General features: G+C 43.7%; 2 protein-coding genes and 2 pseudogenes across 2 annotated transcripts; 1 reads left to right on the forward strand and 3 right to left on the reverse strand.

Moving 5' to 3' along the window:
* The first annotated feature begins 3,082 nt into the window (after nucleotides 1-3,082).
* LOC125525411 (disease resistance protein RGA2-like) lies at nucleotides 3,083-5,324 on the forward strand (annotated as a pseudogene).
* A 14,313-nt stretch (nucleotides 5,325-19,637) lies between these two features.
* LOC147956685 (disease resistance protein RGA5-like) lies at nucleotides 19,638-23,862 on the reverse strand. Its single transcript, XM_087535150.1, has 2 exons — nucleotides 20,793-23,862; nucleotides 19,638-20,070 (listed from the first exon to the last, which is right to left on the reverse strand). The coding sequence occupies exon 1, from the start codon at nucleotides 23,860-23,862 to the stop codon at nucleotides 21,901-21,903; it is 1,962 nt and encodes a 653-aa protein (XP_087391276.1). The 3' UTR covers nucleotides 19,638-20,070; nucleotides 20,793-21,900.
* An 11,013-nt stretch (nucleotides 23,863-34,875) lies between these two features.
* LOC125546708 (disease resistance protein RGA5-like) lies at nucleotides 34,876-36,028 on the reverse strand. The gene is made up of 2 exons (XM_048710867.2): nucleotides 35,896-36,028; nucleotides 34,876-35,734 (listed from the first exon to the last, which is right to left on the reverse strand). Exon 2 carries the CDS (start codon nucleotides 35,704-35,706, stop codon nucleotides 34,876-34,878), a length of 831 nt encoding a protein of 276 aa, XP_048566824.2. The 5' UTR covers nucleotides 35,707-35,734; nucleotides 35,896-36,028.
* Nucleotides 36,029-64,266: 28,238 nt separating this feature from the next.
* LOC125546709 (disease resistance protein RGA5-like) lies at nucleotides 64,267-67,693 on the reverse strand (annotated as a pseudogene).
* Between the last annotated feature and the right edge of the window lie 4,396 nt (nucleotides 67,694-72,089).

The raw sequence follows: 72,089 nt of genomic DNA on the forward strand, positions 1-72,089 counted from the left end.
TTTCAATCATAATCTTCCACTCCTTAAATGCTGAGAATGCTTCATATTTATGCTTTAAGAAATAAGGCCAAACTTTTCTTGAATAATCATCAATAATAGTCAGCATGTAACTAGCACCACCTAATGACTTTCTGCGAGATGGTCCCCATAAATCAGAATGCACATAATCAAGAATACCTTCGGTTGTATGAGTCGAAGTGTTGAACTTCACCCTCTTGTGCTTGCCGAAGATACAATGCTCACAAAATTTTAATTTATCAGGTTCATATCCATCAAGAAGACCTCTCTTATTTAACTCTGCCAAACCAAGTTCACTCATATGTCCAAGACGCATATGCCAAAGGTTAGCAGCATCACAATCAGAATTCTTTGAAACAATTGGAGTAGCGTTACCTGAAACGGTAGAACCTCGAAGGTAATAAAGACCATTGGTCGAACTTAAGTCACCTTTCATCACAACAAGGGAGCCTTTGGTGACCTTCAAAACACTATCTCCACCTGAATACTTGTACCCCTTTGCATCAAGGGCACTAACAGAGATAAGATTTCTCTTCATCTTCGGAATATACCGAACATCTTTCATAGTTCTGATTATGCCATCAAACATCTTGATTCGAATAGGACCTATGCCTTCAATCTTGCATGGTGAATTATCAAAACCCAAAACGGAACCAACAGAAGTAATGGAATCAAAAGTAATAAACCAATCTCTATGCGGGCACATATGAAAAGTACATGCAGTATCAAGTACCCACTCATCATTGGTCTCAGCACATCCAGCAATAACGACAAGAGCATCATCGGAACTATCATCACGAGCAACGTTAGCAGAATTTTCACCTTGTTTGTTACCTTTCCTCTTTTCTTTATTCTGCAACTTGAAACACTCTGAGATGTCATGCCCATCTCTCTTACAATATCTGCAATATTTCTTGTCTTTGGATTGTGACCGGCCCCTGTAGCCGTTCTTACTTTTGCCTCTGTTTCCATTATTGGAGTTCTTCTCCTTTGTCCTGCCACGAACAGATAATCCCTCTGCTTGGGATGAACTTGAACCATCATGAGGTACCATTAATTTCATCTTCTCCTTAGAGTTCAAAGCTTCATAAACTTCATTAAGCGTGAGAGTATCACGACTGTATAATATTGTGTCTCTAAAATTGGTATAAGACTTGGCAGTGAACAAAGTAACATTAAAGCAGTATCTTCCTCTTCATACTTAACCTCCATTGCAGCTAGATTGGATATAATCTCCTTAAATTCTGAAATATGATTCAAAATATTACCTCCCTCGGGTAACCTGTGCAGGAATAATTTTTGCTTCAGATGCATCTTGCTGGTGAGATATTTAGTCATGCAAATCCCTTCCAGCTTTAACCATAGAGCGGCGGCAGTTTTCTCGCTCAAAACTTCCTGCAAAATATTATTATGCAAATGGAGTTGAATTTGTGACAAAGCCTTACAATCAATTCTTTTCTCCTCATCAGTCCAGTCCTAAATTCTGTTCTTTTCAAAACTATCCAGTGCTTCATCATAGTCGGACTGTGCCAACAACGCCCGCATCTTGACTTGCCCTAGGGTAAACCTTGTGTCACGGCCCAGCAGCGGAAGATCGTACTTCATGAATGCCATGAGTCGATAAAACTGTATACACAAAGTAGTACAAGCCGAACGAAAATTCTCGATAGAATTAATTTGTGGAGCGAATAAAAAATAATGATTAAATAGCACCTGATAGCCTCCGATGTACACGTAGAAAGTACTAATGACTAGTACTAGTTTCACGTAGCAACAGTAGCACTAGCAAATCAACAGGTACTGTGGCCACGTAATCTCACGTGAGTAAGTAGCAGCAGCAGCTTGGGTTCAAATTCCCGTGGACTTACAGCTGTCTTCACGTCAGTAGCAGCAAATGGCTTCCTCGGGACTTGGACGAAACCCACGCACTTCGGCTGCGAAAGTTGTAGCAGCGGCAGATTACGCACATGGGACGAGCGCACGATAGGCGAGGGCGGCGGGTAGCAGATCGCAAATCGCAGAAGTGGAAATTGATTTTGTGTCGGATTCGACGGATCGCCGTGACGCTGGCGACGGACATGCAACCCTAATCTCTCCGGTCTCAAATCTCGTATCTGAACCTATACCACTTGTTAGATAATAACGAGAATAAACGAGACACGGGAGACACGGATTTTTACGTGGAAACCCTTGCGGGAGAAAATCACGGACGCACAAAGGCGCAATCACTATTAGAAGGAGTATTACAAGCACGAGACGACAGGTCGTCTGAGGTGCGACTACATGGGATATATATGAGGGGCAACACATAGAAGTCCTTGTAGGACAAGTAAACGAGTTGTACTCGTACGCATCGGTATCAACGCAAAAGGCCCACACCGTATGTACTATGTCTAGTCCAATACGGTACTAGAATTTAGATCATAATTTAACAATCTACATTTTTACATATGTGATCACACAAATATATAGATGCTGGAGTGCTGATACGTACCAGAAATGTATGTCCACAGATATAGTTATACATGGGATTGTATTCTAATGTAAATTTAGCTTTCATATTCAGTTTTGGTCTCTCGAAGCAACGCGGCGCCGCTTCTCCGTCCAGTCCCATGTCTTCGTCTTTGATCAGTTAGTACCGCTGAGCAAAATTTTCTCTTCTCTTCTTCATATTTTTCCTTGCGACTACTGTGGTTCCAAATCCCATGATCATTCTATGTTCTTTTCATCTTATTGACATGAATTTTGCCTTGGAAAAATCGTTCTGATGTACATGTTCTACTATCGAAGTTTTCTCAATATTGTGAATGAGAAGCACTGGTGCAGCAGCCCACTTGTGCTCATGCTTTAAAAGGTATGCAACTATCAAAGTTTCTTATTTTCAGAAATTGGCTTCTACTTGAAGTGAAGAACTTATGTGGACAGTCTGGCAGATTCAGTGGCAAGATTTTTTTGCACGCTCTCAGTGGAAGATTTCAGAAAATTGTTGATTTTTCTGCCAGAAAATTGCCCATTTGAACTGCTCTTATCTGGTTAGTTTAGTGATTTTGTTCTTTTCTGTTGAATGCACACCTCACTGCTTGACCACAACAACAATGAGAATAATAACATCATGGTGCTCCCCATAGTTGGTATGGGGGGAACTGGTAAGACTACTCTTGCCCAACTTGTGCACAATGATGAGACGGTGAAGCATCACTTTGAGTTGGTCATATGGGTTTGCGTCTCTGACAAGTTTGTCTTCGAAGAAATTATTCGATCTATAATCCAAGTGGTCACATTGAACAAGTGTGAATTGACTGAGATGGAAGCACTGCAGAAGAAACTTGGTGAAGTGTTGGGAAAGAAAATGTGCCTCCTAGTGCTGGATGATGTTTGGAATGAAGATAGACAAAAATGGGATGATATGAGATCTCTGCTATGCTCACATGTTGTCTCAAGCAGTGCTATAATTGTTACAAGCCGCAGCGATCAAGTTGCTTCTATCATGGGTACACATCCTCCACATCAGATATCACTTTTAAATGAGGATCAGTCGTGGGAGCTTTTCAACAGAAACGCATTTGGAAGGGGAGTAGAGAAGCAAGAGGAATTCATATCAATGGCCAAGAGTATTGTCCACAAGTGTAAGGGATTGCCTCTTGCCATCAAGACTATATCAGCTTTACTTCGTTCCAAGAATCACAGTCATTGGTTTTCTATTGTTGATAGTGATGTATGGAAGAGTGACATCCTCGCTACTGGGATTGCACCTGCACTACACCTGAGCTATGATCACTTGTCATCAGAAGAGAAAATATGTTTTTCATTATGTGCTATTTTCCCCAAGGATAGGCTGATGGATAAAGACATGTTAATCCAGCTATGGATGGCAAATGACTTAATTGCATCAGAAACAAGAGGCCAACAAATTTTCGATGTGCTAGTTTGGAGATGTTTCCTCCAAGATGTCGAGATTTAAAAGAACCGGCTCTTAATGATTGGAGACGAGTTCATCCACCAACCAACTACTTGCAAGATGCATGATCTTATGCATGATCTTGCTGGCTTTGTAAGCGAAAATGATTGCTCCATTCTGCAAGAATCTTCATCAAGTCAAGAAAGTCTGCAAGGATCCACATATGCCAGTTCATTAGAGCATGGGGTTCGATATTTGTCACTTGATCATGTCAGCAATGATACTATTGCAACCATGAAGGAAATGCTAGCTCCCCGACCCCGCACGATATTAGTCCACCCGAACTGGAATGATTTTGGGATGGACTATGGGACTCGGCTGAGTACGGCCAAGTCAAAATTCATGTCCTTGCGAGCATTGAGGACATGCTCAATCGAGACACATATGACAAGTATGAAGCATCTTCGCTATCTAGAGTGTTCTGATTCTGATATATCTGCATTGCCGAAGCCATTACCATGTTGTATAGCCTGCAAACATTGAAGCTCATTTGTTGTGACAAACTTAAGAAATTACCAGAAGGCATGAGATATATGCTCAGTCTTCGACACCCCTTCCTCATTGTGTGTTTCCATTCGGAGTGCATGCCACAAGGTATTGGTAAGCTGAATTCTCTGCAGACATTGACGACTTATGTCATTGATAGTGAAGAAGGCCGTGGAATTGATCAACTGAAAGATTTGAATCTAGGTGGGGGTCTTTCTTTGACAGAGCTGAGAAAAGTGCATAGTGCAGAAAGTGCTAAACAAGGCAATATATTCGCCAAGCATAATTTGAAAAGATTGGCACTCGATTGGGGTGGGCCTTTTATAAGAAGAGATGGAGATGAAGTGGGTACTGATGCAGAAGGAATATTAGAGGCCCTTCGTCCTCACAAAACGCTTGAAGGTTTACTGTTACGTAATTATAACGGTGCCAAATTCTCATCATGGATGCATGACTCTACACTGTTAGAACATCTCAGTGCACTTTGTCTAAGTCAGTGCAGGAACTGCAAGGATCTTCCACCATTGTGGCAGCTGCCCTCTCTCGTGTACTTGCATTTGTTTGGTTTGGATAGATTGACAAGTATATGCATCGGTAATTATGATTATGATACAAACAACGTGGAGTCATGTATTTCTCCACCACCCTTCTTTCCTAAATTGGAAACCTTGAAAGTTTTCTACTAGAGAGATGGCACCAGGAGGTGGCAGGACAAGTAGCGATTGCATCATTCCCTCGGCTCAAGACGCTATGGATTGTTGGATGCCCAAGGTTATGTCAGCGTGCCTCAACTATGTTGGATATGTCAGCGTGGTTCTGTCTGTCAACATGGAAAAATGCACGCTGTAGGAGCACTAATTAGTGACACATACACATAACTGATACCTGTATTGTAATGATTCTGTTGGAACTTCGCCACATGATCAATCACATCAATTCACGATGAACACGCGCACACAAAATTTTTGGCCAAGGGCACGTGTCGTGCCCCTTCTTTTATTTCTTTTTTTGTTTTCTCTACACGGTTGATACAAAATCCACGACCTGACCTGAGTATATATGTTACCTAACCTACACCTAATGCGTCAACACGGACAACCTAGTGTTGCACGGATACAACACTAGCCTAGTTTATGACTCAGACTTTGACACGACTTGGACTAGTACCCGTACATGTACTAGCTACTAGGTAACGGCTAGCAGCCGGACTCATGCACGTAGCACTAATTGCATGTAGACTAGCTTTGCATCTAACTCAAACTCAAGATTATATCTAACAGATTCAAGCCAGAAGCTCACATTGAAAAACTGGTTAATACCTGTGGATGTGTGCCATCTCCTCGACGAAGACATCAAAGATGATCTTTGATTTTGTCATCCAGCTCGGTCTCTTGTGCATAGCACAGACATACCACCAGGGTATCTCGCTTGTATGGCTGCTTCCGTGTAGGGCTGCCAGATGACCCCAGTGTACGCATCGAACTGCTCGTTCAATGCTGTGTATGCCTTCCTGGTCTGATCACTAGCAAAGCGTCTCTGCAGAAAACAAAAGTTATCGAACTATCTCTTGTGCAGAAAAAAGTTGCATTAAACTACAAAACGGTGCATACCTCGCGACGTGTCCAACACAGACCGAAAGTAGGCATGTCGATGATGTCAACATCAAACATGGCGTCTATAGGCTCACGAACACGTATATCTGGTCGCCCTATAGAGAACCTCTCCCACGACCACAGCTGTAGGAATAGAGGGCATCCAAGAAGGGCTGGCTTTTTCGATGTAAGCTGGCAACCGTTGCACATACCTCGGTATGTAGCCGCCAAGACCGCCGAACCCCAACTCCTCTGTCTGATATGATCCGCCGTCTGAGCGCTCGCTATCTCGAGTGCCATAGGGATATAGAGCGTGCTAATAGTGGTGACATGGTTCTCTGTGAACATCACCTTGCCGAAAAGCCACATTAAGTAGGCCTCCATGCTCCGAGTGATCTGTTCCGTAGCCAACGGCGCCCGGAAGTTCTGGATCTGCATTAAGCAAAGAGAAAGTTTTAGTAAGCCGCAGTTATTTTCTGTAAAACCATATGCATGATAACTTGAAGATAAGAGGTAGGGGAAATTACCCGGAAATTGAGCAACCACTCATACTTAGGTCCGTGATGCTCCTATACCGGATCCGGAGCATCCGGAAAAACACCATGAAAACATTGCGTAAGAGCTCGCTCCTAATCAGCCGGTGCGTCCAACGGTCCTATGGCATGAACTGCCAACGGTAGTCCGAGCAAAAGTGACAAATCCTCCAGAGTAGGAGCCATCTCTCCCCATCGGAAGTGAAACATGTGGGTCTCTGGCCTCCAACGGTCCACTAAGCAGCTCAGCAAGGACGCGTCGATGGCGAGGAGTTTCTCACCCGGTATAGGCTCAACCAGACACGCGAAAGGTAAAAGGCCGGCCCATTTCAACCTTCATCAGAGAACATTTCAATTAGTGTCTCCCATTAATATGCATGTCAGTGTGCAAGTTAATAAAGCACGTACTGCTGAAGCCATCCTGGGTGTATCATCCAGTTTTCCTTAGGAGTGCGAGTGACCAGAGGCTCAAGCTTGCGCTCATACCCTATCACAGCACGATGACCCCTATCAATGTCCCCATTCAGCAACCACATTCCCGATATTCCTGCACATAAAAAATTCAGAACATAGCACAAACTTAATACAAATTCATAACATAGTGTCACACTTAATAAAAATTCAGAACATAGCGCCACACTTAATACAAATTCATAACATAGTGTCACACTTAATAAAAATTCAGAACATAGTGTCACACTTAATACAAATTCAGAACATAGTGCCACACTCAATACAAATTCAGAACATAGTGCCACACTTAATACAAATTCAGAACATACTACTGCTAGCTTAGCTTCTTCCTCTCGCCCTTACTCCTCTACTGCCTCATCCACGCCCAGTGACGAAAATGCACTAGTAGAAAAAGGGTCAAATTTGAAGCACATTAGTGCCGGTTTGTAAAAAAACGGCACTAATGTGATCAATAGTACCGGTTTGTGGCGGCGATCAATAGTACCGGTTCGTGGCGAACCTTTAGTACTGGTTCATGCCACGAACCGGTACTAAAGAGGCTGTGGCAGCCTGCGATCAGGCTATGGCCCCACCATCACCATTTAGTGCCGGTTCGTACCACGAACCGGTACTAATGAGGTTATGGCAAGTTGTTTTTAGTCCCACCTCGCTCCCCTAACAAGGCTTTTACCACCTTAAATATGTTACTTCTCAAACTATCACAAGCACTTGGTCTTCATTGAACTCTATGTGTAGAATTTGTGGCCGCAATATGAGTCTTCACCGGTTTATAAATCGTTGAGGACTCATATTGACAATTCAGATTGTACACAAAAAGATCATTGATGATCAAAGTATTTTTGATGTATAAGATCATATTGAAAATTCAGACTGTAAAGAAATATAAGATCATGATCTAAATGCTCTTATATTTTTTGCATTCAGTATGCACCATTCAAAGCGACGCCATCAACTTTCAACTATTTCTGCCTTCATTTGCTATTTTTCATGCATTTAATGATTTGTTTTGAGAACTAAATGACCTGGAAATTGAAAAGCACTACAAATGAACTCTGAAAAAGTTGAAACTTGGCATGGTATCATCATTTCACCCACATAGCATGTTCAAAAAAGTAGAGAGGGTTACGGCAAAAACTGGATGCACTTCATTTACAAACTGGACAATCTCTTTCGAAGTATTCGGGTTTCTGACGAAATTAAACTCATCTGTTACAAAGGCATTTCATTTTTTTAAACTTATTACAACTCCAGACTTTTTGTGCGTTCAGTATGCACCATTCAAAGCGACGTCATCAACTTTCAACTATTTCTGCCTTCATTTGCTATTTTTCATGCATTTAATGATTTGTTTTGAGAACTAAATGACCTGGAAATTGAAAATCACTACAAATGAACTCTGAAAAAGTTGAAACTTGGCATGGTATCATCATTTCACCCACATAGCATGTTCGAAAAAGTAGAGAGGGTTACGGCAAAAACTGGATGCACTTCGTTCACAAATTGGACAATCTCTTTCGAAGTATTCGGGTTTCTGACGAAATTAAACTCATCTGTTACAAAGGCATTTCATTTTTTAAAACTTATTACAACTCCAGACTTTTTGTGCATTGAGTATGCACCATTCAAAGCAACGCCATCAACTTTCAACCATTTCTGCCTTCATTTGCTATTTTTCATGCATTTAATGATTTGTTTTGAGCTAAATGACCCTGAAATTGAAAAGCACTACAAAATGAGATACATTAGTCCCGGTTTGAATTTGAGCCAGCACTAATGTGTCCATCAGTGCCGGTTCCAACTGCTAGGCGGGAGGAGCTCTTTAGTACCGGTTTGTGGCGAACCTTTAGCACCAGTTCGTGCCACGAACTGGTACTAATGAGGTTGTGTCAGGTAAGGCTGGGGCCCCACCACGAGCACCTTTAGTACCGGTTCATGGCATGAACCAGTACTACTGTTTCTTAGTAAGCTGTTTTTTAGTCCCACCTTGCGAAGAGAGAGGGAGTAGGAGCGGTTTATAAGCCCTGAGTGCAGAGACGATGAAGAAGAGGCTCAATGCTCACGTTGCTTAGCTTCAAGCCTTGAGGAACATGGTAGACTGCACAGAGCTATGTGCAGTGCAGTTTACACTATTCCAAAAGGCTTGAAGCTAATTAACGAGCATTGCACCTCTTTTTTATTTTTAATAACTTATTACAACTCCGGACTTCTTCTGTTATGGCAAAAACTAGATGCACTTCGTGTACAAACTGGACAATCTCTTTCAAAGTATCAGGGCCGGTTTCAAACGAAAACTCATCTGTTACACCGGCATTTCTTTTTTTAAAACTTATTATAACTCCAGACTTTGAACCATCAAGTTTTAACCATCAACTTGGCATGGTATATAAAAATAAATGAATAGAAGAAAATAAATAAAGCAGAAAAGAAGAAATAGCAGAAAAGAAAAAAAACTATAGCAGGAAAGAAAAAAACTACTCAGAAATAAATAGAAGAAAAAATAAAGCAGGAAAGAAAAAAACTATATCAAAAAATTTGGGGCGCTGCCCTGTGGGCCTGCTAGACCACGGGCATGCAATTTCAGGCCCACAAGGCCCAGCACACTCACAGGGAAGCGCGCCGTAGTTAGGCCCAGAAGCCTGCTTTATAGAGGAGTTCGAAAGGGCAGCCGCGGCTGGGTTTATAAACCAGTGCGGCTGCCCTTCCCCCAGCGAGGTGGGAGTAAACTTTGTGCAGGCAGCGCACCACCTTTAGTACCGGTTGGTGGCTCCAACCGGTACTAAAGGGTGACCTTTAGTACCGGTTGGAGCCATCAACCGGTACTAAAGGAGCAGGCCTTTAGTACCGGTTGATGGCTCCAACCGGTACTAAAGGCCTCTCCTATATATACAACACTTACGAAAAATTTCAGTTAGTTCCTCTGTTCCGTCTTCGTCGCCGCGCGCCCCGTCCCCGTCGCCGTCGTTGCGCCCCGTCCCTGCCCCCGTCGTCGCGCGCGCCGCCCCGGCCGTCCCCGCCCCCGTTGCGCCGTCCCCGTCGTCGACCCGTCGCGCCGTCCCCGTCGTTGCCGTCTCGCGCCGCCGGCCGCTCGTACGCCGCCGTCCCCGCTCGTACGTACACACACACATACACACACACACACACACAATTTTTTACTTATTTTCCGTTTTCTGTTTTTTAGATTAATGCATGTCAAATTGTTAATTAGATGAATGTCAAATGTTAGATATGAATTAGATAGAAAAGTTAAATATTAATTAGGTATATGAGATTCGAACTAGCTAGTTGAATTAATATAACTAGTTTATTTTTAGTAAATGCTTAGTTGAATTAATTAATAGAACTTGTTGAATTAATAGAACTAGTTGGATTAGTTGAAATAATAGAACTAGTAATGTTTCACCTATATATATATAACTTAACTAGTTTATTTTTTCTGTTTTTTATTTTTTATATATATTTTTAGTTTATATAAATGTTAGATTAATGTCAAATGTTAGATGAATTAGATAGAAATATATGTTAGATATTAATGTCAAATGTTAGATGAATATTAGAATTAGTTAGATATTAATTAATATTAGATAGTAAGTGTTAGTACTCAAAAAGTGCGACCAATAGTGATCGTATTGAACTACGGTCACATCTATAATGGAAAGATGGTAAGATTTTTACTATTTGTCCTTAGTGCATCTTTCGCATACATTATTTTTGAAGCTAATCTTTCATTGCTAAGTATATTAATTATTATACGATGTTCTTCAATAGGGACTCCCGATGACAGTTGTGCCACAGTGGATCGAGACAAAAGGTCGCATGTCAATGGTTAGCTTACGACCAAGATATCATACATTGCACATGAGTGCATTCAGGATTTCTGAAAGCGATGAATGCTTAATAGTGAAAGATTGGAGCAAAATTGTTAACGATCGCAGAGAAGTACTAGGGGGCAGCAAGGAGAAGCGCAACCCATGATTAGGAGACAGATTCATCTGCATGCTCCAGTATGATGAATCAGGAGAGCTATACATGTTCTATGCTATTTTACCCGAGAGAGAGCAGCAGGAGTGATTTAGCTAGTTCATGCTCTTAGTACTTGTCCTCTCATGTCCGTATTCTCGTCCTGAACTTAATTAATCTCAAATAGTGATTTGCTTGTGAACGCTTATAATATCATGACCATGTTGAACTCGATGATATCTTTGCTTCTGTTACAAGTGAATGTTTCTTCTTTAAGCTAGTGTTGGTGGTGATTAGATAGCGGTAATGACTATGATGATTAAATAGTGGTAATGATGACTACGATGATTTTTAGCTAGCTAGTATATATATATATACTGTTGTTGGTGATGATATGATGCAAGAGTTTATTTATATATTAATATGTGATGATGATGATGAGTTATTATATATATCATTTATGAAAGAAACCGCAGATTAGTTTGAACTGGATGGATCCTAGCTAAGTGATCAAGTATATATATATGCCATATCCATATCCATATCAAGTATAACAACTCATTATAACGTAAAACAATCCTAAATTAAATTTATAACACAAATTTGAAGGAAAAATAAAAAATAAAACCAAAACCCACAAACATTTAGTACCGGTTGGTGTTACCAACCGGTACTAATGATCTACCGCACCCGTGGCCTGGCTCGTGCCACGTGGTGGCACTTTAGCGCCGGTTCGTGCCGAACCGGTACTAAAGGGGGGGGGGCTCTAGTGCCCACCCTTTAGTGCCGGTTATGGAACCGACACTAAAGGCCTTTACGAACCAGGACTAAAGCCCGGTTCTGCACTAGTGGTGGGACAATTAGTGTCCCGATGGCCAAATTCATTGCATAGAATGCATTACCTAGTCGGACCTCCTGCTTCAGATTCATCCATATCATTTCGGATGCGCTGACACTGCCGTCTGCCTCTACTTGTACGCATATGCTCTGGGTTTGGAATGTAATGCCTTCCAGCGGAGTTGACGGTGTTGAAATTACCCATTGATCGAAAACCCATCAGCTCACCGGTCCAGGTATTGAGGATAGACTCTTTCAGAAAAAATGGAGACACAAACGATATTGCGTCCATTCCAAGCTGCCCGCAAGCAGCAAGCACATGTGAGCAAGGTAGGTGAAGCAATTTCGGTTTGTTGCATGTGCACTCACATGTTGGCCAGGCTTCATTACCAATTTTCACCTCATGCATCCTCAACTCATTTGCACATCCAAATTTGTTGTTGGCTAAGCGGACCTCAAACCTTCTTTCTTGATTACCGATGGCGACTACAGTGTGTGACCTAGCTTTTTGCATCTTATTGTCCATGTACTTCGTGACTCTTTCACACTACCGTGTATTCGGGTTGTTGAAGATATGTTGCTCTGCTTTTTGACGTCTATCTCTGAAATACTTGACGGTGCCATAGAAAATACCCTCAATGATGGCTGTAAGTGGCAATGCCTGGTTTCCTCTGAGGACAAAGTTGTATGTTTCCGTGAGGTTCGTTGTCATGACACCGTACCTTGCTCCATGTGTGTCATGTAGCAAAGACCACCTCTCCAGAGGCTCATGCTCTATCCACTGCTCGAAGGTTTTAATCGACCTTCCAAGCCTTCTCCTAGTACCAGGTAGGTCAAAGTCTGGCAGGTCACATAGCCCAACAGGCTACTCCTCCACGGCCGTTGTTCCTGTTGCCAACTGTGCAGCTACTGCTTCAACATGTGCCCTCAGCGCTGCATCTCTTGCAGCTTTCCTGTCCCTCACGTGTCTCTGCGTGCACACATTAAGTCTGTCGCATATCAAATTGTACTTCCATAACTTGTTCTGCTTGCAGAGTTTTTTGAACAGATTCATCAGGTTCTTATTTCTAAACTGTGAGAAGAAATTAGCCCCCAGATGGCGCATGCACCAACGGCTCTGCAAGTCCTGCCATGGAACTTGTTCCTCAGGGCCTGGGTTTGTCAGTGTCCTTATCACACTAAGTATACCTGCATGCCTGTCATAAAGGATGCACACATTGGGCTTCTCCTTCACAACCGATATTTTCTACTGCCTGAAGAACCATGTCCAACTTTCAATGTTCTCACTCTCCACAAAAGCAAATGCGAGTGGGACGACTTGAATTTGGCCGTCTTGACCTATGGCTGTCAGGATATGACCCTTGTACTTGCCTGTGTGAAAAGTAGCGTCAACTCATATCACCGGTCGGCAATGCCTAAAAGCTTCGATGCATACATCGAAAGAGAAGAAGAGACGATGCAGTACCCTCATAGTTGGGAACTCTGGCATGAACATGTCTTGGATATCGATATAGGTGCCTGGATTCCGCTGCTGTAGGGTGTGGAGGAGCTGGACAATAGAGTCATATGCATCGAAATAAGAACCAAATCTCCTCTCAAGCGCTGCATGCTTAGCCCTCCAAGCCTTGCCATAAGAAATTCTGTACTTGAACCTGGCGAAGACTTTTGTCTGGACTGCCTTCACTTCCATAGCTTTGCCCTGCACTATCTCATCGTAAAACAACCGAGCAATAAGCGTGGATGAAAGGTTGGCATGATCTTGAGGGATGCAGGGAATAAGACAAGTGTGATTAACTAAGTCACTTATCACTCAACTTGTGCCATACTTAGGGAGAAAGCCGTGCAACCTGGCGGGACAATCTGCGTTCTTGCATACCATTGTCAGGAATTTCTGACTGGACACCTGAGCTGTGAAAACCCTTTGCGTGGACATTGCCCAATTAATTATTGCATCCTTCAGGGCTTGCTTGTTCGGATACATAGCACCCGTCGCAATATTGTTTTGGTGATATTGCCAGGCTGAATCATGTCCATCATTCACGGTCATTGCAGATGAGAAGTCATGATTCCACGATGCAGGCACTACACCACAGCACTTGATTAGGGGCAGTTAATTAACTGCCGGGAGAAATACCAATATAAAGGCAAACAAACTGCCGGGGATCATTTAACCGCCGGCACAAGTCCTTCCAGGCAGAAAAACTACCGGTAGAAATTGAGCAACAAGGACATATTTACTGCCGGCGTTCATATCCACCATTTATGTCATTTTATCTGTCGGGAGAACTCAATCTGGGCCCATTATCTGCCGGGAACTGTTCATGGCGCGAAAACAAAATAATTGGGCCCAACAGCGCGCTACCACGAAAGCGCGCACCAGTAAGCCCAAAACGCCTTCTGCTGCGACCCTACTACCGTCGTCCCGACCAGATCTAGCCCAAATCCCTTGTGCTTTGACCCTAGCCGCCGCTGACCGCCCTCCGCTGCCCGACCCCAGCAGCCCTCGACCACCCATCGCACCAACCTTCCTCCCGGACCACCGCTGTCGCCGAGCAACCTCCTCCGCCGCCGTCAAGTACCATCGTTCGCAGATCTGATCCGCCCTCCGCCGCATCCCTAGCGCCGCCCAAATGTCGCCGCTCCCTCCATGCTTTCTCCCTGGGCTGCAACGTCTCCTTGCACCTCTCCCGAACTGCCGAGATGGGCGTGCAGCGAGATAGGTTTGGCGCCGCCGGCCCCTCCTGGTCGTCCTCCTCCTGTGCGTGCTCCTCCGCCCCTGGTCACGTCATGCTCTCCAGCCCGTCGTCCTTCATCCGTACTACCCCAGTTCGTGCTCCTCCGGCCTCCCCTTCTTGTACTTCGAGCCCGAGGTATGGTCCCTGGTGCTTCCTGTTCCATTGTATTTCTTTCTGTTCTTTTCTGTTAACGTAGCAATGACCCTTGACATACTTGTGAGAAACTTGTGCTTACATTTACTTATGTGTGTGCCTTGCAGAATCATGAGTTAATAGATGTTGGTGTCTCAGAATGACAGGTAATACCATTTAAAAATTTCAATGATTAATGACACCACATGGTCGAGCACATATGCCAAATCTTCTTCCTCTGCTTTGAAGAAAATAGCAGAGCACTCGGATGGAAGAATGTATCTGGAACGTCAGCCTTAGACAGTGCAGACCGCTCTAGCAACAGTTGCCGCTTTGTTTTACTTGTAAATATCTATTACAAAGTGCTATTTTCAGCTGTAAACATTCAGCCTATACGACTATGTACTGCATGTTTTACTAATAATTGTTGCCTGGTATCTTGTCTGACCTGAAACATATGGTCATTTTAGTAATAGCAACATCAAAGTAGAAATTAGGTTGGGCAGCGAAGTCTTCTGTTCGTTTTTAGGTTCTAGCCAACAACATAGTTCTTGTGTTGTTTTGGCCATGTTTGGGTTCCTTTTGCATTTGCTTCGCTTTTAATGCTTGTTTTGTCTGCTAAAGGAGATAGGAGACACTGCAGGTTGGCTGCGTCCGTGGTGCTGCTTTTGCCTAAGATGGATTCAATTAATTGAGGTATGCTCCAGATATAGTCATATAGATATGATTTTTTTTTCTTTTGAGCAGAAAGCTAGCTAGGAGTAAGCTAAGATATTTGTAAGTGCTTTCTTGCACCTTCGGTTGTTTTCTTATTCAACTTTGCTATAAATAAATACATGTTTGATCATTTTGGGTACAGAGCTAGCTAGAAAAAACAAGTGCTTCCTTCATGTGGATGTTTGGTTCTTATTCCAGTTTTTTGCTTACATATATTGATTTCATATGTAAAAATTCTTTCGAGAAAAATAAGGGCAACGTTTAGGTGTCAAAGTAATGATATACAGAGGAGATCAGAGGGTCTTCCTCCGCTTTGAGCAATACCATCTTAGGTACATGCAAAAGTATATACTTTGTTGCACATATCAGATGTCCTCACATACATGGACTGAACCTTATTTTTGTCGAGAACCTCACTGCCGAGAAAAAAGTCTTGAGCTTTCCGTGCGAGCTAAGCAGCATATGAATAGGAAGCACCTGTATATGTATGTAGTTCTATTCATTTTTAACATCCCACTATACAGGTAATTATAGTGTGTAGATTGTATGCTATACTGACGTGCCTTTAGTCTGTCCTCGAAGAAAGGTTTTGATGTTGTTTGATGTATGTCGTTTATGATCCCTTGAACATACACAATTTTATTCTCATCTAATAGCTAAGAAATAAGATGCATGAGAACTATGGCTTATGTAATGTTCAGAGGTACATCGAGTTGCAATTGTGTTTTAAAAATTACTTTACTTTTGTAGCTGCTCCTTCGTTGCATCTGATTGTTACATTACACTCAGTTGTAGGAGTTGCATACTTTGTTTTGAATAATCGATCGTGATGTAATACCCCATCAGATGAAAGCATACAGCAGTGACTGAATCACCGAGAGGTGCTTCTTTCCTTTCTGCTCATATCTAATTATTAATAGGATTCTGAAAAGTATATAACAAGATTCATAGGAAGCATCGTTAGAAAGTTCACCATTTAATTGGAAATCCAGCAAATCTGATACAGTTTAGATATATTTGTGTGTTTACTTTTTTTAAGTTAATAATGTGCCGGTTATGGTCACATGGTCAACTTGATTTGGATAAAGGGACAAACATTAATGAAGAATCTCGGAAGGTGCCTTGTGTAGGCGGAGAACATGTTCTTAGAAGGGTACATTTAAATCTTGTTCATTGCCAAATTAATGGATATCACCGCTAAGCTTTTGCAACACCTTATAGTTTTGCATCACAGGCTAGCATGACGTGCCGCTAATTTTCAATGTCAGCAGGCTAGCATGCTATCTAACCGTGAATCTCGTACAATACAACTTCCTCTTGATACTAAAGTTGTCAATGATATATGTATCTTGCCTGGTGGCTCCGCTCTTTTTGCATCACAGGGCAAAAGGCTATCACTTTTTAGGGTTGTCTTGAACGTAGAGATGGTGGTTCCTTATATTTTACTTCTCATTAAAAGAAACACATATCCTTGTTTTTCATTTGATTCGTCCATCAACTAGCATCATGCTTCCAGATTTCTTCATGGTCTTGCATGATCTATCTTCCATAATTATATACACATTATGCATGAACCTGTGTTGTTTGTGCGGAAGGAAACATCTCTCGTAATGTTTATACATAGCTTGAATTGTAATGGAAAGTATCAATACTTGTGAATTCGTACTCAACTGCAATACGATTGGTACACATGGGAAGTTTGAAAACATGTCAGCTGCCATATGTAGTTGTAAGCTACTTTCTTTGAAAATGTCACTATGGTTTGGTTTTTTGTTTGCAAAATGATTATTATGGAAGTATGTATTTGTTGTCTGAGCCTATGTTCATTTTTATGTGCTACAATATAGCTCATTAACCAAAGTTATTAGCTCATAGCAGTTGTACTATCTTATCTATTCAGGTTGGCATCGTCACTGGAAGATGTTTCTACATGATAGTAGTTGTACCAGTCAACTTGGATGTCTACGTAATGGTTCTTTTTACAGTAATACCTTCAAAGCATTGCAAGCTCATGACTCTTCTGCTGGAGACATGTGGCCATCTTCGAATAATACAATTTCACAGGATGGTTGCAACCATGTGATGAGCTTAAACCATGTGTGTACCATAGTTTGAAGACTCGAAATCTTATCGGCTTATGTAAAGTTTGTTTACTGCTGTAGCTGGTTGCTACTGAACGCATGTATGGATGTTGAAGTATTGGTTTTTTTCAGTCTAAAAATATTTGTGAAGTTCAAGGTTTTGAATGAGGCCTATATGTAACTTCGATTGAAACTATATGTATAAGTTGTGATTTGTTTTGATTGCCTGATGCAGTGTGGATATTAAATTAGAGATATGTATACTAGTTTGCTAGTGAAAACAACATGATGGCATACTAACTTCCGGGAAGACTAGTTTGTGCCGGCAATTTCACTGCCAGCAATTATAGATCCTGTGCTATGACCAGTCTGCCAGGACAAAATGATCTGCCGGCAGATATATAGGCCGGGGCAGAGAAACTGCCGGGAATAGTTTATCTGCCGGGACAAGTAATCCCCGGCAGCCGTTCTAGTGGCGGTTCTATCTGCCGGTAGAAACACTCTGCCGGCAGTTTGTCTGCCCTCTTAATGGCTTTCTCCCGGCAGATTACCTGCCTTTGCATTAGTGTTATGGTGTAGTGAGGATTCGGGACCTCCTCTGCATTTTCTTCTTCATCTGACTCGTCAGAATCATCGACATGACCCCTTTCAACATCGGTGTCTTCTTCTTCCATCTGGTCCTGCATGTGCCCATCTACCTCGTCAGCGTCCACCTCTCCATTGTAATCACCATCGGCATTTCCTCCTTCTACCTGACTACTCTGCCCTGGTTCATAACCATAAGCATTTCCTCCTTCTACCTGACTGCTCTGTCCTTGTTCGTAACCATCATCTCCAGCATTTGACATAGATAACTGCCTCCCTACACTGCTATGACCAGGATCGTAGCCACCCTCGCATTATGGACACGGTCATGTACAATAATTTACTTTTATTTGAGGCCGATAGAGCAAACTCCGATTGGGTGTGGTGGTTACAAGGTTGTGAACGAAGGGGATGCAATCCTGTTGCTTTAGTGCTTCCCGTCATGAAGGAGGTCACTGCTCCGAAAATGCTTTTGAAAGTAGCATTTTCGGAGTATCGTTTTTTTGTCCTGCCTTCTGCAAATGCGATCTCACGATGAAAATTTCATCACTTAGAACGCAAAAAAAAAATCAAAATTTTATTAATTTTTTTTTTGATTTTACTGTTAATCCGAACTCACTGGAGCTCTACCTGAAATACCACAGGTCCCAACTAATGGTTTTATATATCGACAACAGATCTGGTAAAGGACTTCTTCTGCTGATAGAAACAACTTGTGCATTTCCAACGAACTAGTTGCTACCAAGTTCCAGGATGATGAGTGAAAGTTGGCATAATTCTGTATATTTAATTTGCAGTTCACAATGGTTGGCTGATAAGACCCTTCATGCCAACTACAAGTAGCTGCCAAATCTATGTAGATAAGTTATACTCCAACATCTCATTCACGTCTATATAGATCCTTCTCTAGGGGTCAGCTTTGGACATTATACTGCGACACTCCCCTCACGTCTATGCTCCTTTAAAATTTATGACGTGGGCAACGGAAGTCGGGGCAAGCTGCAATTATTTATTGTATTTATTAGTTTTTGAACCATGAACCTCTTGGTAACAAATTTATGCGCCTAACCAGTTCACCAATCGGTTCAGGGTTCAAAACCCAGTAAATGCAATAACTAATTGCAGCCTGACACTGCTTCCACTGCCCACGTCATAAACTTCAAAGGAGCATAGGCATGAGCAGGAGTGTTGGAGTATAATGTCTGACCATCTTCAATAATTTGAACTTTTGGATGAGTTGGTTGGAGCATGAATTTACCATGGTATCAAAGCAACGAGGTCTCGAGTTCAAGACCCGACTGGTGCAATTTAAAAATAAAAAATTGTAGCCCACTTTGGTCCATGTTTAGACCCGAGGGAGCCGCACAAGAGGGGTGGGGGGGGGGTGGGTGGGGCTTGTTCAAGTATAAATGCATAGCCCATCCTTTCTCATCAGCTTGATCTTCTGGAGCAACTGGGTAGAGCATGAATTCAATACTTCTAAACTGGCTTAGAAATGAACAAGTCATAGGTAGAGCTTATTGATGCAGAAACTCTAACAACTGAAAATGTAAGAAACTGAAGAATGTTGCTAGCAGACCCTAGTGCTATAGCCCATAATTAAGGAGTAATTAACATCTCATACGAGTTTCCCAACAAGAAACAATATCTCTTAGAGCCAACAAAGGCAAACATAGGTCAAGCTTGAAATTCCACCACCAGTACAATGCTTTCACAACTAAATGAATCGGACAGAGATGGTAATACTTAATTTGGCAAAATTGTGCTGCTGCTGTGCTGCATTATTTACATCTCGCCGAGTTGAGTGCAAGATTCAAGGACATGCTGCAGTTTATTTCCATGTCAAGCATCATTAGCATCGTCTTCATGCATGCAGTCCATTCACGAACAGAGAGGTATCCATTCCAACACCAGCCAGGACACTTAAAATTTATCATCTGTTACTGAAGCATATGGAGAGAATCACTGCAAATCATTGGTAACATCGAAAATTAATGGTGATATACATAGCAAACGAATATTGAACTGTAAAAGACTTTAAGAATCACAACATCCAAATCGCCGAGAAAATGACAATGGCTTACTTATGAAGTGTTTTGCCTAGCTGGGAACCTAGCATAACAGTTGCACAAAGTTTCCTTGATGTCTAGCTCTCGCCAAAGACAAGTTGTTTTTTGAGGGAGGGGAACGGTAACTATTGCTCAAGGAATAGTACTAGCTCGTTCACCATTTCTTTAATGGAAATGGTCTCTTTTTTCAGCTTTCCAGAGAACTTGGTGAAGGAAATGAACAACAATACATGACTAAATTAATTAAGGAGAACAAACAAGGGAAATTATCCTAAGTTGTACAGGACCAGGTGTTAACAAGACAAATTCTTAGCAATAAAAAGCTTATTTTTCATTGCTTATGCACTGAATGAGCCTAATTTTAGTCCATGTACTCTGCTTCTAAGCAAGTGTGATGATATGATTAGTAGTGCCATTACAAAGTCATAGCTTGTGAAGCGCATTAGGCGAAGTTCCTTTTCTTAAGGGGGAATTCGTCGGTCAATAAAAACTGAAGACGTACTGAAGATGCAAAGAGTCCAAACACACAAAGTTCACACCACAAGCCAAGAAAAAGTATGAAACAAGGGATAAAGCTACAACTTCTTGTAAAACCTGTTCAAATTTGAGATGATGTACCAGGTAAGCAGAAGCATCTAGCAGCAACTCTGATGTTCTTGGTTTCTACTTCCAAATTAATTGGGTAATATTGTCTTAGTCTCCTCAAGAGAGAGGTTGTAGTGATCCGATGCCTCATCTTCATGCAACTCATTAACGAATAGAGAAAACACATAAATAATAATCTGCTACTGAAGCATCTAGAGACTAGCACTGCAAAAAATAATAATTGATAACATCAAAATGTAGCAGCAATACAAATATAGCAAGCATGTATATAACTGTAAAAGATGAGAGAAGCGCATGAAGTGTAGATAGTGCGACAGTGGCACAAAGGCATTTCCTTGGTTGATGTCAACCTTGCCAAAGAACGTCTATGCTTGCAGAAGGAAATATTTAACTAAGAATGCATTTCTAATGGAGTGCAGACAGAAATGATATATATAGTTCTAGTAAAGTTGGGCAGGACCAAATAATTAACACACCACTTTTAGAAGAGAACTTCAAAATGTACCACTAGCCAATTCAAGGTATACACAATGTGTAGCAACAGCACAACTAGTTGGCCTGTCATCTTCCTCCCATCACCACAAGAAAAAGGCCCGTACGCGAATGCGGAAAGTTTGTGCAAGAACCTCACATGTGTACCACTAGTTTGTGGTCTATCTGAAGCGCGCATCAGTTATCTGGCGCTGGGAGCGACAACTACCAAAATTAAGACACATTTGAATACTTATCTTTGAGATGCAAGACAACATATGCATTTTTGGATGGCAACTTGGATGTTGTTACGGTAAGGCAAGGGACTGCAAATCCTTTATCCCCAGTTCAAATCTGGGTGTCGCCCGACCAACAAGTACTCATGACAATTCAATGCATATACTTGACCAGCAAGAGACTGCTGCTTAACCTAGAAATAAATTATACTACCAACTAAATAAGATAGTTATGCTGAGGCCGGGGTTAATCCTCCTTTTCTATAAAAAAAACTAAATAATATAGTACTACTAATGTATCGGTTCATGCATCATAAAAGGGAGAAGGATATATTAGCATGCTGATGATATACGCACCGGGTAAATATTTACAGGTCCAGCGGCAACTCCCCCTTTCCTGGGCCTTGGCTTGTTTAATCAAAGCTGGGCAGTCGGGAGAAAACTATACTGTTACCTTTCCAAAAGCCTAGACTAGGGTGGTTGGGATGTGTGCTTGCTGCTGTCTCCACGGCAGTTTCTACGGCTTCAACAATGCCATCGTTGCCATTTACAAAGCATTTGACAGTACGCAGGCAGGGGAGGTTCTCGATTCCAAAGCTCGGAGAGTCAGATTCATTTACGTGGCAAACAAGCTTGAGTTTTTCTAGCTTGGGCATGGATCCTGCGGCAAATATCAGAGCTACCGGGGAAACACCATTTCCATCATAAATAAAAATCCCCAATGACCGGAACCCAACTTCACCACTTATTCTGAGCTTATTCCTTGACTCTGTTCTCTGCGTGAGGTGCAGAATGAGCAGAGTGGGTAAGGCCCCAAGCATGCATAGGTCATCCTGCTTGACTCCATCCACTTGAAGGATTAACTGTTGGAGGTTTTTGAGGGAGCTCAGCCATTTCGGAATCTGCGGGATGGCTAAAGAGCAGTTGATAAGTTTCTCGAGGGTAGGCAGGCACAAAGGTTCCTGTAAGAGGCCGCTCAAATCCATAATAGTCAGAGAGCGAAGGTTCTGGGTGCCTAGCTTACACAGGGAAGAGATGACCTCCCCAATCACATTTGTATGCCCAGTGTCAGAATTAACATTGAACCTAATGTGAAGGACCAGATTCCTCAAATTTTTCAGCTGGCCAAGGCTCGACAGAAAGTCTAATGATTGTCTGGAGACACTGACCAATTTCAACGTCTCCAATGCTTGCATGTTCGCAACACCATCAGGAAATTTAACACCAACATCAACAAGTAGATGTGATAATTTTCTGAGATTAACAATAGATGCAGGTAATTCCATTACATCAGTTTCTCTTAGGTCCAGGATCTCTAAGCACCCTAAACGTCCAATTTGTTCTGGGAGCTTTCTTATTCCTATATGTCTGAAGCTCAGGTACCTTAGCTGGAACAGCCTCACTATATTTTCAAGATTTTGTTCTCCCAATCGTTGGTAATCGTGTAAGTTGAGAACACGCAGATGTCTAAACTTCTCCAAAGAAGGCATTTCCACAAAAGATCCAGAGACTGATCGGACATGGGACAGATCCAAACCTGTCGTTGGTATTGTTGAATTTCCTTCCTTGACGCCTTGCAAAAATAATCGACGAATGACTTTGCTTTCTGTCCCAGTTGTCGGAATGGGAGTACTAAGGAAAGTAATGAAGTTCTCTTCGGTGGACTTGGATATTATGAAATCAAGAATTATGTCATGAACTCGGCAGTCCTTCACTTTACCATATTCATTTGTCTCGACGGGTTGGATCAAACACCTATTGACGAGTTCGTTAAAACACCTTTCTCCTACCTCATGTGTTGTATATCCGTCTTCTTTTTGAATGAATCCTTCACCTATCCACCTCCTTATCAAATCATACTTCTCAATAAAAGAATCTTCCGAAAACATACTCACATATAAGAGACAATTCTTTAGATAAGGAGGCAGATCAAAATAACTAAATGATAATATCTTCATCATTCCTTCAATGTAAGGATTTGTTTCAAGTGCACGACAAATTGAATGTTTCATTTGGTTCCATCGGTCCTCTGTTCTTTCTATGTTAGCCAACAAACCAGAAACAGCGATGATTGCCAAAGGTAACCCAGCACATTTTTTCAAGATTTGATCACATACTTCTTCAAGGTATGGTGGGCAATTTTCTTGGGAGTCGAATAGTCTTCTGTGAAATAGCTGTTTTGAATGCACCACTGTAAGAGGCCTTACCCCATAAATATTGCCACTGAAATATGAACTGCATGATTCGGCAACATCATTTCTACGAGTAGTGGTGATTATGATACTGCGAGAACTAGTCTTGGGGAATGCAAGCTTAATAACATTCCATGCAGCCACATCCCATATATCATCAACGACAACAAAATACCTGCACATGGATTCAAAGATGATGTCAACAGGTTTTAATATAAAGAGTGTACAGCAAGATAGACAAAAAAAAAAGAAACTTGAACACAGTGACATCATAAAAAATACTCCTATGTAAGAACGCTACAGGTGTTGAAAATCATTGTTAAAAAAGGCGTGCGCTTTGGTGAAATAGGTGGTAGGCAGAGGAAAAATTAGAAACTTATGCCAAACGGTTTTCAAACCATGGTTACAATTTAGGGGTGTGTCTAGCTCTCATCTAGATGAGACTTAACCAAGTCACATCTAACTCCTAAACCACTTGATTTTCATGAAGATTCGTGCGGGTTTATTTTTTTATTTTTTGTTTGATTACTCAAATGATTTATAGGAGTTAGATGAGACTTTGTTATTTCTCACCTAGATGAGATTTAGCAAACCCGTACAATTTATATGCTACAGATTTAATTCATGTGTGTACATTGATCCATGCTAATTAGTTATTTAGTTTGACAGATTACGGAGAACTGGGTGATAAGCAACAGTTTTAAACAAGGATCAAGACTGATCAGTAACATTGACAAGCAGACATAATTTCAAACAAGGGATGGATCGAAACATTATGATGAATAATCATATGTGCTTAATAGGTGTAGAAAGGAAGTCCATGAGGTGGTGGTGTGGGCGAACAAAGAATCTAACTAGGTGTGGATCCAAACAGCTTTTCAAGTAGAATCAAGAAGTTCATTCCCGATCTGAACTATTGGTTTGCCTCACTTCCGCTCTAAACGATTTATGGAGCCACTTAATATAACCCCTAAAATACATTTTTTCTGGTTTGAGTGGCTGGTAATGCAAACAGTCACAGGAGGTCGACAACTGCGGCTGAGGTCTCAGGGTCACATGGGATGAGAGAGAAGGAGATATGAGAGCACAACCATATGGATGCACAGAGGATCCGGTATGAAGAATTTTTTTTTGAAGAAAAGGACGATATATCCCCGGTCTCTGCATCTGGGCGATGCATGCATCCATTTTAATAATTATTCACAAAGACCTTACAAAATAATACATCAGTAAGGTTAAAGCCACCATCTTGGCAACACCTGTCGCTACTCCTATCCCCTTTATGAAGGGGTGCCGAATGTCCGAACCAAATACCAAACAGACATCGCACCAAAACCTAACATTTAAAAGCCGGATGCATCAACCAAGCCACAATGCCGGGACAGGGTCACACACCGGTCAGGCGCACTCTCAGACGTCGTCGCCGCCGTCTTCCATCGATTCATCTCCAGAGCAGGTACTGACGCACCAACCTTGCCAGGCCTGCCGTCGATGCCATCACGGCGCCAAATTACGCCACCGTCCTATGTGTATCCATCCACATGCGCCCGTCGTCAAAACTATGCAAGGCCATGCCGCCGGGATCCGCCGTCGGCCTTGTGGTAGATGTAACACCACTCCTCCTCTTGTCCCCTTCAGCCAACACTTACTCCAAAACGATGCCCCCATGAGGGAGAACGACACCGAAGGAGTCGTCATCCACTAGTAGAAAAAGGGTCAAACGTGAAGCATATTAGTGCCGGTTTGTATTTGAGCCGGCACTAATGTATACATTAGTGCCGGTTCCAACGGCTAGCCGGGCCGCTTTCATTAGTACCGGTTCGTGGTGAACCTTTAGCACCGGTTCGTGCCACGAACCGGTACTAATGAGAGTGGTGGCAGGATGTTGTCAGAATGGGGCCCCTCCAGCCCCTTTAGTACCGGTTCTTGGCACAAACCGGTACTAAAGGTCGTCCTACATAAACCCTTCGTCCACCCGAGCTCGCTCTGTTCTTCCCCTTTCCCCTCTCCTCTCTGTTCTTCCCCTCTTCCTCTCGAGCTCATCACACATTTTGTCCAAAATTTGTCAAGATTTGAAGGGCCCCATCCATTCAAATGATCACAAAGGTTAGCAACTTTGTCCTTTCATCTCTCATTGCTAGATTAGCTCTTGCAATGCTTTATATAGTGATTAATTTGTGAGTTTAGTAATTTGGGAGGATATATATATATATATATATATATATATGTGTGTGTGTGTGTGTGTGTGTGTGTGTGTGTGTGTGCTAGTATTTGATTTATATGCAATCTGAGGTCAAAACTAACACTTAGTTTGCATATGTAGGTGTGGTTTCCTTAGTGCCTTCTAAATCTCCATCGTAGCCACCGTCGATCGCTCCGTATATGGATGAACACAAGAATTTGCTACGCTGCAAACACCCGGATCGGTCTGATGACTGGATTACACGTGAACAAACCAGGAGTTTCGCCAGCTGGTTGCAAGCACGTACCATGCATGACACCTCTATTGAAGATGACCTGTACTTGCTGTCCCAGTTACCATCTTCGAATATAATGACTTTCAAAGGGTACGAGATAAATGGTAATACATTTTACACGATCGCCCAAGATAAGAAGAGCACCAACCAAAACAGTGGTGTCCGCTTTGATGCAGAAACCAAGACGGGAAAGGAAACATATTATGGTTATATACAGGACATATGGGAACTTGACTATCGACGCGGTTTGAAGGTCCCTTTGTTTCGGTGCAAATGGGTCAATATGACACGAGGCGGGGTAACGGAAGACCCGCAGTACGGAATGATAACAGTGAATCTCAACAATCTTGCGTATGCAGACGAACCATTCGTCCTAGCCAATGATGTGGCACAGGTTTTCTATGTGAAGGACATGTCTACCAAGCCAAGAAAAAGAAAAGATAAGGAAGCGAATGCATCGTACGATGAGCCAAAGCGGCACATAGTTCTTTTTGGGAAGAGAAACATCGTGGGAGTGGATGACAAGACAGACAAGTCAGAAGATTATGAAAAGTTTGATGAAATTGCTCCATTCACAGTGAATATTGACCCGAGCATCCCGTTAAATGATGAAGATTTTCCATGGCTACGACGCAAAGGGACACACGCGAAGAAAAAGTTTCACACCCAAAGATCTGGGATGTGATCGGCTTAACTATCATCACTTTCTTCTGTGTTTCACACCCAGGAGGGAATCTCTGTAATAGTTAGGGTAGCTAGTTATGTGTTTTGGCATTTGAAACGCGAAGAAATTTTATGTGCAAGCAAATTCTTTCATGCATTTACTGATTTTTTCAGCTAAATGACCCTGAAATTGAAAAGCATTTCAAATGAACTCAGAAAAGGATGAAAGTTGGCATGGTATCATAATTTCACCCACATAGCATGTGCAAAAAAGTAGAGAGGGTTACCGCAAAAACTGGATGCACTTCGTGTACAAAATGGACAATCTGTTTCGAAGTATCAGGGTTTCAGACGAAAACTCATCCGTTACAAAGGCATTTCATTTTTTAAATAACCTAAGCATTACCAAATTGAATATAATGATAAAACACACTAATATTAAACATAAGAAAAAGGAATCACTGAAAAATCTATTTTCAAAGTTAAGTTATTCACAAAAATAAATAAAGCAAAAAAATAAGAAAAAAAAGCCCACCTACTGGGCCACAGCGGCCTGCATACGACTAGAAACCCAAATTCAAGTTGGGCCAGGATGCAGGCCCGCTAGCCCAGTAGGCCCAACAGGGCATCGCAGAAGAGGTAGGCCCAGAAGGCCTGCTTAAGAGAGGAGCTCGAGACAGCAGCGACGGCGGGGCTTATAAGCAGGTGCGAGTGCCCCTCGGCTAACGAGGTGGGACTAAACTTTTGTGCCCCTCGCCTGGCAGCATACCCCCCTTTAGTACCGGTTGGTTCCACGAACCGGTACTAAAGGGGGGTGCTTCCCGCCGCTTGGCCTGGCCAAAACAGGCCTTTAGTACCGGTTAGTGGCTCCAACCGGTACTAAAGGTGCCTTCTATATATACAACACTTACGAAAATTTCATTCTCCCTCTGTTTCTTCCTCTGTTTCCCCATTGAAGCACTGCCCGCGCGCCCCGATCGATCGACGCCGTCGCCGTCGATGCCCCGTCGCCGTCGCCGTCGACGCCCCGTCGCCGTCGCCGCCCCCGTCCCCGTCGCCACCCTCGTCCCCGTCGCCGCCCCCGGCCGTCGCCGTCACCCCGCTGTGAGCTCTCCCCCTCTAACCCCTCTCCCTCGCCCCCGGCGGCCACCATGGGCGCCGCCCCTCCCCAAGCCCATACACACACACACAAGCATGATGAACACACACACACGCGTACATATGTATGAATTAATGCATGTATATATTAGTATATACGTATTTTGTATGTTTAATTAGTTTAGATTTTTTAGATTATTATTTTTTCACTAGTACATATGTATGAATGCATGTTAGATGGATATAATTAGTGTTTAATTAGTATGGAATTTTTTTTATATAATGTTGTTTTTCAGTTTTTTAATGGATGTATAAAAGTTGTGTTTTCTGTTTTTAGTGTTAGATGCTTAATTAGTATGAAATAGCATATAGAATTTTGACATATGCAATGATAGCATAATTAGTGTTATATAGAAATGTTAGAAATTTTAGTTATCAAAATCCAATCATTAAAAAAATGTTACTTCTTGCGGGCATATAGCTAGTATTTGTTGTCGACGATGCCCGGCCCGCATCATCGCCGTCGACACGTCCGCGACGACGTCCAGCTGACCCATGTCCGGGACTAGGCTCCGCCGGGCTGGCACTGGGAGGTGCTGCCTGGAGGGGCGCGCCGCTTGATGAGGAACCCGGCCCCGGGTTCCGTCGTCGACCCTGATCTTGTTTGGTGGCGTTCGCGTGGGCCAGTTTCGGTGCGGAGGGAGCCGGCCCCGCCGGAGGTGGTACATCATCGTGTCAGGGAGGAGGACAAGCACGTCCATCGCTACATGGTTGCGTTAGAGGGCGGCAGGTTCTCCAATACCTGGCAGTTTCTTCAGGGATCTCACTTCATCTATGATCCTGTGAGGGTTCCTTCTCTTTGGGTGTCCACCGCCTAGCCAGTGATGTACTATTCAATATTATATATTATTCGAGACGATGTATTCGAGATTAAATCTATTATTCGAGACGATGTATTCGAGATTAAATCTATTATTCGAGAGGATGTATTCAAGATTATATCTATTATTCGAGACGATGTATTCGAGATTATATCTACTATTCGAGATTATACTAAATTGTATTATTTTTCTTTTGGCATAGTTAAATAAAAGGTATGGCAGACAATACCGACAGAGAGAGAGAACAGACCATGTTGGGTATCATACGCGGGCCAGATGATGATCAGAATGAAGAAGATTTTGACGACTCCGAATTTCTAAACAACACCGGAGAGGGTGATATGATATTCGATCGCGACGACCGAGAAGATGAAGTCATGAACTATGACGAAGAACATGTTGATTCTGAAACAACAAACACCGGCGAGGTATATATATTTATATAAGCAGGAATCTGGTGATCATCGCATGTTTTAAATGAGTTGAAGATATATTAACGAATCGATCTTTCTTCTTTCAGCCATCCGGATCGAGCAAATCTTCAGGCAAAAGGACGAAACGAGGCCCGAACAAAAAGTTGAAGGAGGGCGTAAAGTACAATATCGAGGCATTCAAACCTAATGGCGAACCATTAGCGCCTAAGAAGATTGCGGACAAGTTCGTTCGTCAGTGCGGAGTTCTTGTGAAGGACCAACTCCCGATCTCCCTTCAAGAATGGAGAAAGCCAGCAAAGCCACGTCCAAATGTTACTTTTGTCGAAGAGAATAAAAAAACTGCTTTGGGATACTCTCATGGAACATTTCACCCTACCAGATCATTTCACAGAAGCAGATGTACGGAAAGTCAAGGACGCTGCTTTTAGGAAGATGGCGGTTGCATTCCAGAACCACAAGAGAACGATGTGGGAGAAGTACGTCAAGGGAGGAAGGAAGACTCCAGTATTCGAGGGGATACTAGAGAATCAAAGTGCTCATTGGGACGATTTCGTGAAATTCAAGGATTCAGAATTAGCTAAGGAACGGTCGAGAATAAACAAGAAGAATGCCGAAAAAAAGGATAAGTTCCATAAGCTGGGGCCAGGTGGCTACGCGGTGGCAATGCCTAAGTGGGATAAGTCTGAGAAAGAGATGGAGGATGCAAGTGTCACTCCGGTTACTAAGAGCTGGCCCCCCCAGGTGCAGGACTTGGTTGTATGCGCATGGGGGGAGTTGGACCCGAAGACAGGCAATGTTTCGACGAAGGCATGTCTGAACGGAGCCGATGATGCGCTACTTGTTGCAATAGAAGAGGCTCGATCGGGGGTGTTCCAGCCCAACAGAGAGAACGACGAGCTTACGCGTGCCCTGGGAAATCCTGAACACCCGGGAAGAACACGAGGCAAGGGCGCTCTTCCGTGGTATGAGGGGTTTTCGGACTGGAACGCCGACTACAGAACCCGTGCGAGAAAGAAGATTGCGGAGGAGAAGAAGAGAAAGTTGGAGGAGGAGCAGAGGAAGCAGGACTATGAATGCCTTCAAGGCCTAGAAGCAAGTCAAGCGGAATTGGCAGCTAAATTCCAGCGGCAGCAGGAGCAGATCGACTCACTTAGCCAGCAAAGGGGGTCTCAGCAGGTGCAGCAGCTAGCGGATGATCCAGCATTGGATACCACCGCCCCATCCATGCCGAGAAGCAGCGTGGGTTCCGCCCCGGGCGACGCAGTGCTGGATAGATGCCCCGTGGATGGCATCACGGAGAACACTAACTATGAGCTACACTTCAAAATGAAGAACATATCCATGAAGGTGGCGGATGCCGTTGCTTTTTCAAATTCCCCCGAGGCAACCTTCCATTGCAACCCAATTCCAGCGGGCTATGCTCGTGTCTTGGTTGATGAGGTGGTGGACCCATATTCGGAGCTACAGCTTGACATTCCTGGAGGTGACGACGAGCACACATTGGGAGAGGCCATGCATCATGTCATCCTATGGAGAAAGGATTGCATCATCTTTCGAAGGCCACCGACACCGCGTCGCCCGAATCCTCGTCGAAGTCCGCCACCGAGTCAGCAGACTCCCGCTCCTCCAAGTCCACCAACGCGTGAGGCCACTCCTCCTCCTCCAAGTCCGGCAAAGTGTCAGGCCACTCCTCCTCCAAGTCCGACACATCGTCAGACGTCCACTCCTCCTCCAAGTCCGGCACAACCTCAGACCATTGCAAGTCCGACACAGCTTCAGGCCACTCCTCCTCGTCCAACTCAGCCCCGTCAGCCGTCTCCGGCGCCTCAGCAATCGCAGAAGAGACACCCCGCAGCTATGGTGCGTAGCGGTACGAGTCGAGGTCATAGTACAGGAAGTACAGGCGGAGGCAAGCGATATAAATATGGTCCAAACCTCACTACTCCTCTTCCTGTGAGGACTTACGACAGGACCGAGGAGCAAACCAATGCCATAGTGCGGGCAGAACTCGACGCCCATTTTGGACCGAAACCGCCACCGCCGCCAAGGGAGAAAGTGCCTGTGGAAGTAGTTGACCACTTCATTCGTATGGCTCAATCACCAGCTCCTAAGCCTGTTGACACAGACTATGAGCGCCACATCAGGAAGTTACATCGACAATGTCTACAGAAGGAGGCGAGCTCGAGCTCGAGCAAACAACAAGCAGCTGTCAAAAAATGCGGGAAAACCGTTGCCCAGCTGGGAAAACAGGCGGCGCAATCGATCCCCCCGCTTGTTGTGCCGCCAACAACACATGACAGTACGCGTGCCCATTATTATTGTGGCCAAACAGTTTACGTTTCCGAGGTGGGCGATGTGGTAATAACCCAGGAGCATATCATGCAGGCTGAAGAACTCAAGATCACTGTTGGACAACTCCTCGAGATCGAGGACATGCCTGGGATTACAGAGGAGGAAATAAAACGAAAATATGTCCGGGGCCAACCTTTGGTCGAGCCAGAAGATGTCTACAAGCTCCCAAGGAGAATGTATAAATTGCATCAATGGTACATGGACATTACCAAGAGATCCGATCGAGAGTCCCTCATGGTGTATGTCAAGAAGGATGATTACTACCATGAGAAAGTTGTGGCCGTTGAGTATTCTGAACTGTTTCAGTTATACAATCAAGACACACTCGACAAATCTATCGTCAGTTGCTATTGTCTGTAAGTGATTTCTTTCTGTAATTTATGTCTCAAGCTAGCTGTAGCGATCCTTTTGATCAATCATTACCTGTAATTATCCTCACTATATTCTTTTCTGTGGTATTATGCAGGATGAAGATGTATGAAATGAGAAAAGGTGGACGCTATGGCATTGGGTTCATTGACCCAAACACCGTTAATGAATACACATGGAAAATAAACAAGCATCATGAAAAAGAGGTAGAGGACAGCATGCTAGAGTTCTTGAAGCGCCTCAAATACAATGAAGATATACTACTTCCTTACAACTTCCAGTGAGTCACACTTTCTTGTACTACAAATTCTCTGTTTTTGCCTACTAGTTAGCTACATGTTTTTGCTTACATATGCCCGCTTAATTAAGACATGCAAACATGTGTGCATGCAGATTTCACCGGATCTTGTGTATCATTAAAGTTGACGCCGGAACAGTTGAAATACTGGACTCGCTACTCAAAGAAAATAGTGACTAGCTATAACATCTTGTTTGGGATAGTCAACAGGTAATTTCAATCATTATTAACTATATATCTCGGCCTATTTAGTTCGTCATTTCATGATATGAACTATTTAATAACCCCTTTATTCATTTTCTTTGTCGGCGGGCAGGGCTTGGGCAAGGTTCATCAGCGTCACGGAAGGCGAATGGAAACCACAGCTGAAATGGTTTCGACCCAAGGTAAGTAATTAAGTAGTACTAGCTAGCTAGCTAGCTGCCATCTCTTTAATTATCATGCTTGATTAATTATTATCTGATCAAATTAAATTCCATTCTCGTAATAAAGGCCCTGAAGCAGGCGCAGGGGACTGATCTGTGTGCATTCTGCGTTTGCGAGAACATTCGCATGATGGCGTCCGAAAGGAGCAGATCTCAAAGACAGGAATGGGTACGCTTGTCAGAACACTATTCACAATTTTTACACCATTATCGATATCTAGTCACACAACTAATACACATGCATATTGATCTCCTTCTTAATAGTTCAAAGAGGTGCGGGACAAGCTCCTAGAAACGGAGCGCGTAGAAGCACTTCAAGAGGAAATAGCGGGATTTTTGCTCGACCAGGTCATAAATCCGAAGGGAGAATACTATTACCCGCTACCGCCCCCATCGAGCAGGTCATGAACCACTTCCAATTGTCATCGTGCTCCGAAGGCACCAATTAGGCTAATGCCACTGGCTCCGAAGGCAACATGCATATGTAGGAGAAATTGTATATAGCTATACATGTGTGTATGTGTGAATTAATATGGTTTGTGAGAAATTCTATATATATATATATATATATATATATATATGCATAACGTGTACAATGTGTAGTACCGTAAAATACCAGCAAACGAAAAAGAATTAAAATGGAAAACACAAAATTAAATGAAAAAGAAATCATAAAACCAAAAAACCCCCAAACATTTTAGTACCGGTTGGTGTTACCAACCGGTACTAAAGGGCTCCCGGCCCCCGGAGCTGGCTCCTGCCACGTGGTTGCCCTTTAGCACCGGTTCGTGATGAACCGGTACTAAAGGGGGGGGGCCTTTAGTGCCGAAACTTTAGTGCCGGTTCCTAAACCGACACTAAAGGGCCTTACGAACCGGTGCTATTGCCCGGTTCTGCACTAGTGATCGTCTGATCCGGTAGACCCAGATCTAGGGTTTTCCCTGGACCATCCCGATCAAGTTGACGTGACCTGCAACAACGATGCCTCGAGAAGGAAACGACGTCAGAGACGCCGCCATTGTCCGTCAAGACCACTGCTAGGCATGGTTTTCACCGGAAGCCGCGTCATTTCGATCTTGGGGCTGGCTGGAACATCGCGGAGCTTCACCATGAAGACGTATGCTGCCACCGGTTCTCCGGCGGAGAACCTCCATCCCCTCACTAGAGCCCTCATCGCGCCACCGACCATCCACATTAAGAGTTGACAACGAATCTGGGTGGGATCCAGATCCGCGGCCGCCGCCATGCCCACCATCGCTGGAGACCTCAGATCCCACGGGTCATGGAGGGTAGTGTGTCCGCCGCATGACCAGGGGCGCCGCCCTGGACGCTGCGCGCAACTCCCTCCCGGCCACGCCCCATCCGCACCAGGAGATAGCCGCCGCATCCAGATCCCGATTCCTTTGGCGCCGGGCCCGCCGCCACCGCGGCCTACGCCGGCGGCAGCTGCGGATGGGGAAGCAGCAGCGCGAGGGTCTTTGGCGGCGCGAGAGTTCGCCCCTGGCGAAAGGACGCGAGGATCCGGTGTGAAGATGGAAGAGAGTTCTAGAAGGAGAAGGTGAAGGAAGAAGATGGTGACATCAGTAGAAGCCTTCGAGTGAACCTATTATCAATAGCATTGCCCAAAACTAGCCATAGCATATAACACTAAAAAAGGATTTAGGGCATCACCGGAGGTTGGGAGCCAAAAGAATTAGGAAAAAAAATCGAGCCAAGGGAGGAAAATGAACCTTTCCCACGTATATAAAATTCTGAGGGTGTGTTAGCAATAGGGGCTACTCGATGTACTCCTTACACAAGGTTATGTCATATACTCGATGGAGGTAGTAGAGATGTCTTGAAGATTCTACAACATCAAAAGAAAAAGAAAAAACACAGAAATCACAAAACATATGTTCATAGCATAGGTCGTTGTTGCTATTTTCCCCATTCCACTTCACTTGACATCGTCATGGTCTTCACTACAAACATTTAACCATTACTTTTTGTAACAATGGACGAGAAAATATGAAAAGAAATTACATGGAACTGTTTTCTTAGCAAGTTACTGGTAAACTTTTCATGTGAAACATCTAAATATCTTCCCTAATTATATATATATATATGTATATGTATATATATATATATATATATATATATATATATATATATATATATATATTCGAGGAGAACATGTACTCCTAAATTGATGATAGAAAGTTAGAAACTGTACCTTTTTTCTGCTAGGAAAGTCGTGATATTGATGATGACTTGTTGTATGCTTCCTGCTTCAGTGTCAGCAAAATGTAGACCACTAACTTGACTATGAATAATTCTCATGATATTCATCATGTCTGGATTTCGCGACACGGATAAGAAGGCCCGATATTTGAATTTTCTTTTGAGGTCTTGATACACTTGGTTTGCAAGAGTTGTCTTGCCGATTCCTGCAGATCCTAATATGGAGACCAGCTTCGGTTGCCGATTTATCGACACACCGTCAATCAACAGTTTGATTAGCTCAGCTTTGGGTTCATCAATTCCGACCAGCGTCGAGGCAAGATCAAAGATAGCAAGAGCTCTAGGGTCAACAGTCAAATTTCTGGCCTTGGATAAGGCGTGACGAGTTTGGTACCTTTGATTCCTCTCGGCCACCTCAGTGACTTGTTTCCTTAGATCTTGGAACACCTGATGGTGAGCCTTCCTCTTCCCCACCTTTCCCAGAATGTGCTTGATCTTTTTTATGATGCCATCTGGCTTAGCGTCTTTGTCGTCTTCGTCTTGCATGAAGTCATCAATGGAGTCCTCTATATCATAGGAGAGCTCTCGCACCTTGGACATCCATACCTTATCTTGCTGGTCAGGGTCCTCCTCCTCAGACATCTTCAGGAGAAAGTCGTTCATGGCTGTGAGCTCCCCAGTCAGAAATTTGATCTCGCCGCGCACCCCCGTGTGCAGCTTGTATTGGTCTACCAGCAGAGTGCCCAGCTTCTCCACGATGGAGTTGAGGGCCCCCGTCGCTGCACTCACAAGAATCCCCGCCATGGTCATGCTAGTTGAATCGCCGTCGGATCGAACCCTGGAAGAGAATGGATTCACGGGGGTAAGCCCCAGCGTTACTGCACCAAACCAGTAGCAAATCGACCTCGTGCCGGCGTAGGCAAATGGACGCCGACGGCGGCGGCGTCATGCAAGGAGATCGAAGCACGACAGGGGCAGGAGGGGGTGATGGGGCCGTACCTAGCCGGATGGATCTGCCGTGGAGGATCGCTAGCCGCGGAGTAGCCCAGGCGAGGAGAAGGAAACGGGGGAAGATCGGGCGCCGGCGGTGCGTGCACGGCGAAATGACGGCGAGCAGCGGGCACTAGCACGAGAGAGGTGTGAGGGATCTGGTCTGGGCTCTGGATTCATTTATTTAGCGAATATCCAACGCCAACCCTCAAATCATTCACATACATCCGGTCTGTACGTATTTTACCAACCAATGTGGTTGTGCATAGGTCCGTAAGTTGATCCGGACTCGCTTTTTCCAACAAATCAAAGATAAGTGGGGGGTTTTGCAGGCATCTAGACCGTTGCCACACCCGCTTCTTTGTTTTTGCGAGAAAACTTTCGATCTACTCATCTTCAATTATAGTTGTACAACGAGCACTATAAATAATAAAAACTACATCCGGATTTATAGACCACGTAGCGACGACTACGAGCACTGAAGCGAGCCGAAGCCCCGTTCCGGAGTCGGGCACAACTTGTTATAGTAAACAGTCGGAAAGTCGTCGTACCCCCATAGGACCAACGCACCAGAACAACAACTGCCATCAATGAAGAATAACGTAGATCGATACGATCCAACCGGGAGGCACACGATCATAGACGAACAACGACGAGATCTGAGCAAATCCACCAAAAATAGATCCGCCGGAGACACACTTCCACAGGCCAACCAACTATGCTAGACGCATCGCCGGAACGGGTATTAGACAGGGAGACCTTTATTCCATCTTCAGGGAGCCGCCGCCGTCTCGCCTTCCTGAGCAGAACACAAACCCTAACAAAACTGAAAGAGACAACTAAAAACGAAGCCCTCCCGCCAACCCTTGCCAGGATCCACCGCACCCCATGGCCCTAGGGCCACTGGAGACGAGGCGGACCTGCGGCGGCACCGACGAGAGGCAGGAACCCTAGCTTTTCACGGTCTGTTTTACATAAGTTAATGTTGAATATGGTACGATAGATGTTTTAGTGCTCACACTGCATATATGTGGTCTGGTCTATATATTTAGCTACTTAAATCAGAGTATAAAAAGAGGAGCCATGTATCCAACGGTCAGTGCGAATTACAATACAGAATGAAGAGTACTTGATATTTAATCGCCCACAGTAAGGTAGAGGAAACTCATCTAGGGTCGTCGTTTGGTTTTATTTCCACATGGGCCTCCATTAAAGGTGAACAGATCAAATAGTGACTTCCCCGATGCATCTTTTTCCAATTGTTTGTTCACGCATTTACTCCAACACAACATGTGACCACCACCTCTTCTGCGGGGTCAAGCAATAAATCCAACATGGGAATGCATGATTGTGACTAGCTTCAAGAAGTATCAAAGAAGATCATGATTTTTTTTCAAAGGCTCTATCATTTTTTAGGTCAAGGTTTCAAACACAATTTGCTCGGATCTTCGAAAGAAAATGCAGCTTGGCTGGAGTGCATGTAGGAGTTTCAGCTTCCTGGTCTGAGTATTGTTTGGAGATCAACCAAGGCTAGAAGTCCCATAGGGACCGCAGTGGCTTATTATTGCATCTCCAAATTATTGAATTCATAGTCCAGCCAGTTGCTCCAAAAATCCAAAATAATGGAAAGGGGCGAGCAATATATTTCAACACAACTCTTATATTTATCCTCTCCCACCTGTCCGGCGAACACAAAGGAAATGCCACGTGCAATAGTCAGTACGTGTTAGTTCAAAACATTAACTAAAGATAGATAAATAGCATGTTCACGAAAACACCTAGGAGAAGGCCAATTTGGCTCCCGGGCTCAGCTGCACCCTCTCCGATGAAAAAAAAAATCAAAACATATACTAGAAAAATTCAAAAAATTCCAATGTTTTTGTGTGGTAGATAATTTGACGTGTGAGGTTTTCTGCAAATTTCAACTCGTTTGGACATTTGAGCAGCTTTCTGCAAAAAAGACAAAATCGGGGTCTGTAAAAAAGTTCATTGTTCACGAACTGTTTTGACCCAATTTGTCTTTTTTGCTGAGAGCTTCTGAGACATCCAAATGAGTTGAAATTTGGAGCGGACGTCACGCATCAAATTATCTACTACACAAAAAATTTGGATTTTTTTAAAAAAAATCTAGTATTTGTTTTGAATTTTTTTCTGAGCGGGTGCATCTGAGCCCGGGCTCAGATGCGGATTTTCGAACACCTAGCTACTTTACTATCAAACTAATACTACTACTATTCTAGAAACCATATGCATTCACTAATTATTTGTTTCACGGTCTGTTTTACATAAGTTAATGTTGAATATGGTACGACAGATGTTTTAGTGCTCACGCTGCATATATGTGGTCTGGTCTATATATTTAGCTACTTAAATCAGAGGATAAAAAGAAGAGCCAGGTATCCAACGGTCGGTGCGAATTACAATACAGTATGAAGAGTACTTGATATTTAATCGCCCACAGTAAGGTACAGGAAACTCATCTAGGGTCGTCGTTTCGTTTTATTTCCACATGGGCCTCCATTAAAGGTGAACAGATCAAATAGTGACTTCCCCGATGCATCTTTTTCCAATTGTTTGTTCACACATTTACTCCAACACAACATGTGACCACCACCTCTTCTGCGGGGTCAAGCAATAAATCCAACATGGGAATGCATGATTGTGACTAGCTTCAAGAAGTAGCAAACAAGATCATGATTTTTTTTTTCAAAGGCTCTATCATTTTTTAGGTCAAGATTTCAAACACAATTTGCTCGGATCTTCGAAAGAAAATGCAGCTTGGCTGGAGTGCGTGTAGGAGTTTTAGCTTCCTGGTCTGAGCATTGTTTGGAGATCAACCAAGGCTAGAAGTCCCATAGGGACCGCAGTGGCTTATTATTGCATCTCCAAATTATTGAATTCATAGTCCAGCCGGTTGCTCCAAAAGTCCGAAATAATGGAAAGGGGCGAGCAATATATTTCAACACAACTGTTACATTTATCCTCTCCCACCTGTCCGGCGAACACAAAGGAAATGCCACGTGCAATAGTCAGTACAGGTTAGTTCAAAACATTAACTAAAGATAGATAAATAGCATGTTCACCAAAACACCTAGGAGAAGGCCAATTTGGCTCCCGGGCTCAGCTGCACCCTCTCCGATGAAAGAAAATCAAAACATATACTAGAAAAATTAAAAAAAATTCCAATTTTTTGTGTGGTAGATAATTTGATGCGTGAGGTTTGCTGCAAATTTCAACTCGTTTGGACATTTGAGCAGCTCTCTGCCAAAAAGACAAAATCGGGGTCTGTAAAAAAGTTCATTGTTCACGAACTGTTTTGACCCAATTTATCTTTTTTGCCGAGAGATTCTGAGACATCCAAATGATTTGAAATTTGGAGCGGACGTCACGCATCAAATTATCTACTACACAAAAATATTGGATTTTTTTTTAAAAAATCTAGTATTTGTTTTGAATTTTTTTCTGAGCAGGTGCATCTGAGCCCGGGCTCAGATGCGGATTTTCGAACACCTAGCTACTTTACTATCAAATTAATACTACTATTATTCTAGAAACCATATACATTCACTAATTATTTGTTTCACGGTCTGTTTTACATATGTTAATGTTGAATATGGTACGTTAGATGTTTTAGTGCTCACGCTGCATATATGTGGCCTGGTCTATATATTTAGCTACTTAAATCAGAGGATAAAAAGAAGAGCCAGCTATCCAACGGTCAGTGCGAATTACAATACAGTATGAAGAGTACTTGATATTTAATCGCCCACAGTAAGGTAGAGGAAACTCATCTAGGGTCGTCGTTTCGTTTTATTTCCACATGGGCCTCCATTAAAGATGAACAGATCAAATAGTGACTTCCCCGATGAATCTTTTTGCAATTGTTTGTTCACACATTTACTCCAACACAACATGTGACCACCACCTCTTCTGCGGGGTCAAGCAATAAATCCAACATGGGAATGCATGATTGTGACAAGCTTCAAGAAGTAGCAAACAAGATCATGATTTTTTTTCAAAGGCTCTATCATTTTTTAGGTCAAGATTTCAAACACAATTTGCTCGGATCTTTGAAAGAAAATACAGCTTGGCTGGAGTGCGTGTAGGAGTTTCAGCTTCCTGGTCTGAGCATTGTTTGGAGATCAACCAAGGCTAGAAGTCCCATAGGGACCGCAATGGCTTATTATTGCATCTCCAAATTATTGAATTCATAGTCCAGACAGTTGCTCCAAAAGTCCGAAATAATGGAAAGGGGCGAGCAATATATTTCAACACAACTGTTACATTTATCCTCTCCCACCTGTCCGGCGAACACAAAGGAAATGCCACGTGCAATAGTCAGTACAGGTTAGTTCAAAACATTAACTAAAGATAGATAAATAGCATGTTCACCAAAACACCTAGGAGAAGGCCAATTTGGCTCCCGGGCTGAGCTGCACCCTCTCCGATGAAAAAAATTCAAAAAAAATCCAAATTTTTTTGTGGTAGATAATTTGATGCGTGAGGTTTGCTGCAAATTTCAACTCGTTTGGACAGTTGAGCAGCTCTCTACAAAAAAGACAAAATCGGGGTCTGTAAAAAAGTTCATTGTTCACGAACTGTTTTGACCCAATTTGTCTTTTTTGCTGAGAGCTTCTGAGACATCCAAATGAGTTGAAATTTGGAGCGGACGTCACGCATCAAATTATCTACTACACAAAAAAATTCGATTTTTTAATAAAATTCTAGTATTTGTTTTGAATTTTTTTCTGAGCAGGTGCATCTGAGCCCGGGCTCAGATGCGGATTTTCGAACACCTAGCTACTTTACTATCAAATTAATACTACTATTATTCTAGAAACCATATGCATTCACTAATTATTTGTTTCACGGTCTGTTTTACATATGTTAATGTTGAATATGGTACGTTAGATGTTTTAGTGCTCACGCTGCATATATGTGGCCTGGTCTATATATTTAGCTACTTAAATCAGAGGATAAAAAGAAGAGCCAGGTATCCAACAGTCAGTGCGAATTACAATACAGAATGAAGAGCACTTGATATTTAATCGCCCACAGTAAGGTAGAGGAAACTCCTCTAGGGTCGTCGTTTGGTTTTATTTCCACATGGGCCTCCATTAAAGGTGAACAGATCAAATAGTGACTTCCCCGATGCATCTTTTTCCAATTGTTTGTTCACACATTTATTTTTCCCACATAACATGTGACCACCACCTCTTCTGTGGGGTCAAGAAATAAATCCAACATGGGAATGCATGATTGAGTTTGCTTCAAGAAGACGTAACAAAGAAAAATCAAAGGGTCGATAATTTTTAGGTCGGGGTTTGAAACACATTTTGCATGGATCTTCAGAAGAAAGTTCAGCTCGGCTGGAGTGCGTGTTTGGAGTTTTATCTTCCTAGTCTGAGCATTGTTTGGCAGCCGACCCAGCCTAAAAGTACCATAAAGACTGTGATGGCTTAGTATTGCATGTCCATATTATTGAATTCATGCTCCAACCTGTTGCTCCAAAAGTTCAAACTTTTGAAGAGAAGGGGATGATATATTTCAACACAAATTTTACATTAGTCCTTTCCCACCCGTCCGGCGAGAGCAAAGGGAATGCCGCGTGTAATACCAATACGTGCTAGTAAAGAAAAGTAACTAGGGATAGATTAGTAGCATGTTCACAATAACACCCAGCTCCTTTAATTACTATGAAATCAATACTATTCTAGAAACCCTATGCATTCAACATTTATTGGAAGGTCTGTTTGACATAAGGTAATGTATTGAGTATAGTACAGTCAGGGGCGGAGCTACAGGGTGGACAGGGTGGGCCGCGGCCCACCCTGGGATTTTGGACCAGGCTGTACTTCTAGGTATTAGAGATGGGCCAGAGAAAAATAAAAGCCCAATATGACCCATATCTGGCTAGCCCAAGAAGAAACAAACGCACGCAGCTGTTCGGGCCACTGCTCGTCCAGACATAGCTCGCTCCCTCGTTTCCTATTCTTCTGTCGTCACGCCACCGCTGACCTCGTCGAACGTCGTCCCCGCCTACCTCACCGTCCTAGGAGCGAGGAGATGATTTCTTCTCCGTCTGCCCCGCCCGACGCACAGAGCCTCCGCGCGTCCGCGGCTCCCACCGTCCTGCGTGGCTGTGCCCCAGCCCATGTGCGGCAAGCCAGTAACCGGCAATGCCCACTGTGTGGCGGGCGGTGGCTGGTACCCCTGCAAGCCAGCGCCAGCAGCCCAATCCGCACTTTCGCAGTCTGCTATTTTTCGATCTGAGGTACTAGCGTACTGCCCATTCCCAATTTTGATTGATGGCTTGTTAATTGATATCCATTCCAGTGAAGTACATATGTAGATGAACTGATGAACACATTCCAGTGCAGACACTTTGCCTCTTTTTTTATGCAAAACTGAGACTTCATTCAGAATTCTATTATGTTTGTAAGGCCATATTGATCAATTTATATGTAGTAAATAGTTATATAGTTCACATGTCATATTTGTTGTAAAAAATAATTTGGACCACCCTGGTTTCAAATCCTAGCTCCGCCACTGAGTACAGTAGATGTTTTAGTGCTCACATGCATATATGTGGCCTGGTCTATATTTAGCTACTTACTACCTCCTGCAAAAGCACTCAATTAATGTGCCCGTTTTCTTCACAAAATTATGTTTCCAATGCATTATATGCAATCACTAGTAGAAAAAGGCCCATTTGTCCCGGTTCATAAGGCCATTTGTCCCGGTTTCTAAACCGGGACTAAAGGGTCGGTACTAAAGCCCAGTACCTTTAGTCCCGGTTCTTATACAAATCGGGACAGATGGGGCTCCACGTGACCGCTGCGGCTTGCTCCAGGCAGGAGGGCCTTTTGTCCCGGTTGGTAGCACCAACCGGGACTAAAAGGCATCCACGCGTCAGCAGTTCAGGGGCTGAGATTTTTGTTTTTTCAAGGGGGGGGGGGGGGGGGGGGGTCGGCGGTTTTGGGGGTTTTAGAGGGTTACTTTAGGGGTTTCATATATTGTGTTAGCTAGCTAATAGAGAGAAGTGTCCTCTCTTATCTTCGTGCTTGGTCGACGCTACGTACTATACGGACAGAGAGGACTCGACACGCTAGCTAGTAAGCAAATGAAGGAGACCATTAAGTACACAAGATCGTCATGAACATATACAAAGAGAAGTGATTGACCTCTCTTTCTCCGAGAGATTGGTCGAACAACAAGTTTTCGTATATTTATCCGACGCTACTAGCTACATATATACAATATAAGATCTCTTACAATCCCCCTAACATCTGATGTCAAGTTCCACATGGTATTCTCCGTCTTTATCTATGACGTGGTTAAGAAAGAATCCCGCCAATTCCTCTTGAATTGCTTTTATGCGATCTTGTGGTAGGAGTTCATCCCGCAGCTGCCAAAGCTAATTTGAAGAAGGGGGTCAATATATATATATGAATGAAACTCAACACAAATGATGGTAATAAAATAAAATTGTGAATATTATGGTTTACGCACTTCATAATCTTCTTTAGAGTAGCCCCGCGGTGAAGACGGGGACGGGACGTGACGGACCACTAAACCTAGACAAATCTCGGGGAAAATGGAGCTTGGAGGTCAAGCTTCGAGAGGAGAGAGGTTAACTAGTGTCGCTCGGGCATTTCATCGAACACCTCATGTGCATAGAAGGTGAGCTAGAGCACCACAAAGCTCTCCCCTCGCCTGCCAGAAAAAACAGAGCAGTGTGGAGTGCTCTGCTGCAGCGATGGGGTATACTGTCCCGGTTCCAGCCACGAACTGGGACCAATGGCTATGGGCCAGGAGCGAGGACCATTGGTCCCGGTTCGTGCCTGGAACCGGGACAAATGGGTCCAGATGAACCAGGACAAATGCCCCACGAGGCCCGGCCCGCCCCCTGGGCGCAAGAACCGGGACGTACCCCCTCATGGGTCCCGGTTCGTAACTGAACCGGGACTAATGGGCTGGCCAGGACTGAACCAAAGCCCTATTTTCTACTAGTGAATGCATGCATGAATAAAGTACATGCATTGGTCAACTTTCTCTTAATCCTCACATGCAATGATTTAATGCACCTTGAAAACTGAACATGTGATGGGAAACAAATAAATTGAAACTTATAAAACGAGAAATCTAAAATTTTGAGATAAGCCCTATAAACCGGATAAGAGGAAGTATAAATCATAGGATAGAAAGAAGAGCAAGTTATCACGTGGTCAGTGTGGTCAACAAAACAGAATGGAGAGTATTAGACATTTAATTGCCTACAATAAGGTAGTGGAAACTCATCTGTGGTCGTCGATTGGTTTTATTTCCACATCGGCCTCAATTAATAAAGGTGAACATAACAAATAGCGACCTCTTATTTTTCCACCGCATTTATTTCTCCCACACAACATGTGACCACCACCTCTTTTGTGGGGTCAAGAAATAAATTCAACATGGGAATGCATGATTGAGGTTAGCTTCAAGAAGTCGCAAACAAAGATCGTGAAGTCCATCTTTTCAAAGGATCAATCATTTTTTAGGTTAGGATTTGAAACCCATTTTGCTCGGGTCTTTGGAAGTAAACGTAGCTTGGCTGGAGTGTGTGTAGGAGTTTCAGCTTCCTGGTCTGAGTATTGTTTGGCGATCGACCCATGCTAGAATTCCCATACGTACCGTGGTGGCTTAGTATTGCATCATCGAAGTATTGAATTCATACTCCAGCCAGTTACTTCAAAAGGCTGAATTGATGGAAAAAGGCGGGCAATATATTTCAACGCAAATCTTACATTGGTCCTCTCCCACCCGTCCAGTGAGAGCAGAGGGAATGCCGCTTGTAATACCCTTACGTGTTAGTTATAAAAAGTAACTAAAGATTATGTTCACATTAACACCTAGCTACTTTACTTTGAAATATGATATACCTTGGAGATTTATCGTCATTATCCTATTTATCCAACACGTAATATAAAAGCGTTTTTAACACTAGTGTAGTGTCAAAAACGTTTTTATATTATGGGACGGAGGGAGTAACATTTAGTGAAGAAACTACCTTTGATTCCTGAAAATAGTACCATGTATCATTGGTTCTTCAGCCCTCGAGCTAGCTGGGAAATTAGTGGCATGTGGCACTGGATGATGCTGAATGATTAGAAGATTCAGATGCTGCCATTGGAGAGCATTGCTCAGCTAAGTTACCTATCGAAGTTAATTTATTGCTGCCCTGCGTCTACTCCTGTGGAAGAATCAGGAGTCCAAATGTGTCCGACTCTCGAAATTATAACTTAACTTGAGTTATTTATCATATATAGCTGCATCGATCTGAATAATCTAGTTGCTCATTGTAGATATCGAAACCTGTATCTATCTAATTCTAAAGAATGTTTGTATTTTTTTTCCCAGGTATCTGTTATGACGTCCAAATTAATCGCACTGGTATATTGCAACAGTAAGGGGAAAGCCCTTTCCTGTACAAATCAAGTTCAGAGAAGTTTATACCTGCTAGTAGGCGAGTACACAAAGCCACATGCAAGCCTTGCCTGCTAAGGGCATCTCCAGCCGTTGGCCCCCCAGGGGGCGTCTAAAAGCGCCGCCTGGGGGTGAGCCGGCGCAAAAAATGGCCCTGGGGCCGTTGGCCCCCCAGGGGGCGTCTAAAAGTGCCGCCTGGGGGTGAGCCGGCGCAAAAAATGGCTCTGGGGGTGAGTCGGTCCCCAGCCGTCGGCCCCCAAGGCCGCCCCAGGCGCGTATTGAAAAACAAAAAAAAAGAAAGTTTGGTGAAGTTATGATAAAACTAGTTAAATTTCGGCCAAACATGGCAAATTTCGGCGAAATTCGTCGAAACATTACATTAAACTAATCTAGAAAAAAGAAAGGGGGAAGTCGTCGCCGCCGTCGCCGCCATCGTCGTCGTCGGCCTTCTCCTCCTTGACGCGGGCGCCCCTGCTGGACCCCTGCCCGACGTCGCCATGGCGAACAGGCGGCGGCGCGTAGCCGTCGTCGTCGCTGTCGCACAAGACGACGACCCCGCCTTCCTCGCGGCCGCGTCGGCGCTCCTCGAAGCGGCGTAGGGCGGCGCGCTGGCGCTCCTTCTCCTTCTTGCGGCGCGCCTTCTCCATCGCAATGGAGTCCTGGCGCGCCCATTCGAGGGCGGCGTCGTCGTCGTCAGCGAACTCGGCCTTCACCGGCGCCAGACCCGGCTCCGTCTTCACCGGCGCCATACCCGGCTCCGTATTCACCGGCGCCAGCCCCGGCTCCGTCTTCGGCTTGACGAAGCGCGGAGGAGCCGACGAGGGGGCGCGCCGGCCGCCCTCGTTGATGACGATGCCGGCGCTGCGATTGCGCCGGCCGAGCGGCGTCTCCGCCGCGGGCTCGGCCTTGACGCCGAGCAGCGCCGGAGAGCCGGAGGAGTGGGAAGAAGAACGGGACGACGAGGAGGAAGAAGAGGATGTGCCGAACCTTCTTGGAGCCCATGGCCCGGCGCGTGGGTGCTGCGCCGGGGCGGCCACCCTCGCCGGGGGGTACACCAATGGCGAGTCGTTGCCGCCCTCGAGGTACGTGAGCACGCCCTCGAGTGTGCGGCCGGGGACGCCCCACCAGAGGTAGCGTCCCTCGCTGTTCTGCCGGCTGCCGACCACCGGCGCGCCGTTGGTGGACGCCAAGCGCTGCTGTTGGTGGCGCTCGAAATACGCCGCCCAGGCCGCGTGGTTGTCGGCGGCGTACTGGGGGAGGGAGAGCTCGGCGTCGGTGAGGGACGCGCGCATGATGTCGACCTCCTCGGCGAAGTACCTCGGGTCCGCCGCGGCGTCGGGCAATGGGGGAATGGGCACTCCCCCGGCGCTGAGTCTCCACCCCGTCGGCCCGGCGCGCATGTCCGGCGGCGCCGGGATGTTCGCCTGGAACAAGAGCCACGACTCCTGTTTGCGCAGCGAACGGCGGCCGAAGCCATTGGCCGCCGCCGTATCTCCGGGGAAGCGCTCTGCCATGGCGAAGGTTGGGCTGGGCGGGCTCGGAAGAGGTAGAGGGAGGGGCTGGGCGGCGGCGCTCGGGGAGAGAGGAAGGGCTGGACGGCGGCGAGGGGCGGGGCTGGTGTGGGCGCAGGTGAGCGGAGGCCGCCGGCTTTTATAGCCGGGCCGCGCCGTGTGTACGCGTGCGAGGGAGTGGAGGCGTCGGCGCGCCGTCCCGTGAACGCGCCGCCCGTGAGGAATCAATGGCAAGGCTGACCGGCGGCAGCCTTGCCATTGATTCCCAGCGGGAACCGAGGCCGTTGGGGGAATACGAGGCGCCGAGTCGCTGACGCGGCTGGCCCGCGTCTTTTTCGCGCCAAAACAGCTCGCCCCGGCGCCCCCGGGCGCCCCCCAGCGCGCCGGGTTCGGCCTGGGTCCGCCGGCGCTGTTTTCGGCCCAAGCCGGCGAAAATCGGGCTCCTGGGGACGCGACTGAGCTGTTTTTTCGGCGCCGGCGCGAAAAAATCGCCTGGGGAGGCCTTCCTGGAGGCGCGGCTGGAGATGCCCTAAGTAGGTACTACTTTTGAACCTGCAAAACTTGTACCTATTATGTTGTAAAGATTGGACCATCCTCATCTGCAACACAACTGTCAGCCTATGCCATCTACAGTATATATGTACTGAAATGAAGGAGTTCTTATGGGAGGATGAAGCTGTGGTATAAAATACTCTGGAAAAAAATGTATATAGTAAAAGTGTGTACCGCCCAAGTTTTTTTTAATACAGTAAAGACGCAAGCACTCATATATAGGCGCATACACTCATCCATATAAACGCACACACACACCCCGAGCTGGAAGCAGTGATCAGGCTCACTGTTGTTGTTTTCGCCCTTTTTTTTCTTTTTCTTTATGGACTGTAGTGCTCGACCAGGGAAGAAACAGAGCATGCAGAAACCCCGGTACAGCAAAAGCAGAGTAGGAGCTGCTCTGCTCTGTTTCAGGCAACCAATGCATGTTTTTCTTTTTTTCTTTTCACTGATGAAGGCTGGCCACTCAACACGATGGGGACACAGTTCAACCGTGCGCATGCATCAACGCAATAACATAGTAACAAGATTTAACTACTGGCAGTACAACCGGTTTACAGTATAATGCAAGGTATATCTGTTCAAGCCAAGAACTAAAAAGGAACATAAAATTTCTGGGCAGATACAATTAGTGATACTAGCTAGAGTGTTTTTGCCTTTTTGTTCATATTAGCGAACATTTTAGCACTGCACTGTAAAAGCAAGATGAGAAAAGTCTAGGAATTTTTATGTGCTTATGATGAAGCTGTGGTACAGTTATTGATGCAATATGGAAAGCTCATCTTCTCAGGCTTCTTCAAAGCCTCAGCGTTTGTCATTAACCTGTCCAGAAAATGCCGATTTGCACTCCAAACTGAGAGACAAGAAAAAGCTTATGTAGCTCTACTACTGACAGTGGCAGTCTCAACGACAACTGTCGTCATGGGCTCGATGATCACCGGCATGATCCTTTTTTTATCTGGTGGAAACAATGATATATGTTATTACCAACGAGTAAAAAAACGCTTTTCCAGTTTATTTTGTTACTGCAACTCTTTCATGCAGTAACAAAACAAACTCTAACAACCTGCCTGTCTAAGCCTCCTGGAATACTTGATCTCCACGCATGTATCATGTCCTGGTGGTCCTGGTGCACACGCATCATGTTTAACATCCTCCCTTAATCACAACTTCGTCAAGTTGAGATTACAACTTGTTTGTAACTATCATGTGGGCCTTGGTAAACCCGTTTGCAATTTGATCTGTAAAATGTATAAAGCGAATGTCCAACTGCTTGTTAGCAACTCTTTCTCTAACAAAATGAAAATCTATTTCAATATGTTTTGTTCTAGCATGAAAGATTGGGTTAGCAGACAGGTATGTTGCTCCAAGGTTGTCACACCACAAACACGGAGTTTGAGTGCGTTTTATACCAAGTTCCTTTAGCATGGAACGAACCCAGATAATTTCAGCTATAGCATTTGCCAAAGCCTTGTACTCCGCCTCTGCGCTTGACCTCGATACAGTGGCATGTTTCCTTGCACACCATGATATCAGGTTAGGTCCAAAGAACACTTCAAACCATGTTCCTATGACTATGAGATTATGCAACTCCCGAATACCGGAGGAACACTTCGTGTTCTATCAAACGTCACAACGTAACTGGGTGATTATAAAGATGCTCTACAGGTGTATCCGATGGTGTTTGTTGAGTTGGCATAGATCAAGATTAGGATTTTTCACTCCGATTGTCGGAGAGGTATCTCTGGGCCCTCTCGGTAATGCACATCACTATAAGCCTTGCAAGCAATATAACTAATGAGTTAGTTACGGCATGATACATTACGTGACGAGTAAAGAGACTTGCCGGTAACGAGATTGAACTAGGTATTGAGATACCGGCGATCGAATCTCGGGCAAGTAACATACCGATGACAAAGGGAACAACGTATGTTGTTATGCGGTTTGGCCGATAAAGATCTTCGAGGAATATGTGGGAGCCAATATGAGCATCCAGGTTCCGCTATTGGTTATTGACCGGACACATGTCTCGGTCATGTCTACATAGTTCTCGAACCCGTAGGGTCCGCACGCTTAACGTTCGATGACGATTGATATTATGAGTTATGTGATTTGATGTAGCGAAATTTGTTCAGAGTCCCGGATGAGATCATGGACATGACGAGGAGTCTCGAAATGGTCGAGAGGTAAAGATTCATATATTGGAAGGTTGCATTCGGACATCGGAATGGTTCCGAGTGATTCGGGCATTTTTCCGGAGTACCGGGAGGTTACCGGAACCCCCCGAGGGAAATCATGGGCCTTATGGGCCATGGGAGAGTAGAGGGGACAGCCCACAAGGGAGGGGCGCGCACCCCCCGCAAGTGGAGTCCGAATTGGAAGGTGAGGGAGCGCAGCCCCCCTTTCCCTCTTCCCCTCCTCTCCTTCCTTTCCCCCCCTCCGTAAAAGGAAAGGAGAGGGGAATCCTACTAGGACTAGGGAGTCCTAGTAGGACTCCCCACATGAGGCGCGCCCCCCTTTGGCCGGCCCTCTCCTCCTCCCACCCCCTTTATATACGTGGGAAGGGGGCACCCCAAAGACACACAAGTTGATCTTTTAGCCGTGTGCGGTCCCCCCTCCACAGTTACACACCTCGGTCATATCGTCGTAGTGCTTAGGCGAAGCCCTACGCCGGTAACTTCATCATCACCGTCACCACGCCGCCGTGCTGACGAAACACTCCCTCGGCCTCAACTGGATCAAGAGTACGAGGGACGTCACCGAGCTGAACGTGTGCAGATCGCGGAGGTGCTGTACTTTCGGTACAAGGATCGGTTGGATCGAGTCACTTGAAGCTTCCGCTTTCGGTCTATGAGGGTACGTAGACAACACTCTCCCTCTCGTTGCTATGCATCACATAGATCTTGCGTGTGCGTAGGAATTTTTTTGAAATTACTGCGTTCCCCAAACAGTGGCATCCGAGCCAGGTTTATACTGCTTACCAGCATGTCATACTTTGATTCGGCGGTATTGTTGGATGAAGCGGTCCGGACCGACATTACGCGTACACTTATGCGAGACTCGTTCTACCGACGTGCTTCGCACACAGGTGGCTGGTGGGTGTCAGTTTCTCCAACTTTAGTTGAATCGTGTGTGGCTACGCCCGGTCCTTGTTGAAGGTTAAAACAACACACTTGACGAAAAATCATTGTGGTTTTGATGCGTAGGTAAGAACGGTTCTTGCTCAGCCCGTAGCAGCCACGTAAAACTTGCAACAACAATGTAGAGGACGTCTAACTTGTTTTTGCAGGGCATGTTGTGATGTGATATGGTCAAGACATGATACTAAATTTTATTGTATGAGATGATCATGTTTTGTAATGGAGTTATCGGCAACTGGCAGGAGCCATATGGTTGTCGCTTTATTGTATGCAATGCAATCGCCCTGTAATTGTTTTTTATCACTAAGCGGTAGCGATAGTCGTAGAAACAATAGTTAGTGAGAGGACAACGATGCTACGATGGAGATTAATGTGTCGTGCCGGTGACGATGGTGATCATGACAGTGCTTTGGAGATGGAGATCAAAGGCACAAGATGATAATGGCCATAACATATCACTTATATTGATTGCATGTGATGTTTATCCTTTATGCATCTTATCTTGCTTAGTTCGGCGGTAGCATTATAAGATGATCTCTCACTAAATTTCAAGGTATAAGTGTTCTCCCTGAGTATGCACCGTTGCGACAGTTCGTCGTGCCGAGAAATCACGTGATGATTGGGTGTGATAAGCTCTACATTCACATAGAACGGGTGCAAGCCAGTTTTGCACACGCAGAATACTCAGGTTAAACTTGACGAGCCTAGCATATGCAGATATGGCCTCGGAACACTGGAGACCGAAAGGTCGAGTGTGAATCATATAGAAGATATGATCAACATAGTGATGTTCACCATTGAAAACTACTCCATCTCACGTGTGATCGGACATGGTTTAGTTGATATGGATCACGTGATCACTTAGATGATTAGAGGGATGCCTATCTAAGTGGGAGTTCTTAAGTAATATGATTAATTGAACTTTAATTTATCATGAACTTAGTCCTGGTAGTATTTGCATATCTATGGTGTAGATCAATAGCTCGTGTATAGCTCCCCTGTCTTATTTTTGATATGTTCCTAAAGAATACTAAGTTGAAAGATGATAGTAGCAATGATGCGGACTTGGTCCGTGATCTGAGAATTTTCCTCATTGCTGCACAGAAGAATTATGTCTTTGATGCACCGCTAGGTGACAGACCTATTGCAGGAGCAGATGCAGACGTTATGAACGTTTTGACAAAAGCTTGGTATGATGACTACTTGATAGTTTAGTGCACCATGCTTTACGGCTTAGAACCGGGACTTCAAAAATGTTTTTGAACGCCACGGAGCATATAATATGTTCCAAGAGTTGAAATTGGTTTTTCATACTTATGCCCGTATCTAGAGGTATGAGAGCTCTGACAGTACTTTGCCTACAAGATGGAGGAGAATAGCTCAACCAGTGAGCATGGACTCAGATTGTCTGGGTACTACAATTTGTTGAATCAAGTGGGAGTTAATCTTCCAGATAAGATAGTAATTGACAAAGTTCTCTAGTCACTATCTCCAAGTTACTAGAACTTCGTGATGAACTATAATACGCAAGGGATGACGAAAGTAATTCCCTATCTCTTCGCGATGCTGAAATAGAAGAAGGTAGAAATCAAGAAAGAGCATCAAATATTGATGGTTAACAAGACCACTAGTTTCAAGAAAAGGGCAAAAGGAATAAAAGGGGAACTTCAAGAAGAACGACAAGCAAGTTGTTGCTCAAGTGAAGAAGCCCAAGTCTAGACCTAAGCCTGAGACTGAGTGCTTCTACTGCAATAGAAATGGTCACTGGAAGTGGAACTACCCTAGATACTCGGCGGATAAGAAGGATGGATAAGTGAACAAAGGTATATTTGATATACATGTTATTGATGTGTACTTAACTAGTGTTTATAGAAACCCCTCGGTATTTGATACTGGTTCAGTTGCTAAGAGTACTAACTCGAAACGGGAGTTGCAGAATGAATAGAGACTAGTTAAGGGTGAAGTGACGATGTGTGTTGGAAGTGGTTCCAAGATTGATATGATCATCATCGCACACTCACTATACTTTCGGGATTAGTGTTGAACCTAAATAAATGTTATTTAGTGTTTGCGTTGAGCATGAATATGATTTGATCATGTTTATTACAATATGGTTATTCATTTAAGTCAGAGAATAATTGTTGTTCTGTTTACATGAATAAAACCTTTGATGAAAATAGTTTGTTGGATCTCGATCATAGTGATACACATATTCATAATAACGAAGCCAAAAGATGCAAAGTTAATAATGATAGTGCAACTTATTTGTGGCACTGCCGTTTAGGTCATATTGGTATAAAGCACATGTAGAAACTCCATGCTGATGGGTTTTTGGAATCACTTGATTATGAATCACTTGGTGCTTGCAAACCGTGCCTCATGGGCAAGATGACTAAAACTCCGTTCTCCGGAACAATGGAACGAGCTGCTGACTTATTGGAAATAATACATACCGATGTATGTGGTCCAATGAGTATTGAGGCTCGCGGAGGGTATCGTTATTTTCTGATCTTCACAGATGATTTGAGCAGATATGGGTATATCTACTTAATGAAACATAAGTCTGAAACATTTGAAAAGTTCAAAGCATTTCAGTGTGAAGTAGAAAATCATCGTAACAAGAAAAATAAAGTTTCTACAATCTGATCGTGGAGGAGAATATTTGAGTTACGAGTTTGGTCTTCATTTGAAACAATGTGGAATAGTTTCATAACTCATGCCACCTGGAACACCACATCATAAGGGTGTGTCCGAACGTCGTAACCGTACTTTATTAGATATGGTACGATCTATGATGTCTCTTACCGATTTACCATTATTGTTTTGGGGTTATGCACTAGAGACAACTGCATTCACGTTAAAAAGGGCACCATCTAAATTCGTTGAGACGACATCGTATGAACTGTGGTTTAGCATGAAAACTAAGCTGTCGTTTCTTAAAGTTTGGGGTTGCGATGCTTATGTGAAAAAGTTTCATCCTGATAAGCTCAAACCCAAATCGGAGAAGTGCATCTTCATAGGATACCCAAAAGTAACTGTTGGGTACACCTTCTATCACAGATCCGAAGGCAAGATATTCGTTGCTAAAAATGGATCCTTTCTAGAGAAGGAGTTTCTCTCGAAAGAAGTTAGTGGGACGAAAGTAGAACTTGATAAGGTAATTGTACCTTCACCCAAATTGAAAAGTAGTTCATCACAGAAATTAGTTCCAGTGATGCCTACGCCAATTAGTGAGGAAGCTAATGATAGTGATCATGAAACTTCAGATCAAGATACTACTGAACCTCGTAGGTCAACCAGAGTAAGATCCGCACCAGAGTGGTACGGTATCCTGTTCTGGAGGTCATGTTACTTGACCATGACGAACCTACGAACTATGAGGAAGCGATGATGAGCCTAGATTCCGTGAAATGGCTTGAGGCCACGAAATCTGAGATGAGATCCATGTATGAGAACAAAGTGTGGATGTATGAGAACAAAGTGTGGACTTTGGTTGACTTGCCCGTTGATCGGCAAGCCGTAGAGAATAAAATGGATTTTCAAGAGGAAGACGGACACTGATAGTAGTGTTACTATCTACAAAGCTCGAATTGTCGTAGAAATGTTTTCGACAAGTTCAAGGTGTTGACTACGATGAGATTTTCTCACTTGTAGCGATGCTTAAGTCTCTCCGAATCATGTTAGCAATTGCCGCATTTTATGAAATCTGGCAAATGGATAATAAAACTGCATTCCTTAATGGATTTATTAAAGAAGAGTTGTATAGGATGCAACCAGAAGGTTTTGTCAATCCTAAAGGTGCTAAAAAATGTGCAAGCTCTAGCGATCCATCTATGGACTAGTGCAAGCATCTCGGAGTTGGAATATACGCTTTGATAAGTTGATCAAAGCATATAGTTTTATACAGACTTGCGGAGAAGCCTGTATTTACAAGAAAGTGAGTGGGAGCACTACAGCCTTTCTGATAAGTATATGTGAATGACATATTGTCGATCAGAAATGATGTAGAATTTTCTGGAAAGCACAAAGGAGTGTTTGAAAGAAGTTTTTCAAAGAAAGACCTCGGTGAAGCTGCTTACATATTGAGCATCAAGATCTACAGAGATAGATCAAGTTTTTCAAAGACGTTTTTTCAATGAGTACATACCTTGACAAGTTTTTGAAGTAGTTCAAAATGGAACAGTCAAAGAAGAGTTCTTGCCTATGTTGCAATGTGTGAAGTTGAGTAAGACTCAAAGCCCGACCACAACAGAAGATAGATAGAGAATGAAAGTCATTCCCTATGCCTCAGCCATAGGTTTTATAAAGTATGCCATGCTATGTACCAGACCTATTGTATACCCTGCCCAGAGTTTGGCAAGGGAGTACAATAGTGATATAGGAGTAGATCACTGGACATTAGTCAAAATTATCCTTAGAGGACTAAGGAAATATTTCTCGATTATGGAGGTAATAAAGAGTTCGTCGTAAACAGTTACGTCGATGCAAGCTTTGACACCGATCTGGATGACTCTAAGTCTTGATCTAGATACATATTGAAAGTGGGAGCAATTAGCTAGAGTAGCCCCGTGCAGAGTATTGTAGACATAGAAATTTGCAAAATACATACGGATCTGAATGTTGCAGACCCGTAGACTAAAATTTTCTCTCACATGCAAAACATGATCATACCTTATTACTCTTAGGTGTTAATCACATTGCAATGTGAACTAGATTATTGACTCTAGTAAACCTTTTGAGTGTTGGTCACATGGCGATGTGAACTATGGGTGATAATCACATAAAGATGTGAACTATTGGTGTTAAATCACATGGCGATGTGAATTAGATTATTGACTCTAGTGCAAGTGGGAGACTGAAGGAAATATGCCCTAGAGGCAATAATAAAGTTGTTGTTTATATTTCCTTATATCATGATAAATGTTTATTATTCATGCTAGAATTGTATTAACCGGAAACTTAGTACATGTGTGAATACATAGACAAGCAGAGTGTCACTAGTGTGCCTCTACTTGACTAGCTCGTTAATCAAAGATGGTTAAATTTCCTAGCCATAGACAAGAGTTGTCATTTGATGAACGGGATCACATCATTAGAGAATGATGTGATTGACTTGACCCATTCCGTTAGCTTAGCACTTGACCGTTTAGTATGTTGCTATTGCTTTCTTCATGACTTATACATGTTCCTATGACTATGAGATTATGCAACTCCTGAATATCGTTGTTGTTTTTCCCAATTAACCGGGAAATGTTAGGATTTTTATCCTGTTTTCCTTATAAACTGGATCATCTCTATTCTTAATGAAATGTAGGAACCCCTGCCCTCGCATGAGGTTCCTAAAAAAAGATGTTGGAACTAAATAGTTCTGCTTTACTATTTCCAAATATATTGGAATGGTTAAAGTTTTCTGTAGTTTATGATGGCTTTTGTTAGACAAATATGTTTTGCTTAGTTCGTTCATGAGAAGATAATGCAACTCCTCACTGCTATATAAGTGCAGATATTTAGTTCCACTGGGCAATTTAATCAGTTTTATTTCGCCATGAGAGCCAACAATCATATATTCATTTCATATAGCAAGTGGTTTGCTTCTATTTGTGGCATCTTGTGCTTTAATTTTTTTCTTAACACATGGTGGTCAGATGTTTGCCAGAGAAGCTCATTCAATCGAAAAACATGTTTGACAGATAGAACTTATATGCAATACTATTTAACTAATTGATGTAAAAAATAGCAGTATCATCCTTCTGTCCTATGTTACAAATGTTTAGTGTTCTGTTGTAGTACCATACTTTTTTTTCCAAATAATAAGTGCCACACATCAAGTGCGTGGCACTCCAGCCCTAACGTTCTTTGATGGCAATTCCAGTCACGCAAGGATGGCAAATTTCAGTGACACACGGCAAGTTTATGTCAAAAATAAACTGGAGCACGAAAGTTTTCATCCTTGCGTCACTAAGCTTGCCATAAAAAACGTTCGGAATTGCCATGTGCTCGTACCACACGTCAGGCAAGTATTAGGTTCCTTTTTTTAAGAAGGTTGATATCGATATATCCATGATTTATATTCCCTAGCACCTGGCCTAACATTCCATAACATGAAACTGTTTTAACAGTGGTGTTCATATATTTTCTAGTAAAATTCAGTTTCTTATAAAGTTTGTCTTGTCCTGTCATTATCAGGCCATGGTTGTAGAACCTGCTGAAACTTGTGTGATTTCTGGCGACAACCAGGTAAATATAGTAGCACATAGCAATTGAGCGCATTTTACAGAAGAACATCTGAAATACACTTTCCTTAGTTTATATGTTTATGTCACAATAACAGGTTATATTGCAAGCATACGGGAAGGACTTCTGGAAAACGTTTGACCATCGCATGAGCACTGATGGCAGAAGTACGGCGTCGTGGCCACCTTCATGAGCATCTACTACATGTCCAAGAAGGGCAGTAAGACCTAGAAGGATGTTCAGGAGGCCGAGTGCGTCATCCTCGAGCCCTGCCTACGACGACGATGCGGCCTAGTCTCATGCTTATCGGCCCTCTGTCTCTCTGGTTTCAATTTCTTCAGGATGAGATATTCATCAGAACTTCTGTACTACCCTTTTTCTTATCTATTAGAACTTGATCGTGCAGCATTGATTTATGTCACACCTTACTATCATTGTTGTCGTTAGTATTTAATTTACCCCTATTATCTGCGGGATTGCTTAGAACTTAATGAGAAGATTCATGTGGCATTTGACTGGAATAGTCTGATGAATGCTTTGTTGTCATTTCTCTGCCCTTGTCAGGGCATGTGCGGCACCTCTCTGCTGGCTGGTATTATGACTATTGTAAGAAGTGGTACATAGAATTTTCCAAACGTGTTGTTGTTCATTAATTACACAATTTATGCCTCTGCCTGGCTTCAATGTGCTACAGGAAATTAACACAACATACTATTTTTTTTGTGTTCGTTCCGCATGAGAGAGTGCAGAGCGTGCTGTGGCGCTGCTTTGTCACAAGCGACATCCTAAGCGCCCATTTGGTTCATAGTACTCTCTCTGTATCTTAATATAAGATGTTTTCAACACTATACAGTATAAAAAAAGTCTTATATTGTGTTGCAGGAGGGAGTATTTTAGAAACATAGGAATAGGCAAATCATAAGATTAGGATGGCATGATTTGTTGAGTCCTATAGGAACTGAAAATACTGATAAATTGTTGTTGAAGTTGTTTTAGCACCATGCAGAAAAAGTACATGAAATTTGGTCTATGGTTTGTATTTGTACTTGAAATAACACAGTTATTCTTATCATGGAAGAACATAAACTATTACACACTACGGTTTTCTATATCTTTCGAAGTCCAATCGTGTGGGGTATTCTAATTTTCTATTCATGTTGTCGTGAAGGTTTTCCTATGTACGTGGACAGATTTGGCAGTAAGTACTAAACGAGAGTTTCGAGCTTTCAAAATTCTATAGTCTTACACCATGCCAGTCCGTTCTAGATGAATGGAGAACGCATGTGACGGGGTTGGCTGGGTCACGTTTGTATCAGAAGGAGACATGCAAAGAATGCGATTGAGGTTAACCAACCTGCAATTGAATGGTTAGAAGAATAGTGGTATCTTAGCCCATCAGAAGGAACAACATTTATGGAAGCGAGCGTCTTCACTTTACGACAGAGGAGTACAAGACACGGCAGCCCAGCCCAGTTAACTGTGTCTTGTGTTGGAGTACCGCGTGGTACTCTTGTACCACTTGGTTTTGCTGCTTCACATGATTCGTCGATACAAACCCCTATTAAAAAAGGCGAGGGCGGGTCTTTTCCCGCGCAGTAGGCAAGGGAATTTGCCATAGTAGGTCCGTCAAGATCTTCGTATGTTCCGCTATTGGTTATTGACCGGAGACGTGTCTCGGTCATGTCTACATAGTTCTCGAACCCGTAGGGTCCGCACGCTTAACATTCGATGACGATTGGTATTATGAGTTATGTGATTTGATGTACTGATGTTTGTTCGGAGTCCGAGATGAGATCACAGACATGACGAGGAGTCTCGAAATGTTCGAGAGGTAAAGATTCATATATTGGAAGGTTGCATTCGGACATCAGAATTGTTCCGAGTGATTCAGGCATTTTTCCGAAGTAGCGGGAGGTTACCGGAACCCCCCGGGGGAAATCATGGGCCTTATGGGCCATGAGAGAGAAGAGGGGACAGCCCAGAAGGGAGAGGCGCGCAACCCCCCCCCCCCAAGTGGAGTCTGAATTGGAAGGGGAGGGGGCGCAACCCCCTTTCCCTCCTCCCCTCCTCTCCTTCATTTTCCCCCCTCCATAAAAGGAAAGGAGAGGGGGAATCCTACTAGGACTAGGGAGTCCTAGTAGGACTCCCCACATGAGGCGCGCCCCTCTTTGGCCGGCCCTCTCCTCCTCCCCCCCCTTTATATACGTGGGAAGGCGGCACCCCAAAGACACATAAGTTGATCTTTTAGCCGTGTGCGGTGCCCCCCTCCACAGTTACACACCTCGGTCATATTCTCGTAGTGCTTAGGCGAAGCCTCCGCCGGTAACTTCATCATCACCGTCACCACGCTATTGTGCTGACGAAACTCTCCCTCGGCCTCAACAGGATCAAGAGTACGAGGGACGTCACCGAGCTGAACGTGTGCAGATCGCGAAGGTGCCTTACTTTCGGTACTAGGATCGGTTGGATCGCGAAGATGTTCGACTACATCAACCGCGTCACTTGACGCTTCCGCTTTCGGTCTACGAGGGTATGTAGACAACACTCTCCCCTCTCGTTGCTATGCATCACATAGATCTTGCGTGTGCGTAGATTTTTTTTTTGAAATTACTGCGTTCCCTAAACAGCGCCAACTGTCGTGGGAGTAAGTCTGACAGTATAGAGAGGCAAGATCGTAGCTACGATGAGGGTGTGCACGCAAGGTTTACGAGTTCAGGCCCTTCGCGGAGGAAGTAACAGCCACTACAAGAAATATGTCAACTTGTGACCTTGACTATTGGTCACTGAAAGGTCATTATTTTTCATTTGCGACCTTTTTGTGACCAAAAACAGAAGGTCAAAAGCTGGCGGTCGTAAACTGAAATTAACGACCTTCTTTGGGATAAGGTCGTAGACGTTTACGACCAAAACAGAAGGTCGTTGAACCCACGACCTTTTGTTTTGGTCACTGCGTTGGATTTCCCCGAAGAGGAGAGGATTATGCAGCAAAGTAGCGTAAGTATTTCCCTCCGTTTTTGAGAACCAAGGTATCAATCCAGTAGGAGGCCACGCACAAGTCCCTCGTACCTACACAAAACAATAGCTCAACGCAACCAACGCGATTAGGGGTTGTCAATCCCTTCACGGTCACTTACGAGAGTGAGATCTGATAGAGATGATAGATAATATTTTTGGTATTTTTGATATAAAGATGCAAAGTCAAATAAAAGGCAAAAGTAAAAAGCAAAGAAATAATAAAGTGATGGAAGATTGATATGATGAGAATAGACCTGGGGGCCATAGGTTTCACTAGTGGCTTCTCTCAAGAGCATAAGTATTTCTACGGTGGGTGATCAAATTACTGTTGATCAATTGACAGAATTGAGCATAGTTATGAGAATATCTAGGTATGATCATGTATATAGGCATCACGTCCGAGACAAGTAGACCGACTCCTGCCTGCATCGACTACTATTACTCCACTCGTCGACCGCTATCCAGCATGCATCTAGAGTATTAAGTTAATGAAAACAGAGTAACGCCTTAAGCAAGATGACATGATGTAGAGGAATAAATTCATGCAATATGATAAATACCCCATCTTGTTATCCTCGATGGCAACAATACAATACGTGCCTTGCTGCCCCTTCTGTCACTGGGAAAGGACACTGCCGAAAGGCAACTATGAGCGCATGATTGGAAAGACATTTGTCAAAGCGGAGCGGTCGGGAAGTACTGTCAGTGATCAAAGGATAAAAGAACGACGAGCTGGGAAACAAATTGCCCAGCTCGGAGAACAAGCGAACGAATCGTGCCCCCCGCTCAAGGTGTCTAGCGACATCTTCGCTAATGATCCGAGGATGGTGCCCGGTTATAGCAATCTTGGAGATTACCTGCCCGACGATGTACATTATGATTTCTTGGAGGTGGAGGCGGTACACAGATACAAGTAAGGGAAGCCTCTCGTCAATGATGAAAGATCTCTCACAACGATGATGCGAAGATTGCATGATTGGTACATGAAAACCTGCAGAGAGTCTGGGGGGAGGAATACTTTGACGCTGAGAGTTAGAGAGGAGCATGACCTCGTTGGAATTGAACTGTTGGATGTTCCATTTGAGGAGTTCTTCCAGTTTTTCAATCAAATGGCCATCGATAAAGCAACGGTCACCTACTACTGTCTGTAAGTACTACTACTTCTGTCATTAAGTCTCTCTATATAGGTCAGCTCTTTCATTGCATGTATTTATAATTATCCTCACTATAGCATGCAGATTGAAGATCGCCGAATTGAAGAAAAGACAAGTCGGTGATATTGGGTTCATTAACACAAATGTCATAGATGCAACTGAGGTTAAATTTCATGCCGAAGATACCGAGGCCAACTTTCTACGATCGTTGGTAATAAATGAAAACAAAGATATAATACTCTTTCCTTACAACTTCAAGTGAGTGTTACTGTCTTGTGCATATTCGGTTTCCCTTATATATTAGTCCAGGTTATAGTAATGTAATTGATGAGTTATGCATGCGTGCACAGTTTCCACTATGTTCTCCTAGAGATTAAGCTTGAGCAAGGACTAGTAACCGTCTTAGACTCGAGACGAGAAGATCCCCAGGAGTATGCGGACATGACTCAAATCCTCGAGAAGTAAGTTAAATCGATCATTATCTACCATATCAGCAACTTTGTTCATTTCCTGATATCAAGTAATTGTTTTCTTTGTCTGGCAGGGTTTGGAGAAAATTCACCAAAAAAGCTCCGGGACTGCCGAAGAAGCTGCAATTTAGATACCCGAAAGTAAGTACTATCGTAGCATGTTCCGCGCGTCTCCTAGTGTTTCAAGCGCCAGTTTCATCAATACCATTTGGCATGTTTGCTTATCAGTTTGATTGACCTCTATTTCTTGTAAAGTGGTTGTGGCAGGATCAAGGGAATGATTTCTGCGGATACTACATTTGCGAGTCCATCCGCTACACGACCTGTGAACGGGGGTACACTGAAGAACAATATGAAGTGCGTAAGCAATAATATTCACAATTTTATTTTATTACCATCATTTGTGTTGAGTTTCATTTATTCATATATATATGTGTGTGTGTGTGTGTGTGTGTGTGTGTGTGTGTGTGTGTATTGACCCCCTTCTTCAAATTAGATCTTTCGGATGCGGGATGAACTCCTACCACCAGATCGTATCCGAGCAATTCAAGAGGAACTGGTGGCATTCTTCTTTGACCACGTGATCGCTAAAGATGGATAATACCATGTGGAGCTTGACTTCGTATATAATTAGGAGATTATATTGTAAGAGATAATTATTGTATATATGTAGCCGGTAGTGTCAGATAGATATACGAGAACTTATTGTTCGACCAATCTCTCGGAGAAGGAGAGGTGGTCGATATCACTTCTCTCTGTATGCATATATGTTCATGACGATCTTCTGTTTCCTTTGTTTGCTTACTAGCTAGCTAGCGTGTCTAGTCCTCTCTATACGTATGTATAGTACGTAGCGTCGACCAAGCATGGACATAAGAGAGGACACTTCTCTCTATTAATTAGCTAGCTAACACAATATACGAAACACCTAAATTAACCCCCCAAAACCCCCAACCCCCCCCCCCCTTCAAAAAAAAAACAAAAACCCCAGCCCCTGAAATGCTGACGCGTGGATGCCTATTGGTCCCGGTTGGTGCCACCAACCGGGATCAAAGGCCCTCCTGCCTGGGCTCGGCGCACCGGCCACGTGGAGTCCCATCTGTCCCGGTTCTGGACTGAACCTGGACTAAAGGGCTAGGGCATTAGTAACGACCCTTTAGTCCCGGTTCAGAAACCGGGACAAAAGGCCCTTACCAATCAGGACTAATGGGGGTTTATCTACTAGTGGATTTTTCTGCTGATAGAAACAACTTGTGCATTTCCAACGAACTAGTTGCTACCAAGTTTCAGGATGATGAGTGAAAGTTGGTATAATTCTGTATATTTAATTTGCAGTTCACAATGGTTGGCTAATAAGACCCTTCATGCCAACTACAAGTAGCCGCCAAATCTATGTAGATAAGTTATACTCTAACATCTCCTTCACGTCTATATAGATACTGGTCTAGGGGTCAGCTTTCGACATTATACTGCGACATTCCCCTCACATCTATGCTCTTTTAAAATTTATGACGTGGGCAACAGAAGTCAGGGCAAGCTGGAATTATTTATTGTATTTATTAGTTTTTGAACCAAGAACCTCTAGGTAACAAATTTATGCGCCTAACCAGTTCACCAATCGGTTCAGGGTTCAAAACCCAGTAAATGCAATAACTAATTGCAGCCTGACACTGCTTCCGCTGCCCACGTCATAAACTTTAAAGGAGCATAGGCATGAGCAGGAGTGTTGGAGTATAATGTCTGACCATCTTCAATAATTTGAACTTTTGGATGAGTTGGTTGGAGCATGAATTTATCATGGTATCAAAGCCACGAGGTCTCGAGTTCAAGACCCGACTGGTGCAATTTAAAAATAAAAAATTGTAGCCCACTTTGGTCCATGTTTAGACCCGAGGGAGCCGCACAAGAGGGGGGTGGGGGTGGGGCGTGTTCAAGTATAAATGCATAGCCCATCTTTTCTCATCAGCTTGATCTTTTGGAGCAACTGGGTAGAGCATGAATTCAATACTTCTAAACTGTCTTAGAAATGAACAAGTCATAGGTAGAGCTTATTGATGCAGAAACTCTACGCTTAAAGACTCAAACAACAGAAAATGTAAGAAACTGAAGAATGTTGCTAGCAGACCCTAGTGCTATAGCCCATAATTAAGGAGTAATTAACATCTCATAGGAGTTTCCCAACAAGAAACAATATCTCTTTGAACCAACAAAGGCAAACATAGGTCAAGCTTGAAATTCCACCACCAGTACAATGCTTTCACAACTAAATGAATCGGACGGAGATGGTAATACTTAATTTGGTAAAATTGTGCTGCTGGTGTGCTGCATTATTTACTTCTCGCCGAGTTACTTCTCGCCGAGTTGAGTGCAAGATTCAAGGACATGCTGCAGTTTATTTCCATGTCAAGCATCATTAGCATCGTCTTCATGCATGCAGTCAATTCACGAACAGAGAGGTCTCCATTCCAACACCAGCCAGGACACTTAACATTTATCATCTATTACTGAAGCATATGGAGAGAATCACTGCAAATCATTGGTAACATCGAAAATTAATGGTGATATACATAGCAAACGAATATTGAACTGTAAAAGACTTTAAGCATCACAACATCCAAATCACCGAGAAAATGACAATGGCTTACTTATGAAGTGTTTTGCCTAGCTGGGAACCTAGCATAACAGTTGCACAAAGTTTCCTTGATGTCTAGCTCTCACCAAAGACAAGTTGTTTTTTGAGGGAGGGGAACGGTAACTATTGCTCAAGGAATAGTACTAGCTTGTTCACCATTTCTTTAATGGAAATGGTCTCTTTTTTCAGCTTTCCAGAGAACTTGGTGAAGGAAATGAACAACAATACATGACTAAATTAATTAAGGAGAACAAACAAGGGAAATTATCCTAAGTTGTACAGGACCAGGTGTTAACAAGACAAATTCTTAGCAATAAAAAGCTTATTTTTCATTGCTTATGCACTGAATGAGCCTAATTTTAGTCCATGTACTCTGCTTCTAAGCAAGTGTGATGATATGATTAGTAGTGCCATTACAAAGTCATAGCTTGTGAAGCGCATTAGGCGAAGTTCCTTTTCTTAAGGGGGAATTCGTCGGTCAATAAAAACTGAAGACGTACTGAAGATGCAAAGAGTCCAAACACACAAAGTTCACACCACAAGCCAAGAAAAAGTATGAAACAAGGGATAAAGCTACAACTTCTTGTAAAACCTGTTCAAATTTGAGATGATGTACCAGGTAAGCAGAAGCATCTAGCAGCAACTCTGATGTTCTTGGTTTCTACTTCCAAATTAATTGGGTAATATTGTCTTAGTCTCCTCAAGAGAGAGGTTGTAGTGATCCGATGCCTCATCTTCATGCAACTCATTAACGAATAGAGAAAACACATAAATAATAATCTGCTACTGAAGCATCTAGAGACTAGCACTGCAAAAAATAATAATTGATAACATCAAAATGTAGCAGCAATACAAATATAGCAAGCATGTATATAACTGTAAAAGATGAGAGAAGCGCATGAAGTGTAGATAGTGCGACAGTGGCACAAAGGCATTTCCTTGGTTGATGTCAACCTTGCCAAAGAACGTCTATGCTTGCAGAAGGAAATATTTAACTAAGAATGCATTTCTAATGGAGTGCAGACAGAAATGATATATATAGTTCTAGTAAAGTTGGGCAGGACCAAATAATTAACACACCACTTTTAGAAGAGAACTTCAAAATGTACCACTAGCCAATTCAAGGTATACACAATGTGTAGCAACAGCACAACTAGTTGGCCTGTCATCTTCCTCCCATCACCACAAGAAAAAGGCCCGTACGCGAATGCGGAAAGTTTGTGCAAGAACCTCACATGTGTACCACTAGTTTGTGGTCTATCTGAAGCGCGCATCAGTTATCTGGCGCTGGGAGCGACAACTACCAAAATTAAGACACATTTGAATACTTATCTTTGAGATGCAAGACAACATATGCATTTTTGGATGGCAACTTGGATGTTGTTACGGTAAGGCAAGGGACTGCAAATCCTTTATCCCCAGTTCAAATCTGGGTGTCGCCCGACCAACAAGTACTCATGACAATTCAATGCATATACTTGACCAGCAAGAGACTGCTGCTTAACCTAGAAATAAATTATACTACCAACTAAATAAGATAGTTATGCTGAGGCCGGGGTTAATCCTCCTTTTCTATAAAAAAAACTAAATAATATAGTACTACTAATGTATCGGTTCATGCATCATAAAAGGGAGAAGGATATATTAGCATGCTGATGATATACGCACCGGGTAAATATTTACAGGTCCAGCGGCAACTCCCCCTTTCCTGGGCCTTGGCTTGTTTAATCAAAGCTGGGCAGTCGGGAGAAAACTATACTGTTACCTTTCCAAAAGCCTAGACTAGGGTGGTTGGGATGTGTGCTTGCTGCTGTCTCCACGGCAGTTTCTACGGCTTCAACAATGCCATCGTTGCCATTTACAAAGCATTTGACAGTACGCAGGCAGGGGAGGTTCTCGATTCCAAAGCTCGGAGAGTCAGATTCATTTACGTGGCAAACAAGCTTGAGTTTTTCTAGCTTGGGCATGGATCCTGCGGCAAATATCAGAGCTACCGGGGAAACACCATTTCCATCATAAATAAAAATCCCCAATGACCGGAACCCAACTTCACCACTTATTCTGAGCTTATTCCTTGACTCTGTTCTCTGCGTGAGGTGCAGAATGAGCAGAGTGGGTAAGGCCCCAAGCATGCATAGGTCATCCTGCTTGACTCCATCCACTTGAAGGATTAACTGTTGGAGGTTTTTGAGGGAGCTCAGCCATTTCGGAATCTGCGGGATGGCTAAAGAGCAGTTGATAAGTTTCTCGAGGGTAGGCAGGCACAAAGGTTCCTGTAAGAGGCCGCTCAAATCCATAATAGTCAGAGAGCGAAGGTTCTGGGTGCCTAGCTTACACAGGGAAGAGATGACCTCCCCAATCACATTTGTATGCCCAGTGTCAGAATTAACATTGAACCTAATGTGAAGGACCAGATTCCTCAAATTTTTCAGCTGGCCAAGGCTCGACAGAAAGTCTAATGATTGTCTGGAGACACTGACCAATTTCAACGTCTCCAATGCTTGCATGTTCGCAACACCATCAGGAAATTTAACACCAACATCAACAAGTAGATGTGATAATTTTCTGAGATTAACAATAGATGCAGGTAATTCCATTACATCAGTTTCTCTTAGGTCCAGGATCTCTAAGCACCCTAAACGTCCAATTTGTTCTGGGAGCTTTCTTATTCCTATATGTCTGAAGCTCAGGTACCTTAGCTGGAACAGCCTCACTATATTTTCAAGATTTTGTTCTCCCAATCGTTGGTAATCGTGTAAGTTGAGAACACGCAGATGTCTAAACTTCTCCAAAGAAGGCATTTCCACAAAAGATCCAGAGACTGATCGGACATGGGACAGATCCAAACCTGTCGTTGGTATTGTTGAATTTCCTTCCTTGACGCCTTGCAAAAATAATCGACGAATGACTTTGCTTTCTATCCCAGTTGTCGGAATGGGAGTACTAAGGAAAGTAATGAAGTTCTCTTCGGTGGACTTGGATATTATGAAATCAAGAATTATGTCATGAACTCGGCAGCCCTTCACTTTACCATATTCATTTGTCTCGACGGGTTGGATCAAACACCTATTGACGAGCTCGTTAAAACACCTTTCTCCTACCTCATGTGTTGTATATCCGTCTTCTTTTTGAATGAATCCTTCACCTATCCACCTCCTTATCAAATCATACTTCTCAATAAAAGAATCTTCCGAAAACATACTCACATATAAGAGACAAAGGTAACCCAGCACATTTTTTATGTTAGCCAACAAACCAGAAACAGCGATGATTGCCAAAGGTAACCCAGCACATTTTTTATGTTAGCCAACAAACCAGAAACAGCGATGATTGCCAAAGGTAACCCAGCACATTTTTTCAAGATTTGATCACATACCTCTTCAAGGTATGGTGGGCAATTTTCTTGGGAGTCGAATAGTCTTCTGTGAAATAGCTGTCTTGAATGCACCACTGTAAGAGGCCTTACCCCATAAATATTGCCACTGAAATATGAACTGCATGATTCGGCAACATCATTTCTACGAGTAGTGGTGATTATGATACTGCGAGAACTAGTCTTGGGGAATGCAAGCTTAATAACATTCCATGCAGCCACATCCCATATATCATCAACGACAACAAAATACCTGCACATGGATTCAAAGATGATGTCAACAGGTTTTAATATAAAGAGTGTACAGCAAGATAGACAAAAAAAAGAAACTTGAACACAGTGACATCATAAAAAATACTCCTATGTAAGAATGCTACAGGTGTTGAAAATCATTGTCAAAAAAGGCATGCGCTTTGGTGAAATAGGTGGTAGGCAGAGGAAAAATTAGAAACTTATGCCAAACCACTAGTAGAAAAGGGGGCAATGTCCAGGCCAGGTCAGCCCATTAGTCCCGGTTCAGTCTAGAACCGGGACCAATGGGGGCATTGGACCCGGTTCGTGAGCCCAGGGGGCCGGCCGGGCCACGTGGGCCATTGGTCCCGGTTCGTCTGGACCTTTTGGTCCCGGTTGGTGGGACGAACCGGGACCAATGGGCCTGGCTCCTGGCCCACCACCATTGGTCCCGGTTGGTGGCTTGAACCGGGACCAAAGGCTCCCCTTTAGTCCCGGTTCATGCCACCAACCGGGACCAATGAGGTGCCTATATATACCCTCGCCCGCGAGCAGAGCACTCCAGTGCTCTGTTTTTCTCTGGCCGGCGAGGGGAGGGGTTTGTGGTGCTCTAGCTCACCTCCTATGCACATGAGGTGTTCGATGAAATGCCCGAGCCACAGTAGTTAAGCTTTCTCCTCTCGAAGCTCGACCTCAAAGCTCTATTTTCCTCGACATTTGTCTAGATTTAGCGGTCCGTCACGCCCCACCCCCGTCTTCACCGCCGTCGATCACCCGCGCCGATCTCATCACCGACACCACCGTGGTGAGCCTCTTGTTCTATCTTCTTTCTGAAAGGAAAAATATTGTTACTTGTATGTTTAGATAGATATTTGTATAATTTTCTTACTTTTATTATTGCATCTTATATAGTGCGATGGTTTTGGTATCCGCCCCCGTCGGCCCTCGTCTTGTCTATGATTCGGATGTGGTATATATATTATCTTTATAACTATTGGTTCATTTATTGTTTATGAAAATTATGCGGACCAACGTGACGTAGATTTTATATATCTAGGATGTATGTGAACCGGAAATTCCAACCGACCCTATTGTTGAGAGGTTAAATTTAGTTGAAGAAGAAAACAATTTCTTGAAGGAAAAAATAAAAAAATTGAGGAGGAGAAGATGATATTGGAGTTGCATGTTGCGGATGTCGTCAATGATCACAAGATCAAGATGGATGCAATGCGCTTGAAGATTAGAAAGATTAGAAAATATGCCATTCATACCGAGGCTTGGTATCATTATGCCGTTGGATCAATTGTTACCTTGGTTGCGATTATGATCGCCTTTGTTTTCGCATTAAAATGTTTTACATAGTTTCAATGTATGTTTTAATTAATTAGATGCTCTGGAGAGCTATATGTTGTTAGATGAGAACTATGTATGTACTTTGGTTTTAATGTGATGATGAACTTCTATTAATTTGGACACTTAATTATATATAATGCACGCAGATGAACTGGCAATGGATGTACGGTGACAGACACACCTCCGAGTACATTAAGGCGTGCATGAGTTTCTCGATGCGGCTGAGGCAAACAAGCAGAATGGTTTTATGTGTTGTCCATGCCCTGATTGTGGGAATACGAAGTCTTACTCTGACCGGAAAATCCTCCACACCCACCTGCTTTACAAGGGTTTCATGCCACACTATAATGTTTGGACGAGGCACGGAGAAATAGGGGTTATGATGGAAGACAACGAAGAAGAAGAGTACGATGACAACTATGTGCCCCCTGAATACCGTGATGCTGCAACGGGGGGAGCTGGTGAAGATCAAAAGGAACCAGACGATGTGCCCAATGATGCTGCAACGGGTGAAGCTGCTGAAGATCAAGAGGAACCAGACGATGTGCCCGATGATGATGATCTTCGCCGGGTCATTGTCGATGCAAGGACGCAATGCGAAAGTCAAAAGGAGAAGCTGAAGTTTGATCGCATGTTAGAGGATCACAAAAAAGGGTTGTACCCCAATTGCGAAGATGGCAAAACAAAGATCGGTACCGTACTGGAATTGCTGCAGTGGAAGGCAGAGAATGCTGTGCCTGACAAAGGATTTGAGAAGCTACTGAAAATATTGAAGAAGAAGCTTCCAGAGGATAACAAATTGCCCGACAGTACATACGCAACAAAGAAGGTCGTATGCCCTCTAGGATTGGAGGTGGAGAAGATACATGCATGCCCTAATGACTGCATCCTATACCGCGGTGCATACAAGGATCTGAACGCATGCCCGGTATGCGGTGCATTGCGGTATAAGATCAGACGAGATGACCCTGGTGATGTTCACGGCGAGCCCCACAGGAAGAGGGTTCCTGCGAAGGTGATGTGGTATTCTCCTATAATACCACGGTTGAAACGTCTGTTCAGAAACGGAAAGCATGCCAAGTCGATGCGATGGCACAGTGAGGACCGTAACAAAGACGGGAAGTTGAGAGCACCCGCTGATGGGTCGCAGTGGAGAAAAATCGAGAGAAAGTACTAGGATGAGTTTGCAAAGGACCCAAGGAACGTATGGTTTGCTTTAAGTGCGGATGGCATTAATCCTTTCGGGGAGCAGAGTAGCAATCACAGCACCTGGCCCGTGACTCTATGTATGTATAACCTTCCTCCTTGGATGTGCATGAAGCGGAAGTTCATTATGATGCCAGTTCTCATCCAAGGCCCTAAGCAACCCGGCAACGACATTGATGTGTACCTAAGGCCATTAGTTGAAGAACTTTTACAGCTGTGGAATGGAAACGGTGTACGTACGTGGGATGAGCACAGATAAGAGGAATTTAACCTAAAGGCGTTGCTGTTCGTGACCATTAACGATTGGCCCGCTCTCAGTAACCTTTCAAGACAGACAAACAAAGGATACCACACATGCATACACTGTTTAGATGACACTGAAAGTATATACCTGGACAAATGCAGGAAGAATGTGTACCTGGGCCATCGTCGATTTCTTCCGACCAACCATCAATGTCGAAAGAAAGGCAAGCATTTCAAAGGCGAGGCAGATCACCGGAAGAAGCCCGCCATGCGTACCGGTGATCACGTACTTGCTATGGTCAATGATTTACACGTAATATTTGGAAAGGGTCCCGGCGCACTAGCTGTTCCGAATGACGCTGAGGGACACGCACGCATGTGGAAGAAGAAATCTATATTTTGGGACCTACCCTACTGGAAAGACCTAGAGGTCCGCTCTTCAATCGACGTGATGCACGTGACGAAGAACCTTTGCGTGAACCTGCTAGGCTTCTTGGGCGTGTATGGAAAGACAAAAGATACACCTGAGGCACGGGAGGACCTGCAACGTTTGCACGAAAAAGACGGCATGCCTCCGAAGCAGTATGAAGGTCCTGCCAGCTACGCTCTTACGAAAGAAGAGAAAGAAATCTTCTTTGAATGCTTGCTCAGTATGAAGGTCCCGACTGGCTTCTCGTCGAATATAAAGGGAATAATAAATATCCCAGAGAAAAAGTTCCAGAACCTAAAGTCTCATGACTGCCACGTGATTATGACGCAACTGCTTCCGGTTGCATTGAGGGGGCTTCTACCGGAAAACGTCCGATTAGCCATTGTGACGTGGATGTAGTGTCCGACACCGACGGCCACATGTATCTCACACCCACGATACTTGCTATTTAGGGTTTCCTCTACCGAAAAGAAGAGGAGAAATAAATAAGAAGAAGAAAAAAGAAGAAAAAGAAGAGGAGAAGAAGAAAGGAATAGTGGAGAAGACTTCCTCTTCTTCTCCTAGTGTCAAAGTATTGAAGAAATCCATGCCTTCATCATTAGCCGGAAGTAACCAGGGCATGTTGGTACGAAGTTCTGCAAAGTTGTTTTGGAATGGAGTCCCGGATAGAATAATCCGCCTTTTGGTACGAATTCAGCAAAGGCCTTCCAAATAGCGATATTCGGAAGGCTCTTTCTGAACTTTGTACCAAAAAGCGAATTATCCTATCTGGGACTCCGTTCCAGAACAACTTTGAAGAGCTTCGTACCATCATGCACATGTTACTTTCGCCTAATGATGAAGACATGGTTTTGTTGAATCCTTTGACACTAGGCAACCTCCCGACCCCTCGGCGATCCTCTCGAACATGAGAGGAAGAAGAGGGTCGTCTAGGGGTCGAGGGTTTCAGGGTCGTCGAGGGTTCGAGGGGTCGAGGATCGCCGAGGGGTCGAGAGAGGTTTCCTAGTGTCAAAGTATTGAAGAAATCCATGCCTTCATCATTAGCCGGAAGTAACCAGGGCATGTTGGTACGAAGTTCTGCAAAGTTGTTTTGGAATGGAGTCCCGGATAGAATAATCCGCCTTTTGGTACGAATTCAGCAAAGGCCTTCCAAATAGCGATATTCGGAAGGCTCTTTCTGAACTTTGTACCAAA

This window comes from Triticum urartu, chromosome 7A (genome assembly GCF_056163025.1).
Source record: "Triticum urartu cultivar PI428250 chromosome 7A, HENAU_Tu73, whole genome shotgun sequence".
Taxonomy (NCBI): domain Eukaryota; kingdom Viridiplantae; phylum Streptophyta; class Magnoliopsida; order Poales; family Poaceae; genus Triticum; species Triticum urartu.

Excerpts from the sequence above, each read along its gene's own strand:
- LOC125546708 (XM_048710867.2), bottom strand. The coding sequence starts at position 35,706 with ATGACCATGGCGGGGATTCTTGTGAGTGCAGCGACGGGGGCCCTCAAC.
- LOC147956685 (XM_087535150.1), bottom strand. The coding sequence starts at position 23,862 with ATGTGCAGGTATTTTGTTGTCGTTGATGATATATGGGATGTGGCTGCA.